The 72089-nt window shown below is 42.7% G+C and overlaps 1 protein-coding gene across 1 annotated transcript; it reads right to left on the bottom strand.

The window, feature by feature from the left end:
* Positions 1-4940: 4940 nt before the first annotated feature.
* Positions 4941-54409, bottom strand: LOC126088329 (neural Wiskott-Aldrich syndrome protein-like). The gene is made up of 4 exons (XM_049906462.1): positions 54325-54409; positions 23796-23877; positions 17771-18076; positions 4941-5190 (listed from the first exon to the last, which is right to left on the bottom strand). Exons 1-4 carry the CDS (start codon positions 54407-54409, stop codon positions 4941-4943), a joined length of 723 nt encoding a protein of 240 aa, XP_049762419.1.
* Between the last annotated feature and the right edge of the window lie 17680 nt (positions 54410-72089).

Here is a 72089-nt window from a genome sequence, read left to right on the forward strand (position 1 = left end):
GAAAGAGATTTGGGGGGGGGGGGAGGCATACAGCCGTATGTTTCTTTTTTGGGGACATTTTAAGAGGTTGACAAAAAAAGTGCTTCAGCTTTCTTTAAATGCAGCAGAGCAGAGTGCAAGGTAGCTTGTTCCGCAGAAAGACAGCAGCAATAGAGTGGGATTTTGTGAATGTTTTAATTTTTTTAGTATACTAGATAGGGGATACGTTAGGTTGCAATTATAACGAGACGATGCTGGGCAGTGGGGAGTATGTACACTGTGAAGCTGATGAACTAGACATATTTACAGCTCTGCACAGATGCTTTTCGCATAAAGGCTGTGTAGGTGTATTTGCGGATATCCATAATAATAATAATTACATTGTAGTTAAAAGTTCAAGGACGGTGCCAAAATTAACCCCAATTTCCACTATAAACAAATAAATGAAGTTTGATATAAAATTACTAAACCCATCAACGTTTATCTTACTTACATTTTCAATAAAAATGCGCAAGGCTTATTCCTTTGAAAAGCAGAACATTAAAGTGATTTTTCATTATGATGTATTAATGAATATTTTATAAATGAAATTTATGACTAACATTTAACAGTATACAAGATGCGACGGCAACTTTTATCATGACTTCACATAACTTTCCCAACGTTGCGGAAATATTCCCAGAAATTTTCACAAAATACGTTTCAGTAAATTCTTCATTTGCGTTTCCAGTGTTGCGGAAATGTTTTCAAGAAAACTTCACAAAAGCCGTTTCAGTAAATTCTTCATTTGTGTTTCAGTAAATAAGACAGGAAGTTGTGCCGTACGGAAACTGTAATGAAACGTGAATATCTATGTTGTGTGGAAAAGTGATGATGATCTGCTTGCAATTTCGTAGTCCATGGAATGTAATTTACGAGAGCCGACTTCAGCAAATGAATACTTAGGGCAAGCGCAAGTCTACCGTCAGAGATACGTAGATGTGTATGCAGATGCGGGTATGAAACTTGCAATTGGAATCCGGACATCGACAGCATTTCTCTTGTCCACGCAGAACTCTACACGAAGCGTCTGGTAGTAACGCAACTTGGTTGTCGTAACCAACCTACCTGAACGTACAGAGCTGACATGGCCAAAAAGACGGATGTTGCAGATGTAATGCACACAAACATTCGAAATTAGTTCTAATCGTCTAGAGTAGCGTCTCTTAAACTGTGTTCCACGGAACTCCTGGGTTTCGTGGGGTTCAATAAATGGTTCCGCAATACTTGTGGCGATCAATAAATATTCCACAATACTTTCTTAAAACTTTCAAGTAATATGTCAACAAAATTTAAAAAAGATCACATAACAACAAACCCACACTTTCACTTACTAATTTGGGTAGTCGGTTCGAGTGCGACACGGAGGCTGTATTATCAACCTTGGAGAGGGTGAACTCAACCAAGGACTGCTCACGGCGTAATTGCAGAAAGGCACTGAAACCGCCTTCTCCGACCGTCTCACGGAGCATCCGCATGCATATCAGACCATATCTGATTGCCGTTTGTCGTCAGAGAGGTGATACGGCTTACGCTTTCTAACCTTAATGTACAGGGTGTTAAAAAAAAAAAAAAGCCAAATAGTCCTAGTGCTTGGTCAAAACTAGAAGCAAAGTTCCTGCGAACGAAAACCTGTTGAGGTATGGACTAGTTTGTTCTCTCATTTGCATCTGTTTATTGCGTAGTAGACTCTATAGGCAGAGTTGTATGTGGTAAACACGCATACTGATAGATCCTTAAGCCGTTCATCGCAGTGAATCACGCACAAATAAACCCGTCTCCTTTCGCATTGCGTCACATGCATTTGTCACAAACTCCAGTAACGACTGCATATTGTCAACGGATTGGACAAACACCAATGCTCTTAAATGTCCCCATGCCCAGAAATCTAACGGATTCAGCTCCGATCGATGAACGGGGAGGCCATACGGCGACACTACCTCGATCAATCCATCGCCCACGAAACGTTGCAGGGAGGTACTGCCATAAGATCCGTAGAAAAAGTGGTAATACCTCGTCTTGCGTAAGCAGTAGTCCTGTCTTTCTGCAAGGATAACGTTCTCTAATAGTGCTGGTAATACGTCGCCCAGAAATCAATGATACACTGCACCTATTAACTACCTGCTGAAGTGTATAGCCTAATGAGTCTGTCATCGACAATTCCTGTACATATACTGGCACTAAAGCAATCCTGACGCCTCATCGCCATGACTACTTTAGGATTTGCATTTGCTCACACGTGCATATTGTCATAACTAAGTGAGCTCTTGTACACCTTCTGTTTTCGACAAATACGTGGAAAAATACTGCTTAAAAAAAAACATCCTGTATGTACAGGGTTATTCAGCTGTCCCTAAAGATCCATTTTGCCCGCATCTCGTGGTCGTGCGGTAGCGTTCTCGCTTCCCACGCCCGGGTTCCCGGGTTCGATTCCCGGCGGGGTCAGGGATTTTCTCTGCCTCGTGATGGCTGGGTGTTGTGTGCTGTCCTTAGGTTAGTTAGGTTTAAGTAGTTCTAAGTTCTAGGGGACTTATGACCACAGCAGTTGAGTCCCATAGTGCTCAGAGCCATTGGAACCATTAAAGATCCATTTTATGCACCCTTCACTGCGGCTGTATCAAGAAGGGTATCTAGACAGGCGATAGCCATGTAGTCGATGTAAGTTCCCTCTCAGAACCTTGGGCGGCTGTTAGGAAACGGAATCGTACTGCAAAAAATACAAGTGAAGATTGGCCATCAGTTACATGGTATTTTTGGACCAAGATATATCTTAATTCTGCCGTACATATCCAAGTGTCTCCAGTCTTTCTTCGTGTCATTAGAGGTGTAGTCATACAGATTTTGGATATCTTTGCAAGTGTATTCCCTTTATAGTACATAATCTTTCGTCAATGGTTCAGAAACATTGCCTTATAAATTGTGCTTCACCATTGGGAACAACGAAGTTAATAGGAGTTATCAAAATGGGAAGTTCGGAAATAACAGTTTTCCGGTATATAACCCTGTAAAAAGATTAATGACAGGATGATTCAGCAGTCTCTACAGATGTCCGTATTTGCTACCCCACATGACAGAACAACGTTGTTGTCCAATTCGCTCTGCAAATGTGAAGCACAATCTCAAAATGTCTCAGAATAACGTTAAGTATACGAGGGCATCTTAGACCTACTCTACAAATTTTGTTTATGAAACTTCTTTAGCCTTAACGCGCCAAGTCATACATTAATCTTTTCGTTTGGATATATATTGGAATGTTGTTACTTCCATAATTCCAATTTTCATGTCTCCTATTAATTTCGTTGTTTCTGATGATGAAAGACACTTTAGAAGGCTTCCTTTCTGAAAAGATTACGAAAAATTAAGTGTTATAAACGGAATAAACTGAAACATAGGCATCGACAACCTGTATGACTACACCGCTAATTACGCAAAAAAAAACTGGAGACACTTGGATAAGTATGGCAGAAGCAAGGTATATATTGGTTCAGAAATACTGTTCAACTCATGGCCAGCCTTCACTTGTTTTTTTTTATGGTATGGTTCCGTTTGCTAACAATCGCCCAAAGCTCTGAGAGGGAACTTATATATCGATTATGTGGCTGTCGCCTGTATGGATATCGTTCCTGATGCAAACGTAGTGCGGGTTGCATAAAAAGGAACGGTAGGGGCAGCTGAATTACCCTTTATAAGTGTATATTTGTTATAGATTCGACAGCTCTTTTCCTGCTTTGATAAAATCTTTAACACGTATAATGGATGAGTGTCTGTATGCTTGCTATAGAAATCTACAGTTCTATTCCTAGGCTGATAAAATTTTGTGCACTTCAAAAATGGTTCTAATGGCACTGAGCACTATGGGACTTAACTGCTGAAGTCATCAGTCCCCTAGAACTTAGAACTACTTAAACTTAACTAACCTAAGGACATCACACACATCCATGCCTGAGGCAGGATTCGAACCTTCGACCGTAGCGGTCGCGCGGTTCCAGACTGAAGCGCGTAGAACCGCTCGGCCACCCCGTCCGGCTTGTGCACTTCTTTTTTAAAAAAATGGTTCAAATGGCTCTGAGCACTATGGGAATCAACTGCTGTGGTCGTAAGTCCTCTAGAACTTAGAACTACTTAAACCTAACTAACCTAAAGACATCACACACGTCCATGCCCGAGGCAGGATTCGAACCAGTGACCGTAGCGGTCGCGCGGTTCCAGACTGTAGCGCCCAGAACCGCTCGGCCACTCCAGCCGGCAGTTCCTTTTAAAAATAAATTCGTTTATAGAACATTGCATGAATAACATCCTGTAGAAACTAATGAGAGGGTCTTCGATAAAAGTAGACATTAATGAGGGTTTCACTTATCGAAAAGATTAAGAAATGCTGGTCTAGAATTTTCACTACTCGTGGCCGTGTTGGGTTACATAGCAACAGTGGAGATCTGGCGAAACAAGTGATTAGACTAGTTAACACTGCACGTCTCGTAGAAAAGATTACCCCTAGGAAGAGCACATAGGACGATGTGACGGCCAGACGGCGCGGCGCGGCGCGGCGGCCGCTCGCAGCGGAAGTGGCGTTCCGGATGCGGAGAGCGTGCTGCAGCCGCCGGCTACGGACCGGGCCCGCCAGGCTCCCACAGGCCGGCGAGGGGTGGAGAGGCGAGGCGATAGCGGCGGGGCGCGCTCGTCAGCGCGGAAAGCCGCCCGCCAGATCTGCCCGCCGATATATTTATTGGCGATGCACACACGCGCCTACATATTTCAAGGAGGTGTCTGTCGGGAAAAATCGAGGCCGACCATCGCTTCTTAATCGCGCGGCACGAAGCGCGCCCCGCGCGGCCCGGCCGGCCGTGATTTAGTGGACGGCGGGAGATACGCCGCACTGGCCCGAGCCGAGCGCATCCGCCGGCCGAGAAATTAAAAGTCGTGCCTCAATAAATAACTGGCAAAACAAACAGAACATAAATACGGCGCCGCGGGGGCGTGCGCGGCGATGACACGGGCCCGGGCGGAGGCAGAGGCAGGGGAACAGGCAGAGAGCGAGAGGCGCCCACCTGCTCGCCGGCCGCAGGCCGCGCTCCCACACCGGAGCCTGCGCTGCTGCAGCGTGCACTGTGCCTTACCCAGCAGTGGGCGGGCGCGTTAGTGCGAGGACCAGCACTGCGCCACGGGGTGTGGACTCTGCCGAGAAACGTAGCTCTGGCAGGTTCCTTCCCTTTTCCAAAATTCAGGATAGTTTCAGTACTAATTTTTCTATCAGCTCTGTTTCTCACTTACTTTATTAGCAATCGATTTCGACGCCTCTCATGGCTTCATTTTCAGCCACCTAAATATCAATATAAATTAAAGTACTGCCATCAATATGGACAGTACAGTGCCAAGTATGGAGAAATAATAAACACGTATGTTTTACTAGTAACCATACAACAGGTGTAACAATAAATACGTATATGAATGTCTCACATTGTAAAATGGACTACGTAACAACAATATAAAATACATGACAAAAAATGTGAAACACCCAGGAGACACGGTCAGATGTCAATGCAACTTCGTATACGTACACGCAATCAGTGTGACTAGAGCTGCAGTTTCCTGTGACAGGTAGAACAGCCACCAGAGTGCATTAGCGTAGTTCGTGTTTTCTATTGTTCGCTGTGAAGGACACGGACATGACGTGTAGTCGTGTGAAAGGGTGTATATGAGCACCTGACAGAGTTTCAAATGGGCCTCATAGTGGGTCCCTGTTTCGCCGTCTGGTCGATTCGGGCAGTATCCAGATTTGTAGGACATTCACATGTGACAGTGACCCGATGTTGGACTGCATGGAAATGTGTGGGCAGACTTATTCATCGCCAAGATTCCGATCGACTGTGTCTGATCAACCCAAGATAAGATCTGATCAACACAAGATAAGATGTCCACCAAGCACATCTGCGCTTGCCATCTGAGAACAAGTAATCGACTCCTTGCAAATTTCCGTGTCATCAAGCACCATTCTTCGGGCAATCCGGCACCTCGACCAAGGAGTTACCGTCCCTTGCGCACGCTCTGCTAACACCACAACACAAACTTCTGCGTTTGGCGTGGTGCAGTGGCCGGCAAGCACGGACTGCTGAAGAGCTGCGTCGCACTGTGTTCAACGGTAAATTGCGGTTTTGCACTTTCGCAGATGACCATCCTCAACGAGTATGTCAGCGATCTGGAGAGAGATCCCATTTTTCTCGTGTTTTCGAGACCCATAGCGGTGTTACTCCTGGCGTCACTTTGTGGAAAATCATCGAGAATGACATCGGGACACGGCTGGTAATAACTGAAGGAACTCTGACGACACAACGGAACGTTACGAACATCATAGTGCTCATGCGTCACTCCTGATGTGACAGCTTCGTGGTGTTATTTTTCAACAGGACAATGCTCGTTCACACACGCCACATAACTCTATGATTTGTCTGCGCCATTTTCAGGCATTCCTGTGGTCAGAAAGATCCCCACATCTGTCCACGATATAACATGTGTGGGACCAGCTCGTATGTCAACTCCATCTCAGTATCAGTATCCACGGTATCAAGACCCAGTTACAACAGTTGTAGGAAGGTTTACATCAGGACACGATACAACGGCTTCATCGAATCAATGCATGCATCACCCTGGCGCGGGTGCAACGTTATAGCCGGCTGCGGTGGCCGAGCGGTTCTAGGCGCTTCAATCCGGAACCGCGCGACTGCTACGGTCGCAAGTTCGAATCCTGCCTCGGGCATGGATGTTTGTGATGTCCTTAGGTTAGTTAGGTTTAAGTAGTTCTAAGTTCTAGGGGACTGATGACCTCAGATGTTAAGTCCCATAGTGCCCAGAGCCATTTGAACCCTTTTGCAACGTTATACTGGTATGTGGGCACACACTGACAAGTTACTTATACATTTGGCTTGATTTTGTAATCACTTAAATAACATCACAGACCCAGTCAACCTGCAAAGTTTAAATTCTTTTCACTCTCCTCTTCACCCTTTTTTTTTCTTTTGCCACGGCGTGTTTTCATGTCCTAATACGAAACTGGAGAAGAAGGAGCAGATCGAGATTTGGATGGGGATTCCCAGATCCTGCATTTTTCTTACGACTACGAGAAACTTCCCGAAAACATTCACCTGAACCGAGAGATACGACATACCTTTAATTTAATTCTGGGACAATATGTCACAGATTAAAAATGGAAAGCCTAATGTAAGTAAAAGTGTATTTACTTACGTCTTTATGGAGAGTCAATGACTCGTTCGGCGTGGACAGTGTACCTAAGTCTTCCCAACCAAATGTGGATTTCCTTTTGTTCCATTGAAGCCACATCACCACCTCCGTGATCCCCACTTCTTTACAGGGCACGGATTTGTTCATTCCCCTTTATTTCACTTGTGGACCATTTTTTAGAGCCTTCAAGGTTCGCAAGCCTCTGCTCGAAGCTTTTATTTTAATTTAATTCTATTCTTATTTTTTAGGAAACCCGTTAAGACTAATGACTTAGGGACTTCGAATTTATGACAGGGTTTTCATTGGAAATTACATCTCGGGTGAGTAGTACAATGTTTCTCTGGTGTTGTACTGTGGTGTGGATTCTTTCAGAAGTAACATCGATCACTTCGATTAAAGTTTTCATACTGAAGTCTTCGTGCAAGACTTGTGTTCGGATGTACGTAGATGTTCTTAGTATCCGTCTTAGGACTTTATTCTGTACAATTTAAAGTCTGATGCGCTGCCCCGTAGTTTCTTAGCCAGTACTGTCACCTTGTAGTGTCTTACTTTTAGTGGCTCGCTTCATTCTTTGTTGTTGAATAGGTACGTCAACTATTCGGCCATTCTAAAGGCTTTGTTTCTTTGTTCTTGCGCGTGGCGACGAAAAAGGTAGTTCGTTATCAATTGGAGTTCCGCGGTATTTAATTTTTGGGCTCCAGTGTCAATTCCTTTTGTTGATATAAATTTTCTTGTAATTAGGGTCTCTTCTTTCTGAAGTATATGCCTTCTATCTTATCTGGATTGATTTCCATTTGCTTTCTTCTGTATCATGTCACCGTGAGGCAAGCTGTGCTTGTTATCGTCTGATATATGTAAGCTGGCGTCTACTGCTACTTATGAAGAAAGCAGGAAATTAAAATGCTAGTGTCACAGTCAGTATAGACAAATGGATGGACTCAGAGTGTGAACGCTTCCCATTGAACTCATCTTAACTATACGCAAAAGATAACATGATACAATATCATTATTGTACTAATCGCTGTTTGTAGTTATGGTTGCAGTGGTAAAACATGCTAGATTGACAAAATTATTGTATTTGGAAGCGGTAAGATAAGAGGTGGCATCTGTATATCTTGTAGGGAATGGAACAACGTGTATTTGATTTTACGAGGGCATGCTGAAAAGTAATGCGTCCGAATGTTTATGTGACAACTCTCATAGCTTTTTCAATCAAACAAACGTTATTAAAGTTCTTCATCTTTATTCTTCATGTCTACATGTTTATTTGTGTTCACAGTCAAACTGCCCGACGAAAACATTTCTCCCAACGAGAGACCAGCTTGTTCATACCGTCACTGTAGAATGTTTGTTGACAGAGCCACAACCTCTCCTCTACTTGCAGCGCTTCATCACTATCAAAGTGAAGTCCGCAAATGTGTTCTTTAAGTTTTGGAAACAGATGAAAACTGGACGGGGCCATGTCGGGCCTGTATGGTGGATGGTCGATGACAGTGAGCCCAGGGTTATGGATTGTTGCAGATGTCGCAGCGGTCGTGTGTGATGTGGCATAGTCATGCTGAAGGAGAGGGTGCTCCATGTGTGGACGAACTCTTCGAATTCGAAAATCGATTACAGCACGCTATTTCCCATCCACCGACACAATGACGCTGTACAGCGCCAGGTTACCTGCTACTAATTGGACATGCCGGACAGCAGATTGCTGTAAATATGCAGACATGAAGAATAAATATGAAGAACGTAATAATGTTTCTTCTATTTAAAAGCTTTAACAGTTCTCACATTAAAAATTCGGAGGCATTACTTTCAGAATGCCCTCGCACTTTGTATTGATACGCAGGCACCGGAAGATGAAACCACAAAAGATTTCATAAGCGATTTGCAACTAAGTAAATGACAACTGAATGGGAAATTAATATGAAAACGGCCTGTGTGTTCCAAAACAAAAGAACGTACAGCTGATGTCCCCATTATCGAGCCGGCCGGTGTGGCCGAGCGGCTCTAGGCGCTTCAGTCTGGTACCGCACCACCGCTACCGTCGCAGGTTCGAATCCTGCCTCGGGCATGGATGTGTGTGATGTCCTTAGGTTTACGTAGTTCTAAGTTCTAGGGGACTGATGACTTCAGATGTTAAGTCCCATAGTGCTCAGAGCCATTTGAACCATTTGAACCCATTATCGAGCGTCATGCAAGGAACAACAACTTTTCGTATAATAAGGACTACAATAGGGCAAAACATGTCGACAGAGACATATCTGACATCACATCGAAACAGACACACACAGAAATCAATATTGCTACAGACACAGAACTAATGTTCCCTCCTCCAACCCCCCCCCCCCCCCCCCCTCCCGCCCATTACATACACACACGTACAACTTGACTAAGAGAGATTAAATGGCGCCAGGGTAGCGTAGCCTTTTGGTCACTTTAAAAGGGTGAGAAGACATAAGTTACAGATATAATCACGCTCGTGTGTTTTGGGAAAATAAAAACGCTGAAAGTGTGAATAGTTTAACACTAACCTAGAATGAACGTACCGGATTGTGATAGATGTACTAATGTAGGCAGGATAATAACATACACAGTAACATACTTCACTAACATCAACTGTAGAGAAGCGATAAAAAATAAAAATACCGTGCTGCTCGGTGGCTCTGTCACATATATTCGTTGTTGCATATTAAGCCGACTATAAAGGAACACTATTTGATTCATTATCATGTGTATTCAGTTTTACACACACTGGAATTCACTATTATGAATTTCGGTGCTGTTTTTAACAGTTCATATGACAATGTAACGGTAAAGTTGATTCCAGAGTCGCCGCGAATCGGAAGAGCGCCCAGTTTCAATACTAACATAGTTCGAAACTGGACGTCCTTGTCACTAAGGAATGAGTCGTGATCCTTATTTTTGAAAATACACATGTATTTTCAGTCTGTCGATCGCTCTTTTATATCTGAAGATTACCGGTTCCACGGACTGTCGCTAAACTTCAGGTAACATTCGTTTTTACACAACAACTCACCTTACAAAACACTACCAGTTTTCCTGTCATATGAATGATGTTCAGGATACTGAAATTCATAATAATGAATTCTGTGTAAAATTGAGTGCATATCACAGTGAAACAAGTAGCGTTTCAGTACAGACTGTATAATTACAAATTTTTTCTTCAGCTGGGCTACAGTGTCTAAAGATGGGCTACAGTGCCTGAAACCCTTTATCTTGAGATAATAAAACAGTGACAGACAGACTGAGAATGAGTCTGTTTTCTAGTTATATGCTGGTCCGTAATCATGAATGGTTAGCTTGAAGTGTTTCCGAGCTGTCTATAAGCTGAAAACGATGGCGGGACTTCGCCTACACTAAACATTTCATACTATCTGTTTTCTTTTTTTTTTTATCTTCTTCAAAAACTGCCCCCATGAACCATGGACCTAGCCGTTGGTGGGGAGGCTTGTGTGCCTCAGCGATACAGATAGCTGTACCGTAGGTGCAACCACAACGGAGGGGTATCTGTTGAGAGGCCAGACAAACGTGTGGTTCCTGAAGAGGGGCAGCAGCCTTTTCAGTAGTTGCAAGGGCAACAGTCTGGATGATTGACTGATCTGGCCTTGTAACAATAACCAAAACGGCCTTGCTGTGCTGGTACTGCGAACGGCTGAAAGAAAGGGGAAACTACGGCCGTAATTTTTCCCGAGGGCATGCAGCCTTACTGTATGATTAAATGATGATGGCGTCATCTTGGGTAAAATATTCCGGAGGTAAAATAGTCCCCCATTCGGATCTCCGGGCGGGGACTACTCAAGAGGACGTCGTTATCAGGAGAAAGAAAACTGGCATTTTACGGATCGGGGCGTGGAATGTCAGATCCCTTAATCGAGCAGGTAGGTTAGGAAATTTAAAAAGGGAAATGGATAGGTTAAAGTTAGATATAGTGGGAATTAGTGAAGTTCGGTGGCAGGAGGAACAAGACTTCTGGTCAGGTGCCCACAGGGTTATAAACACAAAATCAAACAGGGGTAATGCAGGAGTAGGTTTAATAATGAATAGGAAAATAGGAATGCGGGTAAGCTACTACAAACAGCATAGTGAACGCATTATTGTGGCCAAGATAGATACGAAGCCCACACCTACTACAGTAGTACAAGTTTATATGCCAACTACCTCTGCAGATGACGAAGAAATTGAAGAAATGTATCATGAAATAAAAGAAATTATTCAGATAGTGAAGGGTGACGAAAATTTAATAGTCATGGGTGACTGGAATTCGGTAGTAGGGAAAGGGAGAGAAGGAAACGTAGTAGGTGAATATTGATTGGGGCTAAGAAATGAAAGAGGAAGCCGCCTGGTAGAATTTTGCACAGAGCACAAATTAACACAGCTAACATTTGGTTCAAGAATCATAAAAGAAGGCTGTATACATGGAAGAAGCCTGGAGATACTAAAAGGTTTCAGATAGATTATATAATGGTAAGACAGATATTTAGGAACCAGGTTTTAAATTGTAAGACAATCTGCCCGGGGGCAGATGTGGTCTCTGACCACAATCTATTGGTAGTAGATTAAAACTGAAGAAACTGCAAAAAGGTGGGAATTTAAGGAGATGGGACCTGGATAAACTGAAAGAACCAGAGGTTGTACAGAGTTTCAGGGAGAGCATAAGGGAACAATTGACAGGAATGGGTGAAAGAAATACTGTAGAAGAAGAATGGGTAGCTTTGAGGGATGAAGTAGTGAGGGGTAGCAGAGGATCAAGTAGGTAAAAAGACAAGGGCTAGAAGAAATCCTTGGGTAACAGAAGAAATATTGAATTTAATTGATGAAAGGAGAAAATATAAAAATGCAGTAAATGAAGCAGGCAAAAAGGAATACAAACGTCTAAAAAATGAGATCGACAGGAAGAGCAAAATGACTAAGCAGGGATTGCTAGAGGACAGATGTAAGGATGTAGAGGCTTATCTCACTAGGGGTAAGATAGATACTGCCTACAGGAAAATTAAAGAGACCTTTGGAGATAAGAGAACCACTTGTATGAACATCAAGAGCTCAGATGGAAACCCAGTTCTAAGCAAAGAAGGGAAAGCAGAAAGGTGGAAGGAGTACATAGAGGGTCTATACAAGGGCGATGTACTTGAGGACAATATTATGGAAATGGAAGAGGATGTAGATAAAATGGGAGATACAATACTGCGTGAAGAGTCTGACAGAGCACTGAAAGAGCTGAGTCGAAACAAGGCCCCCGGAGTAGACAACATTCCATTGCAACTACTGACGGCCTTGGGAGAACCAGTCCTGACAAAACTCTACCATCTGGTGAGCAAGATGTATGAAACAGGCGAAATACCCTCAGACTTCAAGAAGAATATAATAATTCCAATCCCAAAGAAAGCAGGTGTTGACAGATGTGAAAATTACCGAACAATCAGTTTAATAAGCCACAGCTGCAAAATACTAACACGAATTCTTTACAGACGAATGGAAAAACTAGTAGAAGCCGACCTCGGGGAAGATCAGTTTGGATTCCGTAGAAATACTGGAACACGTGAGGCAATACTGACCTTACGACTTATCTTAAAACAAAGATTAAGGAAAGGCAAACCTACGTTTCTAGCATTTGTAGACTTAGAGAAAGCTTTTGACAATGTTGACTGGAATACTCTCTTTCAAATTCTAAAGGTGGCAGGGGTAAAATACAGGGAGCGAAAGGCTATTTATAATTTGTACAGAAACCAGATGGCAGTTATAAGAGTCGAGGGACATGAAAGGGAAGCAGTTGTTGGGAAGGGAGTAAGACAGGGTTGTAGCCTCTCCCCGATGTTATTCAATCTGTATATTGAGCAAGCAGTAATGGAAACAAAAGAAAAATTCGGAGTAGGTATTAAAATCCATGGAGAAGAAATAAAAACTTTGAGGTTCGCCGATGACATTGTAATTCTGTCAGAGACAGCAACGGACTTGGAAGAGCAGTTGAATGGAATGGATAGCGTCTTGAAAGGAGGATATAAGATGAACATAAACAAAAGCAAAACGAGGATAATGGAATGTAGTCGAATTAAGTCGGGTGATGCTGAGGGAATTAGATTAGTAAATGAGACACTTACAGTAGTAAAGGAGTTTTGCTACTTGGGGAGCAAAATAACTGATGATGGTCGAAGTAGAGAGGATATAAAATGTAGACTGGCAATGGCAAGAAAAGTGTTTCTGAAGAAGAGAAATTTGTTAACATCGAGTATTGATTTAAGTGTCAGGAAGTCATTTCTGAAAGTATTTGTATGGAGTGTAGCCATGTATGGAAGTGAAACATGGACGATAAATAGTTTGGACAAGAAGAGAATAGAAGCTTTCGAAATGTGGTGCCACAGTAGAATGCTGAAGATTAAATGGGTAGATCACGTAACTAATGAGGAAGTATTGAATAGGATTGGGGAGAAGAGAAATTTGTGGCACAACTTGACCAGAAAAAGGGATCGGTTGCTAGGACATGTGTTGAGGCATCAAGGGATCACCAATTTAGTATTGGAGGGCAGCGTGGAGGGTAAAAATCGTAGGGGTAGACCAAGAGATGAATACGCTAAGCAGATTCAGAAGGATGTAGGTTGCAGTAGGTACTGGGAGATGAAGAAGCTTGCACAGGATAGAGTAGCATGGAGAGCTGCATCAAACCAGTCTCAGGACTGAAGACGACAACAACAACAACTTCAAAAACTGAAACTAAATTTCCCGTTACCGCTGTTTAGTACTAATTATATCTTATCAAAGTAATAGGGAGGTTGTCCCTAATAATAAACCGCGAAACCAAGTGTTACGCTTCCTACTTGGCGGGTCACGACCAGCTGTGCGCTTGGTCGACGTACGTGTGGGCTGACCATACGCAACAGTTACGAACGCATGTGGCTCGTGCGAGCTGTGGTAGAGGTTCAGCCGATGGGTCCTAAGACGCAAGCGGCGGTGAATAAAAAAAGAAGTGACCATCTCTCAGAGGTGACGTCATGTGTGCTGGCGGTGTGTAAGGAAATCGAAACACTGTCTGCCGTCACAGACAAAGGAGGTACCGCTAACCGCGGAGCCCTTTTGCGAGAGGCACAGATTCGCGCCGTTTCAGTCGGAGTCTCGCACTTCCCCCGCTTGATCAGTCAGCGGGGGAAGTTCAAATACGTGGCTACAGCTGACCGCCTTCTGCTTCCAGCAAGAGTTATTAATTCATTTGCAATCAAAAACCTCGAGATACTTTGGTGTGTGTCTGTTGTTCAGAGGGATTGCACACAGAGAAATAGAAAAGTGATTAAAACTGTATTGATATATTTTGAACAGATGATCGAAATTCGAACAGTGGACTTTGTGTAAACTTGCATAGTTTAGGTAGGAGATAATCTGAATTCGTGGTCGAAGAGGAAACAGCTGTTCGAACGATGTGAAAAGCTCTATTCATTGCGACAGAATTTGAAGTAGCTGTAATACTGTCATCTTTGGCTTGGAGAACCAGAAAGAATACCCCAGCGAGATACAGCAAACCTAAACCTTAAGAACAACAAATTGAACATATTTGTCTATACAAAAAATTTATTGAGTGAACAGTTATAATAAAAGCAGTTTTATTATTTTTTAAATCAAAGTAAGTTACGAATTATAGTTATTTTTGCTCGGAAGAAAACTACTTTTCAGTTGACTTTTTAAAAATACTGTCAAACACATGATTTTCATTTTGACGAATGTGAAAATAATTTATTTCCTAGTTACAAAAGCAGTACTATTCTCAGATAATACTGATGTATATTGCACGTAAAGAATACTGGAAGCACTTGGTTTCTCCTCGTTTCTCCGCGCTAGTTAGTTATCAAGCGCCCGAGTACAGCCCACGTATATATCCACCGATCAGCCCCTACAGCAGTATCGGAGATAACCAGAGAGAGCGCACTGCAACTGACTCGCCCGTTATATAAATGAAGTGGAAGATATCCTCTGACCAGTCAAAGAGGCGATTTGTTACAATAATAAAATGGAAGCTTTTCGGCATCATTTTCGAAATGGCGAAGTTCGTGAACTGTCTACTATTTGCCTCTCTGCATACATACTACACGAATCTACCGCGATGGTCAACTTTAGAGCTATATTTTTTCCTCTTTTTCTACAACGTCCGCGTAGTAAATTTTCTATTCGCGGCCATTGTAGTCATGGGCCATTAACCAGTCCTTTCTTCTGGTACAGGTTTTCTGCGGATTTCTTCATTCTCAGATTTTTATAGCACCTCTTCGTATCTTGCACTTCATTTATAGCTACTGCTGCACTATCTCTTGCAGTTTCTCTTTTTATCATTTTCTTAGGGTCCATTTTCCAACTATGTACAAATACATACTGTAGAGTGTACTTTCAGAAACATCTTCCTCGGTTTTGTGTTCGTATTTAATGTCTGTAGAGATTCTTGCTGAAGAAAATGTTCTTTTTCTACGTCAGTTTCCTTCTAATTTCCACAGATATCTCTGTATTTTGCAAGCCTGTATAGCATGCGACGAAACGTGGCGGCGTTTGAATCCAAGCTGTCATTTCAGAGTCCCTCCTCGTACCCTTCCGTTAGTAGGTGGTTCGTGCGCCATCAATATTTTCAAAAACTACCTCTCTTCTTCACCAAGGAACTTCAATACGATCTCACAAGAAGCAAATACATTATTAACGTAAGTGGCTGTTATGTCTGCAGTAAATGGTTAGTTTTCAACGGTGCGGCGTTCGAGTGTTGCACTGCTTCTTATGATTCGAAACTCTGCAAACTGTATTTTGTTATAAGGACGACAAGTAGAAAAATGCGTATAAGTGCGGGTAGGATTTGCATACTGAGGGTTCCGAACGAACTTAGAATGTGTATAGATAGTTGATCCATCCCGGGAGTTGAGAATGTAGACATAGTTGATAGTTATTGATATCGGTACAGGTAAGATACAGGTCTTTTCTAACTTTTTTTTTTGCTATGGGACTTAACATCTGAGATCATCAGTCCCCTAGACTTAGAACTACTTAAAGCTAACTAACCTAAGGACATAACACACGTCGATGCCCGAGCCAGGATTCGAAACTGCGATCGCCGGCCGGTGTACCGATGTGGCCGAGCGGTTCTAGGCGCTTCAGTCTGGAACCGCGCGACAGCTAAGGTCGCAGGTTCGAATCCTGCCTCGGGCATGGACGTGTGTGATGTCCTTTGGTTAGTTAGGTTTCAGTAGTTCCAAGTTCTAGGGGACTGATGACCTTCGATGTTAAGTCCCATAGTGCTCAGAGCCATTTGAACCATTTTTTTGAACCTGCGATAGTAGCATGTGTGTGTGTGAAATCTTATGGGACTGCTAAGGTTATCAGTCCCTAAGCTTACACACTACTTACCCTAAATTATCCTAAGGACAAACACACCCATGCCCGAGGGAGGACTCGAACCTCCGCCGGGACCAGCCGCACAGTCCATGACTGCAGCGCCTCAGGTACATGCAGTACAAGGAATAGAAACAGAGTAAAGTCTACAGTCGGCGTCGATGTCATTAGAGAGGAACTGAATCTTACATAGAACTCCAAGGGGCAGAAAATCGATCATTGTCTTTTTAATGGAAACATCGTGACATTCATCTGCTGATATTTACGGAAACGTTGAATAGCTTAAGACTGATGACTAGATTCGTCCCAAAAAACAGTCTAGTCCACTAATCATCGAGACCACGCCTGAGCAGAAGCATGGTACGAACTCCGATACATAGCCACGAAGATTACCAAGCCAAGAAGACGTCAGAGGCATATTGCCCTAGACGAAGGGGGTTTCTTATTTAACAAAAGGATCTGTTGATACAAATATTTACATAGAGGTGAGAAAAAGCGTTCTGAGAATGTGAATTAGGTCCTCAGCTGAGTCTTAAAGTGCGACATTGATCTTAGTAGGACAGGAAATTGTAAGGTTTATTTCACAAAGTTGTCAAACCTTTGCTGGATGCTTAGATCGCTCGGCTATCGTAGCAGCCGCGTGGTTCCGGACTGAAGTGGATACAGGTCTATCCAATCCTCAGGCCTTAATAGATGGACCAGGCAGTCGGATGACAATCGACAAGAAATATTTTTTCGTGTGATATAATTACAAATTAACAGTTTTCGGATTGTTTCCTTTAGCTGTATTGCTGTTAAATTTCATGATGCTAAGTCAACGGGAAGGTTTTGATGAGTGAGTTATAGAATTTCAAAATACGCAACATAAATGGCCTTATCTTTTGACTACATTGACTTAGAAGCTTCAATAATTTACAAGGCCAAGAGACCGTAGACCTTAATATGTGACATAAATTTTCAACTTGATACAATTACCGTTCCAGAGAGAAAGTGTTTTTAACAACAGACAGACAGACGGAGAACTAAGTGAGCCTATTTAGGTTTATGTTTTTACCGATCGAGGTACGGAACCCTAAAACAAGAGAAGTAGGAAAGGTAGGAGATGGTGAGCTATGGCTGACGAAAAGAACGGCGACAGTAAGAGGCGATCGCGACGCACGAGGCTTTGCGCGGACCGCGTGCGTTGACGGATGGCGGCGTGCGCGTACTGGTGGTGGTGTCGGTGCCGCGCTGCGCCACGCCGGCGGGCGGGCGGGCGTCGGTCGTCGCATGCGGCGGCGGCGGCGGCGGCGGCGGCGGCGGCGGCGGTATCTGGCGGCCGATAGCGGCGGACAACACTTCTTTTCCATCAAGACAAGGCGCTGGCGCTATCGCGGCCGCGGAACCCACCCTCGCTATCGCCAGGAAGTCAGTCCGGCGGCGGCGAAGCAGGGCGAGGGTGGGGGAGGCGGGCCGCCGCCAGCAGCTGCGATAACACACACACACACACACACACACACACACACACACACACACACGGGCAGTATCGAGCGCCACGCCTGCCGCTGCCTGGCTAAGTCATCCAACTCATACGTGAGCCGCTGGACGCGCCTGCACCTGTACTGACAATATTTTCCTGTCCTCGAATCCGAGTTCCGGCGTACCTTGTACATACGTAGTTTTTATCTGCAGTAGACTTACGTGCCGCCACGAATTATCTCGTATGGTACTTTTCGTGTTATATTCTAAAGGTCAGTTATAATTTTATACTCTACTAGCAGTGACCTTTTGACACAGATAACCATATTATTCACAGATAAGACTGCTTAACTTATCACGAATAAACTTTATATAGCTCACACGAGAGCGTGTTACATCTACAAACAGCACAATTAGTCTGCATTAATGATTACCAACGGTAGTAATAAGAGTTCATATGAGCTACTGTCAGATCGGGACACCCACATATCCGCTGACGACGCACTTATACAGGTTGTACAATCATTATCATCGAAAACTGTCAAAATGTCCTATACCAGAAACAATCAAGACCCGTATGCTAGATAACTGTGAATGCTTGTTTAAGAACCTTCTCGATTAAATCTCCTTCAAACGAAGTTCGAATTTTACCCCTAGCCTAACTCAAAAGAAATACAATACCAAAGCACGTTACCTGTTAGAATTCGCTGTACTCTCATAACTGACAAAAGAGGTGTTCCACGTGTCCCCTCACATTCAGAACCCATTATTCACTCCTCTGAGCCGCGAGTTTTCAGTTTTTTCAGATACCCTCGGACCATCTTGCAAATCTGGACAAGACTGTATAAATCGCTACCTCAGTTTTTCTGCCGGATCAACAAGAGTGCTGTAAGTTTCAATTCTGTGATGACCCCACGCAGAAAAATCTGGATAATTGAGGTCAGGTGACCTTGGAGGCTAAGGTACTCCGCTCGACCTATCGGTCTTGGACAATATTAGAGCGTTATGCCATAGATCAGCAGCAAAATGAGCTGTTTCCTCATCATGCATTTTCCAGCCATGGGCCAAGGTTGAAGTTCGAGACCGATTAGATGGGGATTTAATAGAAAAGTTTACATTTCAAGTACGTTTGTACTAACTAGGACAATTTTTCATGCTGAAGTCAGTGACAGAGCGTAACCACAGTTTCGCAATTACCTCTAAAACGGTTCGAGTACTGACCAGTGTTCCTCGAGTACCTTCATTCGTGTCAGTTAACGTATCGCAATTATGATACATCCTTTATAAAAGGAACGTACACTCGGAGAGAAACTGTAGCGATTTCTTAACGACTTATACAAAATACTGTTGAATTATGATAAATGACACCTTCAAAAATGAGATAACGTACAGATAAAAGGGTGAATTTTTTAGACAAACATTTGTGCTATGCCACTTGTCTCATTCGTATCTATTAAATAAGTAAGCGCTATTCTTCTAAATGATGTGAATTAGGATGTACGCGCAAAATCTAAGCAAACGGGCGAGATAGATGTAAACCACACAACGTACTTGAGCGATTTACCATCGAGTAATATCTGAGGAGTCAACAGCCTTGCCGCTATGGTAACACCGGTCCCGTCAGATGCCCGAAGTTAAGAGCTGTCGGGCTTGGCTAGCACCTGGATGGGTCACCGTATGGGTCTGCCGAGTGCTGTTCGCAAGCGGCGTGCACTCTGAGGCCAGTTGTCAAGCTGCTTGATTGAAGAGTAGCGCCTCTGGCCACAAATACTGATAAAGGCCGGGAGAGCAGTGTGCTGACGAAACGCTCCTCCATATCCGCATCCGGTGACGCCTAACGGCTGAAGACGACACGACGATAACCCTTTGGGCCTTCCGAGGTACGTTCGGACGGAGAGTTTAATATTTGAGGAAGACACCAGAAGTCAGTTGGCACAATCGGAGATATCTTTCTTCAGTAATAGACATTGTACTGCTATCAGGTATTCCTAAAAGTGAGCGACTAAAGGAAAGCATTGAATGGAAGCGACACGTGGACCACCTGAAGTCGGGAGGAAAACACAGTGATTGTGTGGAGTGGTGCTGTCGAGAAGTGACAAAAACTAAGTGTACAGATAAAGTACGAGATAAAGAAACTGTGGAAGATCGTTTCCACTTGAAATGACAGATTGGTGCGACATCCACGAATAGTTGACTTGGCCCTGGAAGGAGCATTATGGTGGTGGAGGGAGAGGGGATGGGGGCAAGGGGTTAGCATGGGCATGCAAAAACTAAAACAGCTTCTGAAGAACGATGGATCAGCAGATGAAAAGATTCACTCCATACAGGTGAAGATCGAGGACAGCTTTATATCAGTCGAAAGACTGATGTAAAAAAAAAAAATTGCTGAGTGTCTCGATTGAAGGAGGAGCGAAAGAAACCAGATATTTATCACCAGCTGGCTCAATCAGTAAGATATTTTTATGGAGATAGGGATCTTACACGAAATGGTTGGACAATAATGTTGTTCTTCCGACTATACGGAACTAGTTAAAGACCAAACTTTCGAAGTTGACTGGCTTCATCAAAAATCTAGAGCGGCACCACAACCAGAACAATAACAGAGATCAGGGTATCTACGGAAACAAACAGACGTTCATCCCAAGATTAATTTGCTGTACGAGTGACTAGGACCGGTTATATATATTGCAAAGAAGTTTAGAAAGTATTCATGTAAACGTAGATACGTCAATTTAGAAGGGATCTAAATTTTGTTGCATATCACACCCTCATGTTTCGTTCTGCATTGGGTCTTCTAGAACGTTACGTTTCTGGACTGAACTACTGACAATGAGGCGCGTCACAAATTATTAGCAAACTCCATCTCAACTCGATAGCGAACTGCATTGTGCAGCCCGTTCTCATCGTCGTACCTCGGTGTACGCGCGGGTCTCGAAGATACGGATTCTTCTAAGCCATTAAATATCTGTCACGGCACATTTCGCTCCGAAAACAGATACTGTGATGTTAGTAGCAGGATATATCTGCAGATTCTGAAGCAACTGTTACAAAGTAAATAATCTAAAACAAAAATATTGAGAGATCGTCGTTAAATAGCAAGATAAGCTACGAAAAAACTGAGCCGAAATACGCCAGGAATGCCTTGCACGGTATTCAGATCTCCGAAGACATTTGCTATTGTTTTAATTAAGAGTGTAAATACTGCAAAACCTGTGGTGTTATTCTGAACTTTATAACTTCTTCGGCAATGTTTCTGTCTCAAATCACGCAAGGACATAATGTTGTAGTTGTAAAATTATGGGAAAGGGATTTGGAAACAGTAAGGGAAATATTATTTAAAGAGTCAAATGATTTTTTAAGATTAATCTGGAATACATATCGGATAAAGGAGGGATTTCAGCTAGCGTAATAGTCACCACAGCTACTGAAGAAAAAATTGAAAAATAAGATTTCGTTATGAATACATAGTTGCAAAAATTAAAAACGTTCTCATGCTCCTTCTTCAAATGATTTCTTTTACGTATTCAACGCTGTGGTGACACGTTGGTGGTCCCCTACATTATTACTGGTGTCCTTGCAGGGCCTCATGATCGTCCAAACGCTTATTACGATGTACTTTCATGGACTAATAAATAGATATTCAACAACTTTTTAAAACTATCCCGAATATATTTTCACATACAACCATTATAATACTTTCAGAAGGTTAATAATACTTGGCGTGCGTACATTTTATACACAAGTCATTATAGGCTACGCGTCTCGTCTCTTTCAGACCTCAACAGAGACAGACAGCTATTAATTAATTAGTGCGCACTGGATTACTCATTAATAATCATCTCTGGCCTCGCTATCTTTTATCGTTGTCACAGATGTTATCTCTATCTAGCGGCCAGAGAGCGCATCTCTTAATCAACTTAAAAATTACCGCCACATTTTACTTTAATGTTCTGAAAGAGGCCCAGTTCGAAATACAGGTTGGAATGTTGTTCAGACTGTGCGTTGCGGGATCTGCATCTTTAGTAGTTTAAGTGTTATGACTTGCCGTTGGGAGCCAACGGCGACGTAGGGCTGAAACACAAGCGCCAGTTAACACTGCAGATGCAGACAGTCAACACGGGTCTGGATAAGGTTAGCAGGGCTGTTTTATATATAAAAAAAAGACGTCAATAGTACTGCTGCTTTTCGTGAGTATCGGCGCATTAAAGGAATACAGAGAGGTCCTCTTTCCGCACCAGGATTGAAGAATATGATTCGGAAGTTCGAATTAACTGGCGAGATGGGAATTGCTCCGGGGAGACGCTGGTGCCCTATGAGCCACAAATTGTTCAAGAAGTTACTGGTGCCATGGCTAAGTATGCTGGACGCAATGTGCGAACTTAAAGCAGTGCATGAGCTGTGTCATGACAGCTGAACATTCCGTGGTCCACCGTTCGAAAAGTGCCGCGAACAGTTGTGAAATGGTATCTCTAGGGTGGTTTCTGGCTGTCGTATATGGTTGTCATATTGAACAACCTTTGTTACCTGGAACGTAAACACAATACGCAATTAATAAACGTTAAACTCTGATGCGGAAATTAAAATGTGTTTCTTTCAGTTGTTTATTCGTAATTTCCCTGCCTCCTGCTTTAAGATGTTTCCACAAAGTTTCGTTCTCCTACGATCACTTATTTTTCATGGGGCCTTCCCGAGTAGCGAAAGTTAATTGTATCCAACCTGTACATAGTCACAGCTGCTGTTCTCACGTTCACGGAATCTGAGCAGCTGTGCTGGATATCTGTTTGGTGACAGTGTATAACTGCCAATCATACGACGGGAATTGTGTTACTGGAATCACCAGAAGAATCTACGTTTCTCTGAGAATGGAGGAAGTCTATCAGTTGCAATGGGCTATGGCGGATCACATGACCCTATGTTTTATTGATCAATGGACTTGTAGGAATATATCGAGTTTCACAATTCTGACACTATTCCCAACGATGCCTTGTGTCTGAAATCAACAACATGTATTGAAATGTGATTCATTAACAGGAATTAAATGTTCTGCTAGTAGAAACCACTCAAGTTGTTGTATGGAAGCAAAAGCGAAACGTTTTGTCTCTTCCGAAAGAGAACTAAGTCAATGGATTTTCATTTCTCAAATGCAGCGCTCACTCACAAACATAGAATCTTAGAAGGATTATTGAGACCTAATCCCAACAGTTTGTCAATAACAAGCATTGACAAACATATCATTAATTTGTATTAGATCCGAATTGACACGTCCAATTTGAATCGGTATAACATTACAGATAATTAATGCTGAAACCAAAGACAACAGCTTCTACTATCATGTATCAACGATCGCAGCCACGATGTCTTCCTTTCCCAACGTATGAGCAAAAGTGAGAGAGTGAAGAAAGAAATATTAGGGTTCAACAACTCGCCAGCAAAAAGGTTATTAGAAACGTAGCAAAAGCAAGAGTAGGACAAAGATAGGAAATTGACGATGTCCCATTCAAAGAAATTCTTTTTGAGTTTGCGTTAAACGATTTAAAGAAACCATGGAACACCTAAACTTGCATCCTAAGCCAAATCACTCATTGGAAGAGATTGAAATCTCTACAATTTAAAAACTAAAGAATACTTTTAATGGCGCCAGAAGTCCACTGCTATATTTACAGTTATTACATTGCAGCTATTATATTTGCGAAATCGGTGTGTTCGTCGAAGTCTTAAGTACTCACGTTATGGGCAGAGTATTAACTGTCATCTTCACTAGCAGCCTACGCATCACTGTTGCGTAATTGAACTTCGTCCCGAACTTACCTGAAAGAAAAAAGGAAAAACTTAATGCAATTTTCATGTAAAATATAATGTTCTATCATTTACATTTGATAAATGGGCTCAATAATTCTTTATAATTAGCAGGAATACTGAACAGAAATGATACGCCGAGCGAATTAAAAAAATGTCAAGTTCTGTAGTACTATGAATTTGTTCGTGTTCGCTAAACGTTAGGCAAAAAAGCTAATAGACGTCAAGAAGTTAAAGAAACTACTGAGTAATGTAAACACAATCTTTCTAATCCACTGCTACATCATACGTTGGATTCTACACTTTCAGAGAACAAAAAGTGTACCTTGTTATGTGAACTGCATGGCTTAAACGATGATGAGACAGGTTTTACACCAAAGTAGCAGCTCAGAAACAGATGAGGCAACCATAATGTCCCGCAATATTGCTGCTACTTTTCTGCACACGACTCAGTATACACCGTCTTATTTCGATTTATATGAATAGACGTAGGACAACAATTCGGTAAGCTTTTTGCGTTACATATAATGTATTAAAAATCACTGATCACCCCTTGAAATCTTCAGAAAGTTGCCGTGAATTTAGGTCACGCATGCTTGTTGATTCTCAGAATTAAGCAACGATGAAACTTTGAGTACAAGTACTACTTATAACTGAAACCGTTATTTGAAAAACCACACAAGTTATGTTCATTTTCATCCAAACGCGTTTAATGCGTAGATGACAATAAGAGACATAGCTTCACGTTTCAGAGAGAAAGTATAACACGTCTGGTTCGTTTTAATAGTACTGATGAATTCTTTATAATCTTGTTCATTTCAGAAATCACACATGTCCAGGACATGAGTTTTTCGTCAATTAAAAATTCTGACAGCCACCATATGAACTACTGGCGCTGTTCACAATTATCTTTCCGCTGAAAGTCAGCTGTTATTGTAGTTCATCATGGAGGAAGAGATTGGTGTTCTGGGAGATGAAGTTGAAGAAAGGAAAGAAATGGCAAAAACAAGTGGAGAAGTGTGATAAAATAAAGAGAGATTGAGTTAAAGTTTTACATCGTGAAAAATGGAAAGAAAAAACCGTTGCAGAAAGACAGTCTGGAGAAACATGCATGCAAGTATTTGCAACATAACTTGTAAAATTGACTTCGATGGAAGACTTCCTCAGCGTACAGGTATGGGTATTAACATTGCCTTCTTATGCTTCAACAGATGAACAAAACAGTAGTGCACAAATATAATTTCTGAGGAGCAGCAATGGGAAGTGTTCAACGAATTTAATAGTTTGCTTCCAAGAATGAGCAAGAAGCATATTTGCACAGCTTGATGGAAGTCGTTCCAGTACAGAGAAGATGCCCAAGCGTTACTGATGGAAGTAAACGAAAAAGTCATGGAATTAAACGCAGAACTTCAGTCTCACCTTCAGGACAATATGTGGTACGTAAGTCAGCATTTATCAGTATGCATGGCATCACAGAAAATCGAGTCCCCTAGGCTGGTTACCTACTAGCTGCAGGAAAATATCCTACGGATAACCGACGAAAATGTGTATCTAATAATGCAATCAGTGGGGAAATAACAAGCGTAGCCATGGACTATTTAGCATGTTTTCCCTATCAAGACGCCCATTATTCAGGAAATGACTACAAATGTCTTGAAGAGAAACTTAATGTCATGTCTGAACTTTTCAAGGAAATGCAACCCGGTAGCAAAATTAAATATCACTATTATTGCAAAGTATTCATGAAGGGTTCTCTCTATCATTGTGACGACCTCAGGTTGATATCTGTAGTAAGTGTGAGGGATTGAACATTACGACAAAAAGTAGAAATCTTAGTGCAAATGCTAAGCGTGTAACACTAGCTGAAATTCATATTCCCAAGCGAAGATCTGAAAAGTTGTTTGTTAAAGTGAAAGCAGTTCAAATGGTTCAAATCGCTCTGAGCACTATGGGACTTAACATCTGAGGTCATCAGTCCCCTAGAACTTAGAACTACTCAAACCTAACTAACCTAAGGACATCACACACATCCATGCCCGAGGCAGGATTCGAACCTGCGACCGTAGCAGTCGCGCGGTTCCGGACTGAAGCGCCTAGAACCGCTCTGCCACCACGGCCGGCAGTGAAAGCAGTGGAAGAGTTAATGCAGACAAGGAATGACATAGCTGCTATCAGTACTGATTACATGTAGGATCTCCACCTCCCCACAGATCCTGCCCAGGAGGCGTTTTACCTTAGGCAGCTCATTCTTAATGTGTTTTGTGTACACGGCCACAGATCGGGAAAAGTAACATTTTCTGTGTACTATGAAGATGTTGGAACCAAAGGGCCGAACGAAGTTTGATCATTTCTCGTAGAGTATCTTGAAAGTACTTCACAAGAAGTGAGGGAATTACATGCATCTTCAGATGCGTGTGCTCCACAAAACAAATCACACAGGTCTGAGATTGTGGCTTGCACTGACAGATCAAGGCATATTTAACGTCGTACATGACTATTTTCCAATACGTATCGCTCTTTTATGTCATGTGACAGGCATTTTAGAGTACCTACAAAAAGGTGAAAAGGACGGATACAATTTATTTACTAAGGAGTGTTACTGTAAAGAAATTTGTATCACAGTACACTCTCAGACGTAATTCTGCTTGAAAGGCTCGTGGCAGTTCGACCCTGAGTCCTATCACAGGGATTTGTGGTCAAGACGACGCAATCACCTCTGAATCAAGTTGGTCGTGGATTATTCTGTGCTGAGTACGGTCCAGTGTGTGAATTCTGACCTACAGTGTTTGAATTATGACTAATGACGCTCGAATTTGGTTTGTTAATCCCTAAGGCAACTGGGTAGGTTTTTTTTTTTTTTTTTTTTTTTTTGTGACTTGCAGAAGTAACAAATTACATAGGTGAAACATTTAACTGTATCAGCGAATGCCGACGATTCCTGTGGAACGCTAACAATCAATAAATGCTCCACTCATTAATCACGTGTGTTAACGACGTGCTTACGTAAGCGACATGGTCTTGTTTATCTTCTTTCAGTAACACTTATCCGTTGGTCTCCAAACTGTGGCACACATTACTTTGCGTAGACGGACGCTGAGGAAGAAAGTAACAACATCCTGAGGTAAGAGTCCAGATATGTCTCACAAAGGTTAAACCCGAATGAAGAAAATGATTTGCTGATAGAAAGTATAAGCACACAAAACAGAACTACACATATGGGTGAACAACTTCATTTCCGAAGGCTACGGCCTGAGTTAATGCATTTAGTACCGTAACGGCAAGCTTTCAAAACTCAACAGATTCAGAAAAAGAGCATTGTCTGACTTCACGCATTCATTTTCAGTAAAATATCACTCAGATATAGCATAATGAAACTTTAATTTAATTTCAATGTAGTTCGCGGCCCCGTTGTAAGCCCTCTTTCAGACTGCCGATGGGTCTGGCTTGACCATCACTGCACCCACGTAAATATTTGACGCCGGGCTGCTCTCAGGCCACCTGAGTTATCAGACAATGCTTACGTTTCCTGTATTCGCGACAGTAATGTGCATTGGCTCTGGGTCAGGATGGGTACTTACGGTGTCTTTCTCTTATTGAATTCAGTGTGCTACGCTTTGGCGTCCGATTTTTGTAATACGTTCGAACATTTTACGAAAATCGATATTTTTCAAACTACTTCGAATTCATAATGTTGTATCGTTTTGTATTTCCTCATACACACATCTAAAGCTCAGAATGAATTTCAACACCTGATCTTCTCTTCAAAATAACACTTAGTTAACTCAAATAAGACAATTAGTCTTTGCGATATAATCCTGTTCATGGAGAAGTGCCGAAACAGTAACGTCGAAAATCTTGGGTGCCGTGAATATTGCAGGTCTGTCGCTACATACTTCCATCCCTGATGTGTTCGATTGGGTTCAGACCTGGCGACTTGGAGGACCAACAAGTCAATTTGAACTCTCCACTGTGTTCCTCAAACCACTACGTCACATTCCTGGCCTTGTGACATGGCCCATTATCTGGTTGAAAAATACCACTGCCGTCGGGAAACATGATCGTCATCAACGGGTGTAAGTGGTCTACAACCCGTGTACGATACTCCTTGGCCGACAAGGTGCCTTGTGCGAACTCCCTTGGACCCATGGATTTCCACGTGAACGTTCCGCAGAGCATAATGGAGTCGTTACCAGTTTGTCACCGTCTCGCAGTACACGTATCAAGGAGCTGTTCTTTGAAAGACGGCGAATTCGTGCCCTCCCTTCGGCGTGATGAAGAAGATATTGGGAATCATCAGACCATGCAACGGTCTGTCACTGCGCCCACGTCCAGTGCCGATGGCCACGTGCCCATTTCAGTCATAACTGCCGATGTTGTGTTAACATTGGCACGTGCATGGTCGTCGACTGTGGAGGTCTTTCGTTAGGAGTCTTCGATGCACTGTCTGTGCAGACACACATTGTACTCGCCGAGTAAAGTAAAGAAAGTTTAAGTAAAGTAAAGAGTCATTAAAGTCTGACATTAGTTCCGCCACAGTTCCATTTTACGATGTCCGACATCTGTAATGACGAGTGTCCACTGAACCTCACATTTCGACGTGGTTTGAATTGGCTTCGCCACGTGTTAAAGACACCACAGCACTCCTTGAACACCTGAAAAGTCATGTCGTTTCCGAAATGCTCTTGGCGAGCCACCAGGCCATCAGTGTCTGCCCTCGGTCAAAGTCAGATACATCGCGCGCGATCCCTATTTTCTACACACGGATAGCACGCTCACTGATACTACATGCACGTTGCACGTGTCTGACTAGCAGTGATTGCTCGCCAGGTGACGCACTGTCGCCTGGCCGGGTTTATGGTTCAAATGGCTCTGAACACTATGGGACTTAACTTCTGAGGTCATCAGTCCCCTAGAACTTAGAACTACTTAAACCTAACTAACCTAAGGACATCACACACATCCGTGCCCGAGGCAGGATTCGAAGCTGCGACCGTAGCGGTCGCGCGGTTTCAGACTGTAGCGCCTAGAACCGCTCGGCCACTCCGGCCGGCTGGCCGAGTTTATATTGACAGTAAGTTGGTCATAATGGTCTCGCCGATCAGCGTATATTCTTATGGCTCATTTACAACTGTGGGGCAGCTGTTTTACATAGGGGCTCTCGAAAGGAGTGTGTGCAGAGCAGATCCCGCCTCACCCCGCCACACTTCAGTGTCGCCAGTTTCGCTGACAAATATAAATATGTGAAACCCGACCACGCCAGGGAAGGAACTGCAATAAATCACCTCTTGTTGGCTGATCACGGTCTGCATCCTCTCCATTAACATTTAGAAATATGCTGTAAGGTGCCTGTGTCTGATGTATTACACAGAAATGAAATTCCTCGATTAAATTGCCTTATTTTGGAGACTTTAACTCCCAATAACACTTTGGTTTCTCAAAGTTTTGTTCAATAGCCAAAACCTAGCTGCTTTAGTCTAATAAATTGCCTATGCTTTTGTAGACTGACACTTAGCCAAAGAGGTGCCAGTTTGTTTTGTACCTGAATTAGGACACAAGTTCGTCGTAAGGAAGAACGGTCGGTGCTATGATTATCAGCTTGGGGCCGGCGTAGTGTGGCAGACAGACAGCGCCGGCATTGATCCGGAGAGGAGGCAGCCGAGTGCCGAGTTTTTGGGCGCCCCTCGCCTGCGTCTTATCTGCAGCTCAGCCCAGCGCATCACGCGACAGCACTCAGTCCGCCGCTATCTGGGGCCCGAGATGCGAGCCCGATAGCGCCACAGCCACAGCCACAACCAAAACCCCTGCCCCGCTTGCTTTCCTCTACATTCCTACATCACGTGTGCACAACGTCCGCTTCTGCTGCACTATGTCGGACACACATCTCCGTTACCTTGCAGAGTCCAGGCGTGGAACTGGCGTTCGGTTCAAGGGGAAGGCGAGAGTCACTGTCACTGACTGCTTTCCCCGACATAACCTGCTGTAGCTCTCATTTCAACAAGCCAATGATACGTAACATTTTAAAAATAAATAAACACCACATGACAAAAAAATAAAGCACCCTGCAAAGGCGAGGGGGGACGAAATGAAACTTCACGGGTTGAGAGGGGATGTGATTTAATTTTTAATCATCACAAAATTCAGCCAAATTTACAAACTACATGGCAGTATGAGTCCACTTATCAGTACGACGTTGTACCCCAGTGCTCTGCCACTGGGATGTAGTTGATTCTCGAAAGGGTCCCACGCAAGTTCTGTCAGTGATATTGTTGGCCACAAAAGTACCTCAAAGTCACAAAGACAATTCGTAGACAACATGCCATTTATGGAGTAGCATTGACTATCGAAAAGTGGCTTCACTGTACTGTCACATGAGAGGTAACACATAAGGACACAGGATATCCGTGGCGTACCGTTATGCTATCGGTTCTCTCAATCATTACCAGCCCTCACCTGAAGTCATACCCGACGGCTCCCCAGACCATGACTCCAGGAGTAACAATGCTGTGCCTCTCCACGCCACTGAAAGAATGAGACACGTGCCCAAGTCGCACCATAATCGCCGACGACGGTCATTTTGGATAGTACAGATCCACTATTCATCGCTGAACACAATTCGACACCTTTCATCAGCAGTCCAAACTGCCTGGTCACGGCATCAATCAAATGCGGCCGTTTTTTACTGTGGTGTTAACGACAGGCTATACATGGGACGGTAATTCCCTGCTAGCCTTGCACCAATGGCGCAGTATGCCACAGAACGTAGCAGCGAGTCCACTGCTTGTCCTCGGATTGCGGCTGCAGATGTAGAGGGCGCTGCGATGTGCCTGGCGCACACTACGGCAGCACCTCCCACATGGCGGTCAAACATTGTTGACTAGAACCTTGAGGACGAGTATACCTGCCCTCACGTTCTCGTGCGGTCCAAAATCGAGTCATATCCGAGTGTCCAACAAACATTGATACTGCGTGATTTGAGCAGCCAATCAAGCGGAGACCGAGAACGACACCCTTTCGAGCACTATCATGTGCTGTTCACGCTGTCTCACACGCTTACGCGTCATCTTCGTATCGTTTACAGCGGTCACTCGATGTGGGACGCTGCTCACCCACTCGTGTATCCTAACAACAATAAACACATACGATGCTAAAGCATGCTGGTGGTGCTCTACCTGTCGCAGAGGGTAGCATATTTAACCATTTACATACCCACCGCTTACGTGTACGTGTAATAAGGTGACCGTGTCATCTGAGTGCCTCACTTTTTTTTCAGGCGCTGTTTTATTTTTATTGTATTAAACGTTCTATATAATTTGCTCACCTTAGAGCTTAGTACAAACGGTTCAGCATAACTACCACGAAATTGCACTTAGGTAAATACGTCATCTGAAAAGCTTTTGTCCAAAAGTTTGAGAAGCACCTGTGCCATGCAGTAGTTAAGAACTGTAACAGCAAAAAAACTTTTACAAATTAGTGAACTTCATAATTCATACAGTGCAAAATCGAAGTGTGCACTCACCATTATTAGTATTTCACTGTATTTGACTGTAAACACAGGTTTGCATACCAGGCTACGGCGTGTGTATGTGTGTGTTTGGGAGGGTGGGGGGTGGCTGCCGTATCTTTAAGTCGTTTGTTGTTTTCACCTACGTTTGGAAAATTCAGTCTCTCTTATTTTTTCCTAAGAGGGCTATCTTTCTCTTTCCGTCTTGCCTTCCATCATCTTCATGTGGCATGCGGCATGGACTCGCGGACCGTGTCAGATTTGTTAATGGCAGTCAGTATGGGCAGCCTGTGAATAAGACTTTTTCCTGGCGGTATCACTTCTACATTTAGTTGGGCAGCAAACCAGTTTACGTGAGCTGAATCTCGAAAAATTTGAAAATTAATGTATGTAAAAATGTAAGCTACTTTTAGAAAAAGTTTGTGGAAAAGAGGGAGGGGAGGGGGCAGCAACTGTAAAAGGGGACGGCATTCCATCTCATCATACAAACACTGTAAATCACACGTTCTGATGACAGTACCGTAAAGAAGAATCTGTAACATTTTCCGCTATGTCATATTATAAGCTGGACAGTACATTTATTGACAAAGTTTTTCATTTTCGCTCAAACGTAAATCTGACAACTACATGAGCACGAGGTGACTTTTCGATGTGCTGTATATGGAAACGTCCATTGTACAATGTACAGATCATTTGTGGGCGGAAGTTCCTCCACCATTTGTTTTTGCTAGTTATTTAGCAAATAAGTAACGTCAACTTGTTTTGTTTATAGGAACGAGATCCCGACTGGGTCCGAATAGGTAGCCGCACGCGATGTCGGAACAAGCAGATGTACGGAAGACTGCCTGGTTTGTGTTAACAATACACCTGAGTATGCACAAGAAAAAGCATGCCATATTTCCTCTCGGAATTTCGATGTTTAATCGGTTAAACCTCATTTCAGATTGATGATATTGGTTTCAGGACGCTCAACGGCAAACTCATCAGTGAGCTTGAAGAGTATGAGCTAAACGCTTAGTGAGAACAAATGGTTTCCTCATAAGCAATTTTATTGGCTTAATGGCCTATACACACATTATAAGACTGTATGGCAATGACAACAGAAAAATTGGTTGCTTATCAAAGTATTAAAATGGATAATAAAAATCACACATAAGAGTATTTGTTTACACGCACATTCACATCTTTCCTCAAACTTACATGAAGCTATAACAAAGCCATGACATAAAAAACTAAATAAAACGATAATTAGTTGAGGAGAGTGGTAAAAGCTATTCCCTGGCATATATTGATGGCTGAAGACTGGTTTGATGAGAGGCACCGCGAATTCCTTTCGTGTGCAGACCTCTACATCTCAAGAGTAGCTCTTGCGCCCTGCTTTCTCAATTATTTGTTGGATATATTCCAGTCTCAGTTTTTACCCTTTACAGCTTCCTCTAGTACCGTGGAAATTATTGTATGATGTCTTAACACATGCACTATCATTCTGTACCTTCTTCTTTTCAGTGTCTTCCTTATGTTCCTTTCTTCGCCGATGCTGCTGAGAATCTCTTCATGCCTTATCATTCCACATAATATTCAACATCTATCTATAGCATCACATGTCGGGCTTATCGATTCATTTCTTTTCCAGTTTTACCACAGTCCATGATTCACTACCAAACAATGCTGTGTTACAAAAGACCATTCTCAGAAATTTCTTCCTCTATTTAAGGCGTATGTTTGATAACAGTAGTTTTTATTTTGGTTAGGGATGGTCCCCTTTTGCTTCTGTTAGTATGCTTTCAATATCCTCCTTACTTCGTTCGTCATATGTCATATTGTTTGCAACGTAGCGGAATTCATTCACTTCGTCACCTTCGTGGTGGCCGATGTTGCTGTTTATCACTAATGGAGCGTTCAGAGTCAACTCATCCAGAAATGTAAGAAAATGAAACCTTAAGCTCACAGAAAACTTCGAGATTTTGTGTAATGAAAGTTTAGGAACATCTATGACGGACTCCAAAATATTATTGCGTTTGGTTATATGATTGGAGCGCTATAATAAGAATAAACTTGGGGTTTTGCAACCACATTTTAGAAAGCTTCATCTGTCATTGAGAACATAATGTTACAGTTCCTATACTTTTTGCAGTAGGATATTGACTTTTTTAAATGACAGAGAGTAATGTGGTCTTTGGAAGCCACATTCTTAGGTTTAGAGATATTAATGTTTTTGGTCTTACATTGCTTGTTTTTATAAAGATGAAATAAAACCATTGTCTGCAAATTAATTTTTTTTCCAAATTTCTCCCTTAGGATTTTGTTCAAAATTTTACAGGATAATTAGGAACCAATGTAGTCAGCTTAGGAAACCTTCCCCCATCGTTCCCTAATCCGATGAGACCGATGACCTAGAAGTTTGGTCTCTTCCCCCAAATCAATCCAACCCCCAAGAATGCTTATGATACTCCTACGCGTTAGTGAGTTTATGGACAGATTTGAACAATATTGTAAGTATACATCATTTTACATCCTGAAAAACTTACTGGCATATTATTTTCCTAAATTATGCTTATAATAGTCCCATCTTTTCTACGTTAAATCGTGAAAGGCTACTCAAGTAGAGAATATTCCCAGAGATGTTGCATTGCAGATGAATGTGATGGTTCCCTGACAACTGTTTCCGAGCTAACTAAAGAAGAGCAAGAGTTACTATTATGGCGTTGTGGTGTTGTATCTTTGCTATTAGATCAAATGCACTTATGAACTAAACACAAAGGAATACATTTATTACGATTCTTACTACATAAAAACCGATGCGTTGACCCTTCCAGGTGTCAAAAAGAGTCTTATGATTTGCGGGAAGTGATATTACAACAAGAAAAGGAACTAAGAGAGAAAGGACTTTCATTGTTCCTGTGAAAAGCTATGCCCAACTTGTAGAAGAAAGGTTACATAATATAAGAAAGGAAATAAAGGAACTCCTTCAGAGAATACCATTGACACTGGAGACGTAACAATTCGTTCTCTAGAAAAAGATAAACTAGACACAAGTTTAACAAATTTGGAAATGTCTACTGCTAAATTTCATTCTATTTCTTATCACAAGAGGGCTGCAATAGCCAAACGTAAAGTGACATCCGCAGTGGAGGCATTAGAAAATGAACTTTCACGTACGTACTTTGTTGAATTGAGAGAGAAATATTAGCACAAACTTTCACGTATGTACAGTATTGAATTGAGAGAGAAATATGAGCATGAAAACTATGAACATGAACAGAAACTAATCTATTCTGATAAATTAATGGAACAAATAAAAGAGAAAATGAAATATTCCAATTATCCAGAAAAAATTTGACTCTTGTGCCAGAGACTTTGGCTCGACAAAAAGTATGTGAAATGTTTTAAGTTTGAATATTTGGTACGTCAGACACGTACTCCTTTGAAATCAAGGAGAATTTTATCACTCTCTGAACAAAAGAGGGGAAAGACATTATCACAGGAAACAGTTGACACAGTAAAATATTTCTATTTGGATGATGGAAACTCTAGAGTAATGCCGGAAAAGAAAACAAAGTGGGCATTAGGAAAAATATACATGAACAGAAACGACTGTTATAAGTAATTTAATTGAACTATACTACCTACACAAACAGAAATTTCCTGAAAACAAACTAGGCATTTCTACATTTTCTCGTCTTGGGCCGAAACAGTGTGCACTAGCAGGAGTATGTGTGTACACCATTCATCGAAATTTTCAGGTGCTACTACATGCCATTAATCTTAAGAACAACCTACCAACATCTAACGGGAGTAATAACTTACAACGTCAGTCACAGAACTTGTATGCTTCATCTCTGTGACGAATGTCTTCCTACATCCCTACTTCAAAAATGCCTTCAAAATCAGATAGAAGATTTTGAGCCTGATGAAAGAGTTCAATGTACTCAGTAGGTTTCTAAGGACACGATGACTTTGGTTCTTAAAGAAAATACATTTGTCAGAAATTTGTGAATTGACGATAAAGACGATAGAGAAACTTGTACCTCATTCCTAGTTCTTGAAACCAGAATTGAATTGCCTGTAAGTGATACTGAATATTTCATAGACTGCCCTGCTGCACAGTATAAAAACTGCAAGAACTTTTTGAATGTATGCAATCATGAACAAGACTTCAAAATTAAATGAACTTGGCGATTTTTTGCAACTAGCGACGGTAAATCTCCCCGTTATGGAATTGGTGGCATTTTGAAAAAGTTTGTTGCAAAAGTAAGTCTGCAAAGACCTTTTCATGGACAAATACTTAGTGCTGCGCAAGTTTTTCAGTTTTGTCAAGAAAACCTGAAACAAGTGTCAGTTTGCTTTATTTCAAACCAGGAGCTAGCTGAAGTTCGTAGTCGTCTTTCTGCACGTTTTTCATCTGCAAGAACTATTTCTGGAACTAGATACATGTAACAGTTCTTAGCACTTTCAACAACTCAGACTGAAGCCAATCGCTTAGGCTGTGATACCAGCTTCAGTGCCATTTCTAAATTTCTCTCGAAGTGAGCCGTTAATAGCAGAAGTTGGTGTGCACGTTGGTTGTGTGATTCATTCAGGTATCTAGGTATTGTTTTGAAGGTGAAGGACGAGGAAAGCGATGTAATAGGCAGGTTTATGCATCTTCTTGGGCCATCATCACCATTTCACTGGTCTGAAAATGGTACTTGTAATATTCCAGTTTCCCACATTTTACGTCATGTAGAAATCAACACAATGACTGGACGCACTTATACTCTAAGTCTTTTTATACTCTAAGTCTCTTCTAAATTGGTGGAAGCAAAATGGTCCTTATTTAAGAGTAAAATTAATGTGCAAATTGACACATTACAGATCACAGTATTGCTAAGTGGTTTGTCGTTTTATTGTAAATTGACAGTAAACTGAGTGTAATTGTTGCACTGATATGTAAGTCGAGACTGTTTGCCTGCAGTGATTAGATTCTGGTGAGTAACATATCTGAACAACATGTACGAAGGTCTCCCAGCTAGACAATGGCAAGCCCCACGTTTTTGACAGATACATGATTTTTGGCATATTTACCAAGACAGGCAGTCACAACTTACAATGCACTCTCCTGAACAAATTTACATTTTGTGGCATGTCATTATCTCTTCTCAAGCACTCCATATTATAATTTAATTTTTTTTTAAATTTATCCTATTAAAAGACAAAATTTAGGTCTGAAGAAGCTCTTCTATTGGCTATTGTACAACTTTTTTAGAAACAAAGGCTCTGATTTTTTGCCCCCTTTTCAGTTTTCTAAATAAAATATTATATCCTCTCATTTCTCCATCTTTAGTTTTTTTTATGTAAGATGGGGGCTGTTTGCGGAACATGTAAAAAAATCGTTAATTTCTGAACGGGAAACACTGAAAAAAAACTGTGGTCATTTAAATTAATCTTAGAGTTTTCAAATGAATTGTGCAGAACATTACATTTGATTCCATTACTATGAATATAATTAAGATACTGTTATAAAAATTGGCAGAAATCCACGATATTACACATCAAAGCCGGCCGGAGTGGCCGAGCGGTTAAAGGTGCTACAGTCTGGAACCGCACGACCGCTACGGTCGCAGGTTCGAATCCTGCCTGGGGCATGGATGTGTGTGATGTCCTTAGGTTAGTTAGGTTTAAGTAGTTCTAAGTTCTAGGGGACTTATGACCACAGCAGTTGAGTCCCATAGTGCTCAGAGCCAACACATCAAACAATTAGGTAAAGTTTTAACGTGATACCTAATACATGGGTGGTCTTTTGTTGGTTTATTCTCAGTCCATATTCTGTACTTATTAGACCATTCATTCCCTTCAACAGGTTCTGTAATTCTGACACAGTTTCATGGACATAGCAATGTCTTCAGCGAATCTTATCATTGACACTTGTTCATCACGAATTTTAATCCTTTTCTTGAAACTTCCTTTCGTTTTGTCATTGTTTCTTTGATGTCCAAATTGAACAATAGGAGCTAAATGCTGCATCCCTTTCTTATACCATTTTTAATCCGAGTGCTTCCTTCTTGTTCTTTCGTTACTGGTTCTTTTACATGTTATATCCGACTTTACATGTAGCTTAATCCTGTAATTCTCAGAATTTTGAACATTTTGCATCATTTTACGCTTTTTCTAGGTCGATATATTCCATTAACACGTCTTCATTTGTCTGAGATCTTGCTTCCATTATCAAAACATATGTATTTTCAAAGAGGAAAAGATTATGGTTACGTCGACGGTGAGATCATTAAAGATGAGCACAATCTCTAATTGGTGAAGGAATTGGCCGTGGATTTGCATAGGAACGATTCTTGCATTCGGAGAAACCCGTCAATATTCATAAATGAAATGTTCCGAGAAAGCATGCATTCCCACATTGCAAAACAAATTTAGTTAACATTATCTCCCATTCTTTTTACAAATAATAGTGGACGTTCACAGTTTGTTTAAACATAGCAAATTATTTTCCATGACAGAACTTCCTGGCATAATAGCGTTGGTTAAAATCGATTGGCAAATCGCTCAAGTGAGGCGGGATGGAAGGTAATGACCGATTGCAGGTAATTCTGCTGCCTAGAGTGTCAGTGACATTTCGCTCTTGTGTATAGGGCCTAAATGAACTCTTTGTCAATTCGCGTATTGGTGTTTGAGCCTAGGGGGTATAACGGCGTGAGAAGTAACGTACAAATGATACTGCATTATATTATTCATCAACGAAATGAAACAAAAAGTTAGCGATGATGACTATAATGTTGCACCTATCGGATACAGTAGCAGCTGATCGTCAAAGTTAGCAGCGAGAGGAATCAAAATATTAGCAACTCAAATTCAATAATGGCTCAAATGGCTCTGAGCACTATGGGACTTAACAGCTGAGGTCATCAGTCCCCTAGAACTTAGAACTACTTAAACCTAACTAACCTAAGGACATCACACACATCCATGCCCGAGGCAGGAAACTGAAATTCCAGTGACCTCTAGCAATTCAGTTCCATGGAGGCGAGAATCCAAAAAAACTTTGGAGCACTGCACTGGGTTGAGGATACAATAAACTTGACCCATCTTATTTAATTATACGTAAGCAGAAACAGCAACTTGCCTTTCATTAATAACGACTATGGTTTACACGGCAGTTTAGTTTTCTGACAAAGATACAACTTAATGCATAGAATCCATCTTCATTGTGCTAGAAATTCTTGTAAAAAATTATTGTTTGTTGTGGTATATGTCAGACAATGTGTCTCAAGACATCATGGAGAAATAAATATATTTTTTGTAGTGCAGTATTCTGATTTTTCCGTAATTATAAGATTTATAAAATTCATGCTCCTACAACACAAACTGCCTCAGAAAAACTGTTTCCAGCTGTTTGGTTCAAAATGGTTCAAATGGCTCTGAGCACTATGCGACTTAACTTCTGAGGTCATCAGTCGCCTATAACTTAGATCTAATTAAACCAAAGTAACCTAAGGACATCACACAGGATTCGATCCTGCGACCGTAGCGGTCGCTCGGTTTCCAGACTGTAGCGCCTAGAACTGCACGGCCACTCCGGCCGGCCCAGCTGTTTGGATGACTGATTTGTAAAATCGAAGTATTCTGAATATAACTGCTGTGTAGAAGACCTCGCTATTCATTTGACATAGGTGGGTGTAAAAATGTATACAATGCGGCCGCAAAAAGGTGAAGATTTGAAGCCTGAGTTTTGGACGCCTCAGATTATCGGAATTCGGATGTCTGTTAGTGCCTTACCTTCTGACTTCTATCGTTGCCCCTTGATCATACAGCATTTCACGGTTTTCTTGAGACTTCACTGAACGCGGATTCGCACACTCAAGTTGCTCGCCTGTCGCCTCGTCGGTAACAGTTGCTAGGCAAACGACGTGGGCCGCTGGGGAGGGGGACAGTATTGTTGAGAACTGCGTCATGTCGCGGTTTGTGCTATTTGCTCTGAGAGGAGACGCGGAAAATAATCACCGCATACATAATGAAGCTATCACACGATAAAAGCAGGGACGTAACAAGGCTGGGACGACCGGAGCCATGCAGCCGAGGGTAAGGATCCTGGTCTAGCAGGAACGAAAGAAATAAGGGAAAAGTTAAAACCAGAAGGAAAAGTGCAAAAATTAGTGACATTGATCAATCAAGAGAAGTCTTTCGCGATGTTAAGATAATGACAGATTGTTTTGGAAATAATTTTGAAGAAAAGCTATCCGAATTATTTATCTTCTTTACCCATGTTGAAAATAATTTTGAATAGATGCAAGCAATCGTTTCGGCCACGGCCCAAGGATAGCAAATCATCCATCATGAAAGGCTTTTACTAACAACTGAAAAAAAGTGAAAAAAGTCACAACTTAAATTTAGTGGTTGTGACATTACTGTAACGATGTGATGTTACTGTCACATGTCGCTACGCGATTTTAATTCACAGGGAGTCGTCCCCTCCATGTAGCGTATTTTGAAAGTAAAGAGTTGAGAACGGTGAACTTAAATTCCGGGCATTCTGGTCGGGGCCGTCGCAGAGAGGGGGTCATCTCCGACTACCGTTCTTGTCGATCGGCGCACGCTAGCTGAGTAGGAGAAGTGTCGCAACTTCGGAAGAACTATTCATATTTTGTGCAGCTTGTCACTTGCTTTCTTTGCCACACAACATGAGTGTAATTTTTGGCTTCTTGTTGTAATGGTAACTCTGATTTCACGAGTTGCCCAGATAATTAGTCTTCCACAATTTTTGGTATCTCCCCGCTGTGTTGGCGTCGTTTAGTAATTTTATTTAAACTGTATAGAACTTTACTCTGTGTTCAATTTATTGTGATTTATGTCAGTCATTAGAGAAAAAATTAACGGGTAATCTCAGTCTTGACTTAGATTTCAAGATTCTGTAAGTTGTTGTGGTCAGGTGACACAGTGAAAATTAAACATAATCTGTTGTACACCCAGTTGGTTCACTTCACTGTGTCGGCATTGTCCTTGTTACCAGTAGCGAACTAAAAGTATAATTTACTCATTATTTGTGAGAGAAAAGAGCATTACACTTGCTCGTCTGCGTCAGTACGATTTGGTTTTACTTGTCATCTGGTGACAGCAACGTACATTGCACTCGGTCCGCTTGTAATATTAAAAGTTGATTTCATTAACAAAGAGGCTAGAACTTTCATCCTCACAGACACTACAGAAACTAAAAGGCTAGCCAAGCAACAAGCAAATATTTCGAAACAGTTGAGAACATCCACAAATTTTTTGCCGCAGCTGCAGATTTTAAAAAATTACTCTGTGTGTTTTTATAAGGTAACATTAAGGACAATGGCAATTACGATAAGTTCTATAGGTTTAAATATAGATTTCTTGACATCTCAAAACTCTGAGAAACTTAATTCATACGACTTAGAAATGTAACGAGCCTTCGTTTGTAAACACCACTGATGACGGATGTTTCACCATACTCGGGCCTTGACCGAAATGCTTTCTCACTGGTCCCTTTCGTTCTGTAGGTCTGATTAAGTGAAATCTGAGACGTTATGCAGACTAATATTTGACCTGGATAAAAGAGTTCATTGATTCTCATACTTTTACGCCAGAATGATTTCCAAAACAATCTTCCATTATTTTAAAACAGCGAAAGACTTCTTTGGTTGACCCAAGCCTTAGCATTAGGTCTTAAAAATGTAATTGAATGCTGCATGGTTGTTATCCTTTCAAGATTCAATGTAAAATACTGGAAAGAATCAGTATAGTAACTACGGCCTCGCGGCCTCAGGGCATGGGCACTGCATCTGAATGTGACTTGTTTGAAACCGAGATGTCAGAAATACAAGAAGGAAGATTTAATTTAACGACCCGTCGTCGACGAGAGCATTAGAGACGAAGCCCAAATTCGGGTACGTGAAGTATAAGAAAAGAAGTTCGTTGTGTCGTTTCCAGACCCCGCATTTAGGAGGAAATCGCAGGAAACTAAATTGGACGACCAGACGAGGATCTGGATCTCGGGTGCCAGTCGACCATCTCGCTTGCCGTCTGTCTGTCATACTTCAAGGCTCATTCGACAAACTGCTTGAAACTTTCAGCACCTTTGAAAGACGGTGAATCGAGTGCAAATTGTGCAACGGATTAGAGCAGCGGAAAAACACTTTGAAAAGCTTGGAGAGGACAAGAGACTGACAGAGCCGGTAACTAGACTTAAAAGTAACGTTCTTTTTTACCGAGTGACTGCCAACATTTACTCATACCTGAATACTTGGTTTTAAGAAATGTTCTCTTAAAAATTAAAATCCAGGAGTATTGCCCCAATTTAATTCTCGTACCAATGCGAACTCAGTGGGATTGAGGAACAGCTGTAATCCCCAAAATTCAACAAAACCCGAAGACCTGATGGAATCCTTGTCAGATTCTATAGGGAATTGGCGGAAGTATTAGCCCCACTTTTAACTATAAGCTAGAACAAAAAACTATGTCAAGTAGTTGGAAGAAAGCAAAGGTCACATCCATCTACAAGAAGTATAGAAAAAGTGATCCACAAAATACCGTCCAATATTCTTCACATTCACTTGTTGCAGAATCTCACGACGTTTTCTGAGCTCAAACATAATTACAGTAGATATCTCGAACAGAATAACATTCTCCATGCTAGCCAGAGTACATTCTGAAAACATCGATAATGTGAAACGCAACACGCACCTTTCTTGCATAATATCCTGATAAGCCATGGGTCAAAGCACTCAGATAGATGCGTTTCCGAAAAGCATTTGACTCAGTACCACATCCACCCTTATTATTAAAGGTACGATTGTATGGAATACCAAGCGAAATTTGTGACTGGATTGAGGATTTCTTAGTAGGGAGGAGGTAGTAAGTTATCTTGGATGATCTACCCTTATTATTAAAGGTACGATTGTATGGAATACCAAGCGAAATTTGTGACTGGATTGAGGATTTCTTAGTAGGGAGGACGTAGTAAGTTATCTTGGATGATAGTCCTCGAAAGATCTCCATCTACGTCTACATACACACTCCTCAAGCCACGGTATGGTGCATAGCGGGAGGTACCTTGTACCACTACTATCAGTTTCCTTTCTTGCTACACTCGCAGATAGAGCGAAGTAAAAAGGACTGTCTATACGCCTCAATACAAGCCGCATTTTCTCTTATCTTCGTTCTCCTGAAGCTAAATGTACACTGCCGGCAGTAGAATCCCTGTGCAGTTAGCTTCAAACGCCCATTCTATAAATTTTCTTAATACTGTTCCGCAAAAATAATGTAGTCTTTTCTTCTGAGATAACGACTTGAGCTCGACACCATAATAGTCACGTGTTCATCGAAGCTACCGGTAATAAATCTAGCAGACTGCCTCCGAACTGCTTCGATGTCTTCCTTTAATCGGACCTGGAGGGGATCCCAAACACTCGAATAGTACTCCAGGATATGTTACACGAATGGTCTATGCGCGGTCTCCTTTACAGATGAACCATACTTTCCCAAAATTCTTCCAGTAAACCGAAGTCGACCATTCGTCTTCCCTACCACCGTCCTTACGTGCTCGTTCCACTACGCATCGCTTTGCAACGCTACGCCGACGTGACTGTACCAAGCAGCGCACTAGCAACGCTGTATTTTAACATTACGGGTTGTTTTCCTACTCATCCACATTAACTTACATTTTTCTACATTTAGAGCTAGCTGCCGTTCATCACACCCACTAGGAATTATGTCTAAGTCGTCCTGTATCTTTCTAGTCACTCAACTTGGACACCATACCGCACACCATAGCGCCATCAACACATAGCCGCAGATTGCTCTTCGCCCTGTCCGTCAGATCATTTATGGATAAGAGAATAAGAGAGGTCGTATGACTGTTCCCTTGGGCACTCCTGACTAAATCCTTGTCGCTGATGAATACTTATTGTCGAGGACAACGTACTGGGTTCTATTATTTAAGAAGTCTTCGAGTCACTAACGTATCTGAGAACCTATTCTGTACGCTCGTGCCTTCGTTAACAGTATACAACGGGACACCGTTTCTAACGTTTTCCGAAAGTCTAAGACTATGGCCTCTGCCTGTTGCCCTTCATCCATGAGTCGCAGGATATTACGTGAGAAAAGGGAGAATGAAGTTTTGCTCGAACGATGTTTTGTAAATCCTTGCTGATTTTTGGACAAAAGCTTTCTCGTTTCAAAGAAATTCATTTTATTAGAACTGAGGATATGTTCAAGTACTCTGCAGCAAACCGATGGTAAGAATGTTGTTCTGTCATTTTGCTGGTCCGTTCTTTTGCCCTTGATATATAGTGGAGTCAAGTCGCTTTTCTTCCGTCGCCTGGGACTTTTCGCTGGGCGAGAGATTCGCGATGTATGCAAGCTAAGTAACGGGTCAACGTTGTAAAACCGAATTGGGGTTCCGTGTGGTCCTGGCAACTTCAGTTGCTTCTCTATGCCAGGGAAGCCTGTTACTACGCTCTCCATAAGCGAGTCTGTAGGACGATCAAATGACGGCCTGTTTGTACGATCCTTCTGCTTGAATGATTTCTTAAATGGTAAATTTAAAACTTCAGCTTCCCTTTTGTTGTCTTCTATTGTCACACCCCGACGGGTCATCGAGTCATTGGATAGTAGCCTCTGACCCGCTTTGTAATTTTACGAAGGAAAAATGTAGAATAACTTCAGTTGTGCCGCAGGAAAGAGTTCTGGGAGGCTTGCTGTTCATGTCAGCCATCAATGACATTTCAGCCAATATCAATAATTACCTCAGACTTTTCGCAGATCATACTGTTGTCTGTAATAACATGCTGTCTGAAAAAAAGCTGACAAATATTCAGCCGGATCTTGATAAGATTTCAAAGTGATGCGAAGACTGGTAAATTCCTTTAAATGTTCATAAATGTAACGTTGTCCACTTCACAAAACGAAAAGTAGCATTCTATGACTACAGTCAACGACACACAACTGGAATCGGTCAGCTCTTTATATACTTGAGTGTAACACTTTGTAGTGATACGAAATGAAGAGATCACACTCAAGTGGCAGACTTCGGTTCATTGGTAGTGTACTATGGAAATGCAGTCAGTCTGCAGAACAGATTTCTTACAAAATAATCGCGCGATTCGCTTCAGATATCGCTAAGGTAACAAATAGGACTAACAAGGGACGTTAAACAGAGACAGAGAATGGCAGCCCGATTGGTCACAGTTTTGCTTGATCCGTGGCAGAGTGTCACAGGGATGTTAAAGAAACTGAAGATAGACGTAAACTGCACTGAGAAAGTCTACATACAAAGTTCAAGAACCACCTTTATACTGAATTTAGGAGAATACTGCAATCTTCTACGTATCGCTCCCGTATCGATAGTGGCGACAAGGTTACATTAGTTAAAGCACGCACAGCCGTTATCCCGCGCTACTTTCTTGAATCGAAATTTCCCTAATACTCGTATCTGATACGAGACGTACCCCCCGCCATGTAGTTAACAGTGATTTGCAGAGTATGTAGGTGTAGATTTAGATGAAGATGCTATAGAAGCATAGCAGCAACACACAGTGCTGCCTTTACGCGCTGGATATCTGGGGCCCATACCATAAAAAGTTAAAGTAAAATTGTAACTTAGTTTTAATACTCTGTATGGGCCTCCTTATGAAAGTAAAAGATGGAGACGTAATTATTTTGCAGTGGCTTATTTGTCTGAGTTTTTTAATGGACAGCCAATATGAATTAAACCAACACTAACCGCTTAAATCTCGCGCTGTCTCGCGTCGTATTCCCCGTATAATTTTATAGGCCGACAATGTACAATTTCTAAACTACGGAAACTTGGCGCCATGCACTCTGATTGGCCGCGGAATTACCCTGTTGCCGGATGCTCTGGACAACGCATGACCGCGAATGCTTTGCCTGCCGGGGTTCGCGATGTATCCAAGGCGGCCAGCACGCTCGGTGGTAGCGCGCCAGCCTTCCACTCTTGGGGCCTGAGGACGAATCCACCGGGGTCCCGACACATCCGTTGCAGTTTCATGGAAAGGCGTTACGGGGACAAACCCGTCAACATCTGTTAGTTCGCGTACAGAAAATCTTTTACGAATTGTGTCGGCGCTGAAAAGACCCCTTTTTGTAGCTAGGACATTGTTTACTTAAAGCAAGTGCTCGAACTGGTGATCCCCTGACGCGACACACGCTTGGTAACGTCGATCGGTGTTTTGCCGAACTCTTTCAAAGATTCGTGGCATTGCCCTGATGTGATTTGCGGCATGTTGATTGCGGTCCATTGATTCCTCGTCGTTTCTAGGTGGTTCGCGCCCGAGTGGGTGAACTAGAACCTTGGAGAAGCCCCACAGCAAAAAGTCCGGTGGCGTGAGGTCTGGTAATCGCGGGGGCCATGTCCTGCGAGTACCTCTGCCAATTACCCGGCCGTCAAAGAGTTCTTTTAAATATCCTCGCACAGTACGACTGTTAAGTGCGAGCGCCCCATCACGCTGCAACCACAGGCCAAACCCACGGCCAATCAGAGCACGTGGCGCCACGTTTCCGTAGTTTCAAAATGGTGCGTTGTCGACCTACACAACATTAGTACGTGCGGTTCCTACTGGCATCAGCTATCCATGGTTAAAATTTCGTGACACAATTTCCCTCCACCTGTTAATGATAGTTAACTCAATTTTAGTGAAAATCCGACGCGTGGAATGGGTGGTGTTTACATCAGATGTATAAGCGGCTGCCGGCCGGAGTGGCCAAGCGGTTCTAGGCGCTATAGTCTGGAACCGCGCGACCGCTGCGGTCGCAGGCTCGAATCCTGCCTCGGGCATGGATGTGTGTGATGTCCTTAGGTTAGTTAGGTTTAAGTAGTTCTAAGTTCTAGGCGACTGATGACCACAGCAGTTAAGTCCTATAATGCTCAGAGACATTTGAACCATTTTATAAGCGGCAACTGAAGTTCACCTTGTACCTAAATCACCCTGTGCACTGTTTCCTACCCATATAGGGATCTATGCTTAACGACGGCTCTGCAGTGATAAACGTCACTGTTTTAACATAGTTTCTTTATTCCTGAAACAAGTTCATGGTTCACAGCCTCACGCACTCTTTATCATCTACTCTGTCTAAGCGCAATGAAAAGGTTCACAAAATAATTTACTTTCAGAAAGATTTAACTGCCTGTCCAGCTCCCTCGTAAGTTACATGTCCACTTCCGGTATACAATTATGTATTTACAGTAGTCAAATTGTCTTGTGCCACCAAGGGCTGCCATTCGAGTATTACTTCAATATTGTCTGTTCCAAGGGGCACTCGAATAAAAACATGACAGATGGAAAAAAGTGAGTAATCATTGAATCATTTCAAAAATAATCACCGTAATTGTTAATATATTTATTCCACCAAGAGGCAAGATTGATAAATGCTGTCATGGTAAAATGTTTGCGGTTGACTACGGAATCATGATTATGTCCAGGCGTGCGCCCCTTTCTCTGAAGCAAATCGACGGCCACGAATGAGCCCGGCCGCAAGTCGCACAGGCTGCTGCGACTACGGTCCGTAAGTTTCACTGTGAAGCTCTTACGCATCCTCCATACAGTTCCCATCTCTGCCCTTATGATTTCCTTATTTTCGGAGTCCTGAAGGAAGACATTCGTGGCCGTCGATTTGGTTCGGACGAAGGAGCGCACGTCCGGGTAGTCATGGTTCCGTAGGCTAAACAGCGAACATTTTTCCACGAAAGCATTTACCGTCTTATACTAAAATAAATGTATCAACAGCTATGGCGATTACTTTTGGAGTAATAAACAGAGTTTACTTACTTTTTTTCATCTGTCTCGTGAGTGGCAGCCATTCAGATAAGTTAGTTTATTCAGATACGTTAGGGGGTGCATCTTCTTTGATGATTTCAGTATTTCAGTAGGAGGCTTTTTTTGACGAAATAAAAGCCACAATTCCCCACATAGATTTACATCTACAGCTAAGTGACTTCTCTGCAATTTACATTTAAGTACCTGGCAGAGGGTTCTTCGAACCAGCTTCAGAATATTTCTTTACCGTTCCATTCTCTAACAGAGCGTGGGAAAAATGAACACTTAAATCGTTCCGTACGAGCCCTGATTTTTATTGTTTTGTTACGATAAAGCGTCACCGAGATCTCCTGTATTTTCGAAATAATTCCAAATGTTTTGCTCGTTGTCCCATTTTTCAAAGCAGCTTGTAACTGAAATTTTTCACTTGGCAGTATTAGTTCGTTATTCTAAAGTGTATAAAAGTTCTACTCTGAGATAAAAAGGCATTGACTTAAATTATGGAGTTGTCTGACACTATAACTCGTAAAAAAAACGATGGATACATGTTAACATGATGGACTGGCTGGTCCCGTCGGAGGTTCGAGTCCTCCCTCGGGCATGGGTGTGTGTGTTTGTCCTTTGGATAATTTAGGTTACGTAGTGTGTAAGCTTACGGACTGATGACCTTAGCAGTAAAGTCCCATAAGATTTCACACACATTGGAACATTTGTTAACATGAAGAGAAAACTGGATAAAGTACCGCTTCTACACTGGAGATGTTTTCTTTCCTCTCTAGGGTGTTCCCTTGGACAAGATCAAATGTAGTTAACATTGTGCAAGCCTGCTGCTAGACCAATTTCGTAAAAGAGAATAAAATTAAAATTCCTGATTTGTTCCTGTGGGCACATTTAAGAGACGATCCTTACTGACTTCGCGAAGGCTGCCTCTGAAACGGTGTTTAAAAATTTCGCGAGCGTAGTTGTGCATTTCGGATTTCTTTGGGTTATTTGGTTCCATAAAGTGATCTGAGCAAACCAAAGGAACTCTAAATTTGTAAAGGCGGGCGGGGATGTGAACCCCAGTTCTCCAGAGTGCGAGTCCAGTGCCGTATCAGGGTGTAAAATCGCTCGGTACTTGGCAATTGCCTGGCAGACGCTGCCTTCGCCACACGACGGTAACCGAACCGCTTCAGAACCTGCCGCTATGGCGCCGCCTATTTTTCGGTCGCCGGAGACGATCCCTCCGACCCCAATGCAAATCACATTCTTTTTTTTCCCTCGCCGCTGCGCTTCTTTATTTTTTTCTTTTTCCTCTTCTTTTCCTACACAAGCGACTAGCTCGCTAACATTTGCCTATCACTGGCTCCACGGAACCGAACACACCTACATGCCACGGTCGGAGCTGTTCCTCACCGCCGATAAAACATCCCATTATTATCTTTAAGTATCTTAATGGCTCTCCTCTCCGCGCCACGATTTATACAGCTGTTAAGAGCGGGACTCTGAAACTAATCGAAGACTACTGCTGTACAAGGCTGAGAACCGGGAAGAGGACAGAGAGAAAGAGAGGGGTAGAGAGAGAAGCAGAAGAAGGCCAGGCGCGCCAGCGGCAATCAGCGAGGAATCCATTTGAGCGCGGGCGCGCGCGCCAGATAAAGAATGTATTAAATTTCTCGGCCGAGGCGATTAGGTGCCGGGGACTGCCGGCGTAAATCTGCGCGGCGAGATCCTACACGATATTGTAATTAGTAAGCAGTGACCGGAGGAGGGCTTGCGCAAACAGCGGGTAATAAAGTGGCGAGCACCGAGGGGCGCAACAGGTGCTGCGAGCCGCCGGCGCGCACCGCCACGCAACGCGACGCAACGCGACGCGGTGACGTCGTCGCCGGCGCCGGCGCAGGCGTCGTATGGCGCGGCTTCAGCGAGGCCACTTTTCAAATCTTCTGGGAAGCGCACACACCGTCCGTCCAAAAAGTTCCGAGACTGGTTTTATTCCTGGCGGATAAGTGACGTCAGCGCTGTAACTATGGTGGCAACTTGAACTAACAACTGTAAACAACAAATGTACGTTTTGTTACGCGACCGTTTTTCCGGAAACGGACACGACACGAAAGCAGTTTCGCAATGAAAGACACATTTGATAGGAATATTTAATTGGTGAAATGTATTCACAGTTGTGAATATGGACAACCATCGGCTGTATACCAGAATGACAACAATGAAAATTTATGCTAGACCGGGACTCGAACCTGGATTTCCCGCCTATCGCGAGTGGTCGCATTATCTCAAGCTGTATGAAGATGACATTATCTCAAGCTATTCAAGTACGCTTCGCGGTCCGAGCCAAACTTCCGTATGACGTCAACTCTGTGTCTACAACCTGCACTCGTAAATCCATTAGGTGTATTTTTGAACAGGGAAGAAAAAAAATGGCTCTGAACACTATGGGACTTAACATCTGAGGTCATCAGTCCCCTAGAACTTAGAACTACTTAAACCTAACTAACCTAAGGACATCACATACATCCATGCCCAAGGCAGGATTCGAACCTGCGACCGTAGCTGCAGCGCGGTTCCGGACTGGAGCGCCTAGAACCGCTCGGCCACACTGGCCGGCACAGGTAAGACATTTTAAACTGAAAGTCGCTTGCTCTGTGTCGGCAATAAATACGATACTGCAGTGTCTGTGTTATTAAGTAGAACGATGCAATGTTCCTGCAGAATACGGTAAACAGCAATAACTGACTAATCAGCCCTACTCTCCTTTTACTCTTAATTCGAGTTTGCAGGCCTTGTAGAAGTGAGAGAATCTTCAAAGCATTCTGGGCAGAGGAAAAAATACCCGGATCACCAGTGGCAGTAGAGTCGGCCGCCACCCTTAGAGCCAATTCACAGTAGAACCATTGAGGGAGAGGTGGAGGAGACAGCCCATCAGGCTACGACCATGCTTTTCTAGTTCCACACTGGGATGTTGAGCTCCGTTCTGAACGCACACAGACAGGATCTCCTGTGGCGCAAACTCGTGGGAAAACATTTTACAACCTGGGAGTACAGTGAGAAGCTCGGTTTTTAGCAGAAGGCACTGCTGTGCTCAGATGTAGAAAGCTGGCTGTTTCTCCAGAAAGCAGCGGACGCCAGAGTTAGACGTCTTGAATATGTATTGGAATGCCCAGTTTTTGGCTTTTGAAAACATGAGCCACCGTTGAATGTATCGACTCAGGAAAAAAATATTGATGCAATGTAAGAACTATCAGCATTGGCTAACACAAATAAACTAAAAGTTAGAGACAGAAAAAGGATGGTGACACTGAGGTACCGCTTCATTGGTCACAGAGAGAGAAAGATAGAGAGAAGAGCGACTTTTTTATGTGGTAGATGATAGGACGGACGTTATTGCTTGACTAACTAGAGTGTTTTCTAAAGAGTATTTTAATCGGTCGGCACCCGGAAGACCCAGAGCCCACCCAAGTTGAATTTAGAAAGAGCGACAACATGCGGCAATGTGAGTTTCCTTGCAGTAAATATTCGATCACAATCACTTCATCTCCTACTTCTCAATCTTTGGAAGACTCCAAAGCCAGACTTGCATGCTGAGAGACTCTATCATCTCCACTGCCTTGTAGCAGGGCATGGGCCTTTATATTGGGGACTTAGAAAAATTTCAGGCTCATCTGCTATTAGCTACTGACAAGGGTCGTTGGTCCTGCCAATGAGTGATTCCCTAGCCAGTTAAGCCTCCACCTGCAGTACTATGGTGAGATCCAGCTGCAACTGTGTGACGATGTGTAGGGGCATTACAGTCAATTTACAGTAATTCTGCTACTTCAAGCTTCACTCTGAAGACTTGATTTGGAGGTCAGTGAACAGTTTTCTTTCAACTCCGATGACAGATGTGACATATGCCCTTCTGTAGTACTGTTTCCAGTTAAAACCACGAGAATCACGGAGCTCTTTGTAACTACAAGTAATTAGCTTGAACGATTATTAGCATTCTTCCCACTGACACCTACCCCAGATATGCCATGTCCTGATTATATTAATGTTGCCATTGTTTGTCATTTGTTTTGATAATAATTTTATCGGAATAAATCAAAACAGTTGTGATTAGTGTCTCATTTAGTAGTCACAAGTTTCCCTGTCAGTACTCTAATCTTATGCACGCTAGGCTTACCTAGCAGTTTTACAATCAAGCCAATTTGCTATTCGAGTGGTCAACTGTGAGGAGGCAGTGTGAAGTATTGGATATGCAGTTGTAATGTGTGATCGTTGTTGTGTCATAAACAGCATCGGAGCAAAGATAAAGCACTAGAGAGGCAGCGCCGTCATTGATAATGTGAGCAGGAGTTTCACAGGCTTTGTCGAGCTAGAAAAGGCATTGACCATTAAAAAGGGTGATGTTCGAAATTGTCACTAAAACAGGAGTGAGGTAAGGGAAATGCTAGTAGTATATAATATGCACTGCAACCAAGAGGGAAATATAAAAATGAAAGATCAACAAAGAAGTGCTGTAAGAGAGCCTTTCGTCCCTATTGTTCAATATACAAGAGTAAACCGAAGAAGCAATGATGGAAATAAAAGAAAGATTCACGATGGCAATTAAATTCAGGGTGAAAAGAAATCACGGATAGATTTCGTGATGATATTGTCATTGTGAAAATATATCAGGGCTAGATTTCGTGATGATATTGTTATAGTTACTAAAAAATAAATGTGGTATGGTACGGTTCGCTAGTTAACCACATGGACTGGATTCGGTCGCCTAGCGGAAAGGGTATTCTTTCACCGCGCACACTGTCCCCTTTTGTTGTGGATGTGTAAGTTTTGTGCTGTATGTGAGCATTTTGGTCAGTGTAGCGTCAAGTTTGCGTTGTGTGGTGACGATGAGAGGAGGGAGAGGATGAAACCCGGCTTCGGCACACAGCCTACCCTTCCCGAAAAGTACTAGGTGGCCGACGGGCGTAACGACGACGATTCCCTCACTTTGTGGGACACTGGGATGAGGTTTAAAATTTCATTCAGTACATTGGCGCACAGTCTGGTGATTTGAATCGTTATGCCACTTCCTCTCCTTCCCATGGCTTCCAAACGTCGCTAAAAATTTCTTCCACCACCCCGATTCGTATGGGCTGCTTGCGGTTTGAATGCTGCACAGATATGCGTTAGCGATCTCGGCTTAGGATTTGAAAAATAACACGGTGGCAAGCTGCCGTGACTTCTAAGCATCAGGTGGTGATTGGTGGTATTCTTCAGGACAACCGATGAGAAAAAAGTAGCAACCGAGGTGGTTGGTGGGAGAGCAATAGCACAAAGACAGTTTATATGCTGAGGGATAGGGAACACTTGTAACTTAAAGCGACTTGAATTAAAGGTAGTGCGATAGACGTTAAGGAAATGTTTAGGTCTAGATTAGCTGTAAACTAAAGTAAAAGATCAATAATTTCGGTATCCCGCAAGATTCATCATTCTGACTTTTGTTACAGTGACTAAGATTTCGGCACGCCAGGAGAATGCACAGAGTCACATTCGTGGTTTCGTCATGAGCTCAGCACATTAATCAGAACAAGGTAGAGTATGCTGCTTCAATTTAACGGGTATTAAGGGGTATTTATTTAAGTGAATTTGAACGTGGGTAAATTGTTGGTGCTCTTATGGTGGGCGCTTGCGTAACCAAGGGGGGTTAATGATTGGTATTTCAAGGGGCACCGATCGAAGATTTATACTGCCTATAGGGAAAGTGGAAAACATCATCCGCCAAGTCGGAGCGCAGACGGAACAGTGTCTGAGGCGTCGAGCGCCCGTAAACTCCAACCGCGCGCGCGGGCGCACACACACACACACACACACACACACACACACACACACACACACACACACACACATCATTCATTATTGATGTAAACGTGGTGTGGAAGCATAAAATCTGAACTACGGAGCAACGGATGAACGTCATCTGAAATTAGTGAAAAAACAATCAAGATCGCGATGGTACTTTATTAAACTGATCGGACATTTTAATAAAATGTTTTTTCACTGATATTATTTATATATTACAAAATCGCTGTTTCCCGTAAATGTTACCAAAAATTCTGAATGTAATTTGGTCGGATGAGTCATGTTTCTCACTCTTTCCAGTTTCCGGCCAAGTTTACGCCCGATGAGTGAAATACGGCTGGGTTTAGGAGAAGATTTGGGCAGCCGTATCCATGGACGCAATGGCTACTCTGCAAGGTCGCATTACTGCCGAGGATCACACGACCATTTTGGTTTATCGGTCCGTCCCATTGTACAATGTTTGTTCCGCAGTAATGATGACTAATTTTGTGAGCACGAGGATGAATTATCTCCCCTGGGCATCGGAGTCACCAGATCTCAGCATTATTGAGCTTTTAGAGAGAAGTGTGCGCGAAAGCTATTGACGTCCGTCATCATTACCTAAACTAGCCGCTTTTTTCAGGAAGAGCGGTATACTCTTGAAATCCACAAAGGACTTGCATTTAGTCATTCCGAGACAATTTTAAGCTGTTTTGAATGATCACGGGTTTTCTGCACCGTACGTTACGTATGGTAACGTTTTATGTTTTTGCAGTATCCACATTTTTGTCCAATTGCAGTCTATCTCGCGAAAAGCCCACGAAGGAAAAATTAGAGAGATTCGACCTCACAAGGAAGCTTACCGGCGAACGTTCTTCCAGCGAACCATTCGCGACTGGAACAGAAAAACGGGAAGTGAAAGTAGGGCAAGAAACATCCTCCGCCATGCAACTTAAGGTGATTTTGGAGCATAGATATAATGCAGAATTGAGGGAAAAATTTTATATTAGCGCATTAGCAATAATTTTATGCCAGTCACGTCCTATTCTAAGAATATTTGACATCATTCTTTTTTCACACAACTACGTGCCGTGAGTCTTCTGTAAGAGGAAATGCGAGTTCACTCTCCCACCACATCCTACATGATGTAAATAGAAGTGTTTGCTAAACAATATGTGGTTTGTCTCAGATTCCTTTTATGAGTTCCGTCAACTTGCTAACAGCAAACTGAATACGAAAAATGATCTTACCTAAGAGTGCTGTCAAAAGCTTCGGGCTACATTCAAAACATCGGTACACTGCGAAGAAATTTCTTAAGATATGACGCTGGAAGATTTAGGTAAAGTGTTTGCAATCAAACTTTTAGCAATTCTTTTCACCTACCAGGCGGTGGCAAGTAGGGCGACCTGTTCTGAACAGATCGGTTAATCTCATTTGGTGGAAGACTTCGCTGCCGCTGGCACGCCATATTGATCACAGCCACTTATTACCGTGTTAGTGGTGTCTCGTAAATGATGTGTCAGAAGATGTTGAGGCAGTAATTTACAAAGGTCATTCTGTGAGTCACTGGATATTTCCGTTGACTGAACAGATGTACACAGATGTACACAGGCATACGTCAGATCCAGAGAACAGGTATGACTCACGCCGTTTCAGAATCAGACTGTCGTAGTGTTAATTTCTAGGAAACAAAAGAATGAATAGATGATAAGCTGTGTACAGTCACTTCTTTTTCTAAAAGAGAGTGGGTGGAAGATATCAAAATTACCACTATTTGAAAGTTTATCAGTACTAATGAAAATAAAACTCATTACTATTAACCTCCGTACACACACACACACACACACACTCAGAGAGAGAGAGAGAGAGAGAGAGAGAGAGAGAGAGAGAGAGAGAGAGAGAAAGAGAGAGGTGAGAGGGGGGGGGGGTGTTTGCTCGCATGTGAACACTGTATTTCAGGGAGCCAAGAAGCAGCAACTTACGTCTTCCATAAAAGAAAACTACAAATTCTCCTTTAATATTTTCCACTTATTTCAATGTTTCGCTACCACAGAGAAAGCAGACCTTAGGAAAATCAGAAAAATAAAACTAGGAAACTGAATTTGTTTGCACATTTTCAGTATCACGAGTCTTGCCTGAATACGAGTTTTCAAGTTCGCGTATAACGCAGCCGACATCTAAGTTTAACGATTTAGGGTTAATTGTACCCTTTTTTTTACAAAAAAATTCCTTATCCTATTGATGGTTGTACTGTAACAATGACTTTATTTCCGGTAGATTTTTATCTTTTTATTTTTACTTTTGGTATTTGCCTGGGGACAATGGCAAATACACTACTGACATGACAAAAGTCGCGGGATAGCGAGACGTACATATACAGATGACGGTAGTATTATACTCGAGGTATAAAAGGACAGTGCATTTGCGGAACTGTCATTTGTACTCAGGTGATTCATGAGAAAAAGTCCGAAGGAAATTAACGAACTTTGAACACGGAATAGTCGTTGGCGCAAGACGCATGGGGCTTCCCATTTCGAAATAGTTAGGGAATTCAATATTCCGAGACTCACAGTGTCTAGAGTGTTTTAAGAATATCAAATTTCAGGCGTTACCTCTCTCCAAGGCCAACGCAGTTGCCGACGGGCTTCCCTTAACGACCGAGAGCCGCTGCATTTGCGTAGAGTTGTCAGTGCTAACAGACAATTAACACTGCATGAAATAACCGCAGAAATGTACGATGAATGTATCCGTTAGGACAGAGTGGCGAAATTTGGCGTTAATTGGCTATGGCAGCAGGCGGCCAATGCGAGTGCCTTTGCTAACAGCACGACATCGCCTTTAGCGCCTCTAAAAGGTGTATGACCATATCGGTCGGATCCAAGACGACTGGAAAACGGTGGTATGGTCAGTTGGCAAGAGCTGACTGTTCGGTTCGAGTGTCACGCAGACCTCACGAAGCCATGGACCCAAGTTGTCAACAAGGCACTGCGTAAGCTGTTGGTGGCTCCATAATGGTGTGGGTTGTGTTTACATGGAATGTACTGGGTCCTCTAGTCCATCTGAAATGATCATTGACTAAAAACTGTTATGTTCGGCTAATTGTAGACCATTTGCAGCCATTGATGGACTTCATGTTTTCAACCAACGATGCAAAATCTATGGATGGCAATGCGCCATGTCACCGGGCCATAATTGCTCGCGGCTGGTTTGAAGAACATTCTAGACAATTCTAGCGAATGCCTTGGCCATTCAGGTCGGCCCGCATGAATCCCATCGGACATTTACAGCACATAATCGAGAGGTCAGTTCTTGACAAAATTCTGCACCGGTAACACTTGCGCCATTGTGGGCGGCTATAGAGGCTGCGTGGCTCAGTACTTGTACATGGGTTTCCAACGCCTTCTCGAGTCCATGCCGTGCTGAGCTGCTCCACTACGCCAGGCAACAGAAGGTCCTACACGTTATTAGGAAGTATCCCGTGATTTTTGTCACCTCACTGAATATGCGCATATACGGTCTCAATAATTATATCTGTTACACATCTGTTGTACTTAGATAATAGTAATAAATAGAATATTCTCGTACTGTTCATTTTGGTGGAAAAATGATAGTCTACGCTTAGATGAAGAGAGACTTTGAACCTTTCCTACATGCGACGCAGTTCTCCTCAATCTGATTATTTTCAAGTACAGATTGTTTACATGGTCAGTTTATTAATATTTAAATCATGGTTTCGTGTACGTAGTATTTGTTGTCGTCCCCTATTGATGGTTCAGTAACTATTACAGGTAATATTTTTTATATCTACATTAGACAGTGCGCTGCAAATGGTTGGGAGAAGGAAGATCATCACGTCTTTGTAGGTTCTCCTTAAGAAAGAAAGGAAGAATTGCACAACTATGTGAATTTGTTTTGATATCTTACAAAATTCGACGACGATGTCATCTAAGAGCAGCGTCAGACTATATTAGGATGACATTCACGTTTCTAATTCCACAGTTCTCAATGCTTTTAGATCGTTAAGCATTTGTCATAAAGAATTTTTTTGTAATATAAAACAATAGGCTTGCGTATCTTTCAAATAAGCTTGTCTCGACGAACAATGCAATTCTGGATACATATAAAACTTGCGAACATATGATATCTCAAAAAAAAGAGGCAAGACTGTGAGCAGTAGCAGGCTGTATTTCTAACTTTTGCCTCTTACTAGACAATATTATTGTAACGTTTGGCGATTCCTCTAAACAAAAATTTTGCAGTCCAGCATTATTCTGGGGGTGAAGGTAGTGTTAGGCAAGGGGCAGCCCGATGACAAGGAGACAGATGGGAGAAAGGTAGGTAAACAGTTTATTATTTCGAAGATAATCGCCTTAAATGTTAATATATTTATCCCACTGTGCGAAAAGATGGTCAGTGCCTTTATGGAATAACGTTTGCTGTTATCTACGGAACCATGATTCTATCCAGGCAATCACCTCCTCCTCCGAAGCAAATCGGCGGCCACTAATGTCATTCTTCAACGTTCCAAAAACACGAAAAGCGCTTGAGAATGGATCGGTATTATGTGGAGGATGTGTAAGGGCTTCCTACTGAAACTTCTCAGCTTAGTCGAAGCAGTCTTGGGCGGGCATTATCCTGCATCAGAATGATGTCGTCCGTCAACGTTCGTGGGCGTTTGGACTTGACGGTGCGCTTAAAGTTTTGCGAAGTTCCGATCTCTCCCCATGCGATTTCTATGAAGAAAGACATTCGTGGTCGTTGATTTGTTCTGGACGAAGAGGTGCAAGCGTCGGTAGAGCCACGGTCCCATAGCCAACCACAAACATTTTTCCATTAAGGCACCGATCGCCTTGTCTCACAGTGGGATAAACACATTAACAGTTACTTTTGAAATAATAAACATTCAGCTTACTTTTTTTCTTTTCATCTGTCTCGTATTGATCTGACTGCTCCTTATATCAGTTACATGATCTTTTTTGACTGATGAACTCTAGCGTGGAGCCATTTTTTCGTCACAATTCACGATGCTTAAAGTCAGTTCAATGAAAATATATTAGAAAAAGTGAGCTTACGATGTCGCAGACGTATTCCTTTATCCCTTAATCGATTCTGAATATTAATTTGCTTTGTTCCTTCACATTTCTTGTGGTATATTGGTGTGAAACCTGGATTAGTTCATCAGAACTATGAAAAAGTTAATGGAGGTCCGCTAGAAAATTTTAAAACCAAACTTATTAATAAAATAAATGAAATTAAATTGACTGAGTGTTTATATACGTTTGCCGACGTAAACTGAAGTTGTACAGCTTGAAATTAATATATGATATCCAACCTTGCGACATTCAAGATGCCGCATATCACTTACGTATGGAGTTCCTACCGATACCCACTCTTATGAAGTACGGTGTCCACATAATGCACTTCTCCTTTGGATGAAAACATACTGACACCTCAGAGACAATACAGAACTATAGCCCATCATTTCATTCTGCGATCAGAAACGGCTTGTTGAATGACGTACGTTACGTAAGATCACATTTTACATCCTAAATTATGTGATAAAATATATTAATTAAATCTTCATTTCTAAGCTATTAGTGTTGTGATTATATTTCACAAAATCACTAATAACACACGTAATATTTATTTTCTTCACGTTTACTTCTTTGTAACTTTTTTCTCCAGGGAATTTTGTTGCATATGAAAGTAGTAGAGTAGTTTCCTAAAAACGTCCGTTGTGTACATCGATGGCAGGAAAGATTTAATGTTGATCCAGTTTCTACTCGTAAAATGAGCATTCCACGTCTTACCAAAGAGTTGACATTCAAACTTTAGAATGGAAACTGCATCTGCATGAATTCACAGCTAATCAATTATAGGTCTCAGGATAAGACCAGATGTTTACATTGACATTTGGGCTACCCGTGCCATTTTAGCTTGTCTGTCTTCAAAGTGGGATTTATTACCGTTGTTGGATTTCAAAATATAACCAAGCACGCGGGTGAGATGCGACGATTCGATCTGTAAAGGATAGCTGTTTACCAGTGTCTGAGTGATTACACTATTACGTCGGGGACTAAGCAACGAAACGGTGGAACAAGTTCGAGAAGCTTACAAGAATAGTTCTAACAAGTCACGTCAGGACTCACATGGGAACAGCCCAGTGTCTTGCAATCAACATTATCGTCAATTATATGTGGAACACTAAAATACAAACTTTACAAAACTAAGCTATGTCATGAACATCATCGAAAGGAAAAAGATGTGCGTCTGACTTTCTGCGTTGAAGAGCAAGGGACATTCGACGGTTTCAGAGAATGGCTCGTCCTTAGTGAGAAAACAACGCCTACTCAGTTTAGAAATATAAGTCCTCACAATTTAAACACCTGGGAACCGACAATGCATGCGAAGTCGTACAGTAAGTGTGAGACTCATTTAAAATTAATGTCGTCCTCGCCATTCAACTATGTATCATTTTTCTTTAAAGAAGGTTCCGTCACAGGGACAGTTTCATTGGATTTGTTGGAAAAGAGAATAACCCACGGTTGAATAAGCGTAGATAGCTACATTTTCCAGTACGACAGCTATTCATGTTATTATGAGAGAGATATGCGAGGACACCTAAATCGCAGTTTGTCCCTGAAACGAATAACGGATAGGATGCACGTGACAAACTAGATGACTTATAGTCTTCTCAATGGTCTCGTCCCCTCCTCGCTCTCCTCCTCCCCCCCCCCCCCAACTTCTTGCTCTGTGGCCTTAGAAGAGTATCGTGTTGTGCTACCGTCGTAAGTAAGTGTCCAGGATCTTCACATTCATTCTTTCGCTCAAACTGACTGTAAAAAGATAGAACACGAAATGGTAGTCTGCGATGTAGAACATTATTGCAAAGATGTCTGCCGTGCACCTAACTGTATATGCACTGGAAACTAGTGAACTACGTTTGATACATTCGATAATTTCACTCTTAAGGATTTAAATTTTTCACCAACTTAGCAATAACACTGTGCAACAAGGAACCATGATGAACGAATGACGAAGATGGACATTAACGTGTGGAGACTTCAATGCATGAACAGAAACTGAACTTATCGTAGCTAATCGAACACTTATCTATAATGTACTCTTTGACTTTTTATGCTCAACAACAACATTCCTTGTTGCTGAGAACCCCAGTGACACCAGCGACCGCAGTGACGGTAATACTAATTGTGAAAATACCTAGTGCTATGAAAACAGAACAGTAAGTAAACACGGGAACAAAACTGGGAACAGTAAGAGAACAGATCGAAGTGCGCGAAAAAAATCTGTTTGTTCCACTGAATACAACACATAGTTTGTTGTGCAGTAAAATAATCAGATGTTCAGACGGTACTATTATTTGGCAACGACAAAGATAAGTCCCCGTCTTCTAGAGGAAGACTTATGATAACGATGATGGTTATGCATAGTGAGCTCTAACACACATTGTCCCCAGATGCGACGAAGCTTTTGAAATTCTACTGCAAAAGAACTGGACCTATGCCGAAATCTACACAGCTCGTAAACTTAAAGTACAAAATTAAAAACTCTTACTAGAGAGCGCAGCAGCTCTCTGAGAGAGAGAGCTGCAGGTGGAGCCTACAGAAGCGGGCGAGGAGGCCCTCAAGATGACGAGTGGGTCGCGTGATTTGGCTACACAGATGCCTCACGGCTAGACGTTGTTCTACAGGCTGCACAAGCTACTGGTTGGGAGGGCGGGACGTGTTGACAGGCATCGTAATACGTGACGCTGCTACATTTGTGTAACACAACTGATAAAAGGGTGATCTTATTAGAACCTAAGCCACTGGTTATGAAGTAGTCTTCCATTACTAAACCGTTTTTCTCCTTCCAGGCTATTATGCAAAATGCCATTTGAGAACAGTAAACGGATGATTTGTTTCCGCATTAAAAAAGTCTGCCTGCAAAGTCTTAAGTTAGGTTACCGTGAACACAACTATGAATTCAAAATAATAATAAGTTACAGTATTGTTTGTGAAAATTAAAGCACCAGGAAAATGGTTCAAATGGCTCTGAGCACTATGGGACTCAACTGCTGTGGTCACAAGTCCCCTAGAACTTAGAACTACTTAAACCTAACTAACCTAAGGACATCACACAACACCCAGCCATCACGAGGCAGAGAAAATCCCTGACCCCGCCGGGAATCGAACCCGGGAACCCGGGCGTGGGAAGCGTGAACGCTACCGCACGACCACGAGATGCGGGCAAAGCACCAGGAAAGAAACATTAGTTACAATGAAATTTATTCTACAGATTACGGAAAATGCAACAAGCAAAAGGTTGGAATTAGAGAACTATACACGCACTTTGACCTTAAGAATTCAATAAGTTATGAAGTAGTCACGTGCTGCTATCAGAGTCTCTAAGCGTCGTGGCATGGACTCAAAGAGAGCCTGGATATGCTGCTGGGAATAACCCTGCAAAGCGGTTTCTAGACTCATACACAAAGCACCAACAGTAGTTGCATCAGGACGAGAACGACGAAGTTGCTAACCGATCATAAGCCAGGTATGTTCAATGAGCGACGTGTCAGGCGAACGTGCTGGCCAGGGACGCAGTGGTACCAGTCATTTTTCGAAAATGGTTGGCACATTCTTCGCCACATGTGGTCGGCCAGTTTCCTGCTGAAATATGACAGGCGGAGTTGAGTGCAGGAGCGACGGTATCTCGGGTTCTAATATGTGCCTCATGTAACGGCTGCTGTTGAGATAATCCTCACTACGTAGGAGGCGAGATCGCATGTTGCAGCCAGTGGTGCACTGAAGTATCGCGCTTGCTGCTCGACAATGCAGACTGTGTGATTACTTTTATAAAGGTAGCAGCGTCTAATACGTAAGCTGTCGTAATTGTAGACCAAGTTGAAGCAGCACTTCAGTGACGGCGTTCGCGTGCCTCTTACAGTCGGAAGCACTACTGATTTGGTCAACAGAAGCCGGCGCAATGGTATAATTTTCACCAGTCCAGCCCTCTGCAGACGGCGTCAGACCGTCGACGCAGACCTGTCCGCCCCCCCCCCCCCCCCCCTTGCAGTACTCCAACGTCGAGACGAGACAACATTGGAGACGAAGCGGTTCTGTATCTTAAGGTCAATCAGGAAAGATGACGGTAGTCCTGTGCTGTGATCACACAGTGTGGTCCAGCATTGGCTCGGAGCGGTGTATGACCCAACTACCCACTGGTTACACAAACGCATCACTGTCGTAACAGTGTGCCTTGTACCCTGATATTGCATCCTTTTACGTCGAGTAGGCGTCCCGGTACTTGCTTGCATGTTTCCATCTCCTCTGATGGCTCTGCGCGGACTGAGTGTGTCGTAACATTGACATGTTCGGTCACACAAAAGAGGGCGCTATTGAACCTACGTGAGCACAATCTCTCTGCACTCTTAATCACTTATAATGCCTCCACTGCTATGCAAATCCTCCGATTTTAGGATGATTCAGACCATTTCTTCCAGGTATTGCAAACAGTAGTGTAGTATCGATGAAGGGGACATTGTATGTTCTACGCCACCAATGTTAAATTATCGAATTTTGTGACCCATTATCTTGGAAACTTTTTAAGACACCAACTTAACAATTTTTCTTAATTATTGAATGCACTTTTCCAGATACAATGAACTAGAATTATTACTAAAATTGTATTGTGGGGCATGTTATCTGTTTTTTCCAGACGTAGTGGAAGACGACATTGAAGAGTGCCCTGGAGTACTCGGAGACACTGCCGTCGTGCTGCTGCTGGACTGCGTCCTCCACTGGAGAAGTCACCTGACGTAACTGTAGCTGCAGCCGGTTACCGCGTGTTCCAACCGACTCCGATACCACTGTCCGTTAAACGCGCTAACCGCTACTGTTCCCTGCACTCAACTTATTTAGACTCTGAGCCCCCATGCAAATTGCCTTTAACGTGATAGATTAGGACCTCTATCGATAGCATGTGTTGGTTGTCAAAATTACTGCGTAATTTACTATTTCCAGAAACCTACTTGCGAAAAAACCCGATCTCACACTGTGTTTTGTGAGAGGTTCACTCTACAGAAATCTCTACGGGTTTTGCAAAGGTTTTTACACTTCACTTAGTATGCTGAGTAACAGAGAGCAAAGGAATTACCACTTTGCAGGGCACAAATCCCGGACGAGCCCCCAATTGTGTTCTCTCTAATAAAATTATGATAGGATGTGAGGTGGTGGCTCTCAACTACGTACCCTCAGACTCAAAGTTGAAATATTAAAAGTTTTGGCTGGTTTCGTTGTCTAGGGGCTGGGATACGTAGTTGCCGCATTGCAAGCCAAATACTGCTGAGTCTTCAGTGTACGATAAGAATACACACATGAATCGAATGGTCGAAGGTTTCTATCACTCGGCAAATGCGTGTTACGAATGTAACATATAAATTTATAAATAAAAGATTGCAATTAGATAAAATCTGCAGGTACTGTCTTAACGACTTTAAATGATGATTACGATAGTAGAATTACTTTTGAGAATGCGGCATATTTCTGCAAAACACTTATTGGTGTCGATGGTCCAGCAATTAAATAAAATATAAGTTGAATAACAGGGAAACAATAGATTTCTACTTCACGTAATTATTTATGGACAGCAACATAGCTCGAGAGATATTCACTGCTGAACGTATACTACGTCTTCATTGCAGAAGCCACGGAAATCACACAAGAGCACAGGTCGGCACTCCGAAATATTTCTATCCTCCGCGACCACACGCAAACCGCTCCACTGTCCAAGTCTTCCGCCGACTGTGTGTCCGTCCAGGACTCCCCGTGTCCTGTGCCGTACCGTTCGGAACTCCCCTGTCCTCTCCTGATACGATGCTCTTCTTCCACTTCCATCCAGTTTCCCCATTCACGAGCTCTGTGACTGGCCAGAGCGCTCCCTCCATGTCTCTAAGCCAACGCATACTCACAAACGTATTGAAACACATACGAAATGCTGGATTTACACTTAAACAACTTGAAATTAAATAAATATTCCTACGGCTGGACCATAAACACGCTCTAACACACGTTATTAAATACATAAACAAATTAAATAGACATATATCAAAGGAATAGCAAGCAAAAGTAGGCCAGTAGCCTAACGTCTCTGTGCTTTCTAAAACACAGTAAATAATTGACCAATTTCTTCATGAAAAGCGTATATCGGATATAAACAAAGACATAGAAGAATAAATATATTTATAAGCATGATGCTACCATTTTTTCGTGTAACTGTGGAGTACTTATGGCCTGACGCGATCGATAGTAATCGTCCACTTTGACCTCCAATAACTCATTTACTATTCAAGTTCCATGCCTGTAATTTATACCAATTTAGGTTTGCACTAATAGCTTTCTGAAAACACGTCTATCGACAAAATCGGATGAACCGTTTAGATTTTGGATATACGTTGCTGGGTGTTACTTGTATAATTTACTGTCAGATATTAAACTTTAAACTAATAAAGGTATTGAAAATCTGATTACACCATCAGAATCGTCGTGCAAATAATGGTAAGATACATGTTTCTTTTTGAGGTATCATGATTCCTCTGACTACTATTAATTTCTATATGAACTGTGGAATGTCTGCCATGATGGCTTTACAAAGTCCGCCATCTTTGGCACTCTCCATCGACACAGCGTCACCATGGAATTCCCAGCCACATGGCTGGGCCACACGCTGGGGCTGCCCCTCTTGCTCTCTAAAACTTGGCACCACGTGACAGGAACCGGGTCCCGGCTGGCCGAGAGGCCCGTGCGGCCACGCCAACTCTGAACTTAGAATATTTTCAGGGCGGCACAACTCGCCCGTTACCTCACAGGGGACATTCAACTGGATTAGCAATCGCCTGTAGTGATAATCGAAGGCATAATGATACCTGTGGCTTAAGTGTCCTTTAATGCGGACCACCTGCTTCCCTTCACGCTTGATGTCTTCCATGGCGGCGATGGCATCTTAAAGCAGGATAACTGTCCATGACACAGGCCGCTCCTGATGTACTGCATACCAAAGGCGGGCCAACATCCTATTAGGTTGATGGTCATAATGTTTTGGCTCATCAATGCATAAGGAGCATACCCTTTTTTGTGTGATATTCACTACATAGCGTGAACCTGACCTTCACTAACTAAATTTGTGAGGCTGTTCTGGGATATTTTCTATTTTAGCGTAAGCTGTGCCAGGATTGGCACTGTACACAGAGGTTGGCAGTTCAAAAATGGTTCAAATGGCTCTGAACACTATGGGACTTAACATCTGTGGTCATCAGTCCCCTAGAACTTAGAACTACTTAAACCTACCTTAGAACTACTTAAACCTACTTAACCTAACCTGCGACCGTAGCAGTCGCGCGGTTCCGGACTGAGCGCCTAGAACCGCTAGACCACCGCGGCCGGCGAGGTTGGCAGTACTTGCACCTCCTGGACTCGTGATATCGCTGGTGAGGCAGGTTTTTTATCAGAGAGTGGCAAGAGGAAGGAGGGATCAGTTACAGAGCGGTGACCCGGAAATTCTGGTTGTTGATGCCTTAGCGTTTGAAGCACGGGTCGAACGGGTGATACTGGAACTGTGGGTTGCCTGTATGTGTTGTGGCGGCCGCTAGCCCAGCGGGTCGTAAAGAAGGAAGGGCGTGAATGTAGACGATGTAGAAATAGCCCCTCCTAGCTCCATCTTAAAGGTATTGATATTTGTGAAATTTTGCGAGGAATAGTACTGAGCTATAGCAATTTCACTGGAAAGCGTTTAGGCTCTGTGAAGTTCTGTCAGCCTTGCTTGCGGCAGGCATTATTTGATAACTAGTGTTGGAAGTCAAGTTAACTCATGTTGTCTGACTGTTCTGTAATGCGTGCGAAGCTAAACGCTGTTTTTTATTATCGTAACTACAAGAAGAACTGAACTACTCTAATATTAACATCTATCATTTCTGCGTATTAATAGTAGTCTGTTCCAGCGACTGTTAATTATGCATTTGAATTTCAAGTTGCCAGCCACCAAAGATCTACCGTATGTTGGAAGCAGTGTAACGTGACACAGTTCGCAGTTAACCACGGAAGGTACGTCTGGCATATGTTTCTCTACTTGAAAGTTTGGTACAGGCCTGTGTATTACAAAACGTACTGGGCATCTAAAAGCTCATACGATCGTGATACTTTCAGGGGTTGGAATTTCATCTGTTAATCGGAAAATGTTTTAATCTTCGCTTAAGGTGGTTTAATTTCTGTGTTTTAAGTTATGGTTGTAACGATGTATAGTGATGCAAAATTAGTTTTCTTACTAAGCTGTTAATAAAAATTACTGGTCAGTTTTCTGCTTGGAATATAAGGGTAATTGTCTTCTCTGTTAGTAGCAAGTTTCTTGGTGTAACTGAATGAAGATTTTAGGGAAGTCTCTTAGTGAGAAGTTGCCCAATATTTCCAGATTGATGCATCTGTGGCTAGTGATTATAGACTTGAGCTCAGATTCTCACATAACCTTATCCGTTTCATAAAATTAGTTACGCCTGTTTGATGCCGTATTACGTACAGAATCGTATAGAAATGTAATTGTCACTGGTGGTTGTACTCCGACAGCGAGTTTGTAAAACTAATTGCCTCACTAAAGTATTCTCGGTTAAGGTATCAGCGTGGGACATTGTGTTTAAGTACATTTATTTATCTCTGGTTAAGGCAGACGCTCTTGCGTAGTAATGATTTATTGTACATTTTTTAAATCAAGTTAAATTTATTTCAATATAAGTCGGAGTTAAAAAGTTATTTTAAATTGGAAGTCGCATGTTTCCTTAGCGGGACGGAGTCCATGAAGCTGATTGTGATACAGGAATTTATGTCAATGCTAAATTTGGGAATTATTGTAATAAATACTTTGTTGAAGGTGTAACACGAAGTTCAATCAATCGCTCCACCCACTATCCCAACGGTCCAGTTATGTAGGTACAAAGTGTATTCTCCAATGGGTCGCCAGTGGGTTATAATGTCATTATGATTTATTTGGTTTACTTCCACAGTTACCTTCGTCTGTGTGGAAATATCTTCAGAACAGTGAAAACGCCTGTAATATACATTCATGATATGGAAAAAATTGTTGTTCATTATGAAAACAATTGTTTGGCTTGATTTCAGACCCCGTACAACGCCAGAGTTATTCGTGACACACACCGCATAGAATTCATTCTCTTCCAAATAGGACTTCTAGCATAATTAACATCCAATAACTTCCATTCTAACATGGAACGACCCTGTTTCTTGAAGGAGCCTATGCAGAAATGCCAGAGTACTGTGATGTAGCTGCCATCGCTTCGAGAACAGCTAACCATAACGTCATTGCGCCGATCTTCCGCTGCATTCAGTGAATCCAGACATGAGATGCATGTCGGGTCACTCCTCGTTAGTACACCTAACCACACCGGTCCGTATCGCTGTTAAGATATAACTAACACTGCTGGGAAAACAAACCCAAGAAGGACCCTAGCAGTATTGGATGCCAGTTTCAGGGAAAGAGTCAAGTGGGCATTAGTGTTGTCAGTAGTGTGTGAATAAAACAAGTCCATGTACAAACAAGACACTGCATTCATACCGCCGTCATTGACACTGTTGTGCAGGTATTTTCACGTCAACACGGATGCAAAGATAAATGGGGGTAATAAATCAAACAGAATGCAATTTCTCTGCAACGAGGCACCGGAGAGCACATGCCCCATATACCTTTTTTTTTTGTGTGTGTGTAGTGTGGACTGAAGAGATCATCCTTGATGACTTATTCTTCTAGGATGGGGTGTAAGGATAAAAGGAAAACACTTTATTTATTACGCATTCAGTTAGGCTTGGGCACGCAATGGGTCCTTTAGCCTGCTGTCTTTGGTGATGTCTATCTCCTGTGGAGGATGAAATGTGTCAAGGCTGTTATGTGTGACTGCTTCCTCGTGTTATGACAGATTGCCTATGGGGGGTGAAACGTTATTGACTTCGGTACGCGATACTTGTGCCATCTTGCAGGGTTTACCGTTCCTACCGATTGTAATTGTCGAACTTCGTCCCTAAGGGCATCGATCTTGTCAAAAACTCGTAGAGCCTTGTCATGGACCTTCTCTTGTATAGTGGTCTCGTGGAGTGCGGTGCGGATGTCGACGTTTCTTGTCCACCATGGAGCTCCTGTGATCCATCGATAGCAAATGTTTTGCAGCGCTTGGAGTTTGTTGTAGTTGGAGACGCACGTAGTTCCCCATGAGGTGGAGCCATACAACATTGTGGGTTCCACCTTTGCCTTATACAACTGGAGTTTAGTCTTAGGGTTGAGATCCTTACTCTTCAGGAACGGAATCAACGACCTGGCCATCTTCTGGGCTGCCGTCTTCTTGTCGTCAATATGCTGCGTAAAGAGTAATTTTTTGTCAAGGTAGACACCGAGATACTTCACTCCCGGTGACCATGGGATAAATTGGTCAGCTATTTGGAGTCTGTCGTTCAGCCATATACCTATTGTGTAGCAGGCTTAAGGGTACACAGCAACTACTGCGAGAGGGCACCATCTCACAGGCAAAACCACTAGCATGGCGTCGCTCAAGTAAGTGCAGTAGCATTCAGATGGCGCTCACAAACATTGACCTCTTCCTGCTTCCACGGCACTTCCTTCAGCGCGTCGTATACTTTCACCTACAGTGCGGGGAGCCGCTATAGGGAGCGCTGTCACCCGCGGACTACACTGCACCTGCACTACACTGCACTACACTGGCGGACAGGAAGTCCTTCCGCCGACAGGCACCAAAACACGACGCGCCGCAGGCACTCAGACAACTCCGCACCGGCAATTACACCGCTGCGGTTCAGCTGTTAGATAGTTCAGCTTGGTGCCTGTAGCCTGCAGACAGCTTAGTACAGTACCCTGAAAACTACTTCTAGACTTAGCGGTCGCCATTTATGGAAAACTAGGATCATTAACACAGCGTCTGCACAGTAACAGTGACAACATCGTAGACTGCCTAGAGACAGCAAAGTTGTTTTAGATACCTTGAATTAGTTACAGGACGTCAAGAGCCACACATAAAACTGTACCAAAGTTAAGTAGCATTTGTAACATAATCTTAAAAAAATGTTATTTGTTATTTCTAATTGTGCTGCCACAGATCTATTATAGACCTGCCTTATCAAACAAGTGTTAATTAGCAAGCGAACAATTGTTTGGGCTGAATTAATAGTAGCATTCAATTACTACATTCACAACAATACCAAAATACTCAGAAAGTATCACTGAACAACCTCCGAAATATTGTCGATGCCATTCGGGTTTCCCCTGTTTTAAACAGTTTGGCAAGAGTCGGTTTCGTTGTCTGAATGCAGTACCTCTTAGAAGAGGTGTTTTAATGCATCATATATCTCTAGTGATAAGATTGCTGTAAATTATTATTTTGTTTCTGTCTGGGTCGGCCGGAGTGGCCGAGCGGTTCTAGGCGTTACAGTCTGGAGCCGCGCGACCGCTACGGTCGCAGATTCGATGTGATGTGATGTCCTTTGGTTAGTTAGGTTTAAGTAGTTCTAAGTGCTAGGGGACTGATGTCCTCAGAAGTTAAATCCCATAGTGCTCAGAGCCATTTGAACCATTTATTTTCTGTCTGGGGCCACAGCCTCTAGAAATTTTATCAAGGAAAGCATGGACCATACTAGACTGTATTATTTTTCATTTCTTATTAGCTGTGCTATCGGTCAATTTCGACGATTATGTCATTACCAAGCACCTAAAATGAAACATACCAACATAGAGCACGCGGTTCTGGCGCTGCAGTCCGGAACCGCGGGACTGCTGCGGTCGCAGGTTCGAATCCTGCCTCGGGCATGTGTGTGTGTGGTGTCCTTAGGTTAGTTAGGTTTAAGTAGTTCTAAGTTCTAGGGGACTTATGACCTAAGATGTTGAGTCCTATAGTGCTCAGAGCCATTTGAACCAACATAGAGCACACTATAATATCCGTACACACTGTATAAAAATCCACAAGCCTCAGTAACAATCTTGTATGACTCCACTTCCATGTGAATGAGCATCACTTTATGCATCACATCAGATGTGGGACTAATTGAGGTCACATTTTTCATAGTCGATAACCGATATTACACATGAGTGAAACTATGTCATTCCATCAGCATGAACACACGACAGTACACATGGCAAAGCTGATATGTAAACTCTCAGTCAGCCATTATTCATTGTTGTTAAAGACCTCCTACCACATGATGTTGACAACTATTACTACTTGCAGAGAGCGTAATCGGTAGCTATCAACAAAATGTATGAAGAAGTCTTTGCAACATTGAGTAATAGCTGATTGTAACTGTCAGTTTTCGTAAATAGTGGCTACAGCTTACACGTACAGTTCTGAATTCATGCAGATATAATGACATACTTTCATTCTCGTGTAATATTTGATATGGACAGTGAAAGAAAATGTGGGCTCACGTGTGGTATAGAAATTTTAATTATGTGCAACATCTTACATATGCATCGCGTGATGCTCATCGACATGAAAGCAGAATTATAGGCTTTCTCACGTCTGTAACACGATGATTATTAAGGCTTGTAGGTTTTTGTAAAGCGTGTACTATGTTATAGTGTGCACCATGTTGGTATGTTTCATTTTAGGTGCTTCATAATGACGTAATTGTCGAAATTGGCTGATAGCACAGCTAATGAAAAATAATACTGGCTACTACTGACCATGGTTTCATTCATAAAAAATGCTTGGAACATTAAGGCAGGTCAAAAGTAACGCAGCGGGTCAGCTGGCGCCGCAGACAGCCAGCCACTTCAGAGCTGAGAGAGGGAGAAGGACGAGGCCTTGGGTCGGCCAGCTGACGCGGCCTGCCCTCTTGCACGGGGCGAGCGCCCGTTTTAATTACGGCGCCGGCTGGCTCGCTGCCAGCCTAGTGGCCGCAGCGGAGTCGCGTTCATTCAACCCGGGAAGGAAGAGGCCGGCTGGCCGGCGGCGACGGCTGCGGCGGCGCGCCCGAGAAAGAAAGCAAAACAGCGCCGCAGGTGTCAGCAATCTGCCAGCAACAGGTGCGCCCCGCCCCGACAGCAGACAGCCCGGCCACCGCTAAACGGTCCGCCCAGCCGCGGCCAGGGCGCGCATCCAGGCAGCGCCAGTCTGTCGCCATGTCAACTGCTCGAAGCCGAAACATCTGTTTCCTTCGGCCACTCTGCAAGAGAGACTTGTACGCTAATACCTTCTAAAACCGTGTCTAGCCTTGAAAATGGCCTCCAGTCGGCGATCACGAGAGCACACTAGTTTCTTCAGCTGTACCATATCCAGCTGTAGCCACTTGTTGATGATTGGATACCGTAAAGCAACAATACTGCCGGATGTGAGGTTTGCCAAGTTTCACCTGCTGTACAAAACAGTTGCAGACATTTTTGTCGGATTGAGCTCGCGTGATGTAGTGGACCAATAGTGGACGTGCAGTAGAGTGCTTGAATATCTGTTCGTCAGTCCAGGAACGTACGTGTGCAGTCTTGTGAACACGGCTGTTGTAAATGTAAATGTCGTATGGCGTTGTTGGCTGGGATGGGTTGGGTTCAGCTGCCTATCGGAAAGGATCTTTTTCATCTGCGCACATTGGCTCCTTTCGTTGTGAATACGTATCAGACTTGTGTCCTATGCTTCTTTTAGTATGAATGTAATAAATGTGTGTATAGTGTAGCGTTGAGTTTGTGTTCTATAATAATGATGATGATGATAATGATGAGAGAAGGGAGAGGCTGAAACCCGCGCTAGTAAATAGTCTCGTCCTTTCGAACAGCACCATTGGGGTAGCCGAGCTTAATGTCCATGTCTGACAGACAGGTCACCATTAACATTGTCACATGCCCTCACTTCCTGAGAGACTACGGAGAGGTTTGGAATTTCCTCCAGCTCGTTAGCGTAACGTCTGGTGATCAGGAACTTCACACCACCACCTCCCCTGCCTTATACTGCAAATACTGGCAGTCAAATTACCATCCGCCTCCGATATTCGAATCGGCTTACCTCCGAATCGAGAACAGCACTACAGGCGTGTGTAACTGATCTCGTTTACGAGGGTGGGTACAACTGTTGTCCTCTGGGAAGACAGAAGTGTCTACAG

The sequence above is a fragment of the Schistocerca cancellata genome, chromosome 6 (assembly GCF_023864275.1).
Source record: "Schistocerca cancellata isolate TAMUIC-IGC-003103 chromosome 6, iqSchCanc2.1, whole genome shotgun sequence".
NCBI classification, from domain to species: domain Eukaryota; kingdom Metazoa; phylum Arthropoda; class Insecta; order Orthoptera; family Acrididae; genus Schistocerca; species Schistocerca cancellata.

Excerpts from the sequence above, each read along its gene's own strand:
- LOC126088329 (XM_049906462.1), bottom strand. The coding sequence starts at position 54,409 with ATGGCGTGCCAGCGGCAGCGAAGTCTTCCACCAAATGAGATTAACCGA. Across the intron at positions 18,077-23,795 it reads GTTAATACTCTGCCCATAAC|CTGCTGGCGGCGGCCCGCCT; the intron begins GTGAGTACTTAA and ends GTGTTATCGCAG. Across the intron at positions 5,191-17,770 it reads CGCGGTCCGCGCAAAGCCTC|AGTCCACACCCCGTGGCGCA; the intron begins GTGCGTCGCGAT and ends GTTTCTCGGCAG.